A 60,380-nucleotide genomic window follows, 5' to 3' on the forward strand; every position below is an offset into this window, starting at 1 on the left:
CTTGTCCCCTGAGAACAAAATGAAAATGGGTAGATGCTCAGATGAAAATGCTCATGGAATGAATTCATTCATCTCATGGGAACTGGGCCATATGTGCACCAAACCCTGTCTTAGAAGCTGGGAAACAGTGATTTACAAGACAGACCTGGGCCTTGCTCTCCAAGAACTCCCGGCCAACAGGACGGGCACTGATCGGACCTCAGTGTGTAGTTAGTTATAAATGGTTATAACATCTGGGAAGGAAAGAAACAAGGTGCTGGGGGAAGGGATCATGGGAAAACCTGGTTTAGATTGCTGGGTCAAGTCTAACGCCTCTGTGGAAGTGACATTTAAACTGAGCATTAGACACAACACACAGATTCTAACTGTGCACACACATCCTTCCTGAAACTCACTGAGGCCACACAGGCATAGATTATGTAGGGCACAGATGCACCCACTCCACTCCCCTGTGCCTCAGTGACCCTCTAGAAAACTCCTCTGATGGCAAATGCGGTCCTCTTGGCTGGGGCCCTGATGTCTGGGCTCTGACAGAGATGCACAGAGCGTGCCAAGGCTGTGCTGAGTGGGAGGGTGAGTCCGGGGGCTTCACTGAGGAGGTGATATGGAGAATGGTGGACAAGGTCCAGAGGGATAGGGGAGGCAGAGGGCTTTCCAGTTGGAGGCACACACTGTGCACTGGCATGGAGGTGTGAGTGGTTTTGGACATCACTGGGCTGGCAGGTGTGTGCATGGTGAGATGAGGCTTGACATCACTGGGAAGGACCACAAGGTTCAGATTTATTTCAAGTGCACCACATAGCCCAGAAGGGTTTTGAGGAGGGACTTGATGGGATGTAAGCCGGGTGCTAAGTCAGGGATCTCAGAGTCTGGTGCGGAGGACGGACTGGAGGAGGATGGGGAGACTCCGGAGGGAGGGGCCTTCTGCCCTGGCCATCCACTCTGGGAACCTTGGACAAGGCCTGGCCAGGGAGGTGACACAGAATGCCTTCCCCTTGCTCCAGCCCCATCTGTTGGCCAACTGGGCAGAGCTGAACAAGCTACAACTTGCTCCCATGTGGGAATTTGCTGAGGGGGTGGAGGTCAAGGTTTGCAGTCCCCCTTCGTGACCTTCAACACTGATGTTTTCTGAGGCTTCCTGAGGCCAGAACTGAGCTGGGTACCAGGGTACCTGGATGAGCCAGATCCTTCCGTATCCCAGAGGAGTCCCCAGTTTGGGGAGGTCGACCCTGAAAAAACCTTGTCAGGAAATCCAAGGGTTTGTTGAAAGTGTCCAGAGCTTATTCTTAGAGAATGAATAGGGCAGAAGACCCCGTGTGTTGTATGGGGAAGTGGTGAGGATGGAACCTGGTTTTTGACGGTGAGATTAATTTTCATCTGCCTCAGTGAGAAAGCCTGTCATTCCCCCATCACACTTAGAACATCTTCTTTAGTCTGGAAGCCCTGTATGAACTGGTACCCACCTGCCTGTTCAACTTCTACTCCTTTCCTCCTGCCTCCAGAAGCTCAGTACTGGCCTTCTTGCTGTTCCTCAAACACATCAACCTTGTTCCTGCCTCAGGGCCTTTGCACCTGCTGTTACTTTTGTCAGGAAAGCTCTTACCCTCAACACTTCATTTGGGCTCTACTCAAAACCTACCTCCCCCAACAGGCCTTTCCTGACCTCTCAGTCTAAAGTAACATCTTGTAATCTACCCCTGCACTTGCTTTATTTTCCTTCTTAGCTCTTAAGTACATATTCTTGTCTATTGTATCTCTTCCTCCACTAGAAGGTCAACACTGTGAGGGCAGGGACTTTGTCTTGTTCATGACTGTATCCCCAGTGCCTGGAACAGTGCTCAGCACACAGTAATTGCTAAGTGGATGTTTGTCAGATGAACAGGAACCAGGTTCTTTGTCATGCTAGTTGCCCAGTATAATGGTGGAGCTGAATGTCAGTGGCGCTGAACATGGGTGGAGGAGCTCACCTTCTGAGGGAGGAGGGCTGCACCTACCAGTGCTGTAGGGACCGTTGGCAATTTAGGCCACCTCCGGCCTGAGCCATGAAGCAGGTGGACTCCAAACCCATCATTCTGGGCCTGTACACTCCACTGCATCTTCCTGAGAATATTCCCCTCACCCCAGCCAGCTCATCCTTGCCTCTCAGCATCACGTCTGCTTACCCCTCACACTGCTGCCCTTCCCCCACCCCCTGACCCGGACACCCCCCGCCACCCGCCACCAGGAAAGGCAGACCCCAGACTGTGGGGTTGCACACATTCTGCTTTGAGCCCCAGCCACGGCCGTGGGCAAATCACATCACTCTTTTTAAACCTCAACTTTCCTCGTCGGCGAAATAAGGTTTTTGTGGGGATCAAGAGTGATCTGGTGTGTGATGATGATACTAATAATAGCTGCTATTTATTGAGTACCTGCCAGGTGTTAGGCATTGTGCTAGGCGCTTTGAACATTTTTTTTTTCATTGAAAAAAAAAGGAGGAAAAAACTCAGGCATGGCATGCCCCCAGAGCGCCAGACCTGGTCCGTGGTGCTGTGAACCACAAAGTGGACACGGTCTGTCCACACAGAGCCTGCTGTACTCCAGCGTGCGCTTGCACACACACTCCTGAAGTAGCACACTGGGCAGGTGGTGGGGGCTTGTGCTCCTGCTCAGCCCCCTTCCGTAGAGCCCCAAGGGATAGTCTGGAGGCCACTGAGGCAAGCAACTCTTACAGAGGGGAGAGCAGCACCAGCCATCCCTAATTCCCCTTTACTAACCCAGTGGAAACTTCCATTGTTCAAATCTGGGTTGTGGGGCCTGGCACAGGGTCTGACCTAGAACTGCCCTTAGAAAACGCTTGTTGAATGAATGAATGAACAAAGGAACATATTTAGCCAGGTGTCTTCATTGTATTTGTTCACCCCAAGACACGTACTAGGACACACCTTCTCCCTGCACTTCTAATACATTCCCTCCCGCATCCTTCACATCCTACTCCCAAACATCATTTGTGGCTGATAATCCTAATGTCATTTCCACCACTCACTTGCCCCTTTCTGTGTCAGGCCCTCTCCTCAGTTGGTCATAAGCATGGTCTTGTTGACTGCTCACACCAGCACTGTGAGGCAGGTATTATTATTATCCCCATTTTATGTTTGAGCAAAATGAGGCTCAGAGAGGTGAAGTGACTTACCCAGGGTCACACAGCTTTTTGGTGATACAGCTTCTGGCCTGCATGCACACTTGATCTGGCAGCTTTTCTCCTCCCCACGACCCAGGAGCCAGCTTTGGTCCTAGCTCTGTTACAACTAGCTGTGTGATGTTGGGAAAATTCTTTCCCTCCCTCTGGACCTCAACTTCCCCTTTTGCTGTTTCTCCTGCCTGTAAGCCCTCATCCAGTTTCCTGAAGAGGAGAGAGGGCACAAAATTCAACTTGGTCCTACCCTGCCCTCACTAATAGAGGAGAAACCAGAGGAGCAAACCTTTCTCCACTCAGCAGATTTCAGATTCATTCACGTTCCTGGAGGCACTGGGCTCTGCTGGGCTTTGACACAGAGGGAAAATAAGACAAGCCTGGCTGGGACAGAAAGACCACTCATTGTGTGTCTTCCGAGCACCCAGCCACAATCCTGCCCATGCAGGATTTATCAGCCCCACTTTTTCAATTACAAACAAATATTGTCATGTGATACAGGTTCATTGTAGAAAAAGTAGAAAATGCAACTATTCAAAGATACTGGAAAAAACCCACCATAATAATCTAGTTAAATGAAAAAAGAAATTAACTTCTTGATGCCTATCCTTCTAGATAGCTTTTTTCCAAACAGGAGTATGCCTACAAGTTTACCCAAAGAACATATTAAAATTCAGATACTGGGGCCAAACTCAGAATTCTGACTTCTGCTCTATTCTTTTTTATAGTAAAAAAAAAATGTGTGTATTTATTTCATAAAAATGGAATCACAAGGTACATACCAGTTTATAACCTGCCTTTTTTTCCTTCCTAACAATGGATTATGAAAATCGCTTCCTTGTCAATGAATTTATTTCAGACATATTTTCAATGACTCCACAGCCCTCCTTTATGTGCCTGCTGTATCATCATTTATTGTACCAGCCCCTAGTCATAGGACCTCTAGATTGTTTCCTGGTGGTCCCTATTATAATTACCCCCAGTTTCTAGATAAGGCCATTGAGGCTCAGAGGAAGAGTCCCTCACATGTGTGAAAAGTTAAAGCACGATCCAAGGGGACCTAGGGGTGGCTTAGGTGCCAGTGACGGTTCCCAACCTCACTCAGGATGGGGCTGAGGGGCTCTGAGTGGAGAGACAGGCTTGGGTAGAAGTCTTCAGACAGAAGGCACGTGACCTCCCAGAAGGAAGGCAGTGTGTGGAGGGGGATGCTTGAGGAGGAGACCGCCCTCTTCCAGGCCCCCAGACCCAGGCACCCTGCAGGCCTAAGCACTGCCCACTGGGCTCCCCCCAGCCCTCTAGCTTCCTCCCTCCCTAAGCCCACTCGCCGCCTCCTCCACCCTTGCCAGCTTATCAATAGGTTAAGTGGTCAGGTCAGCGATATTGACCATTTGATTAGGACCTTGTCAGATCAATCCCTGGCTCATCTCACGGGCCTCCTCCACTGCCCGCACCCCCGCCCTGTTCTGCGCCAGGGAGCAGGTGGCTGTGGAAACCTTCACTCTCCTCATGCAGCACCCCAGAACCCTGAGCCCTTTGGCAAGTTCAGAGCAGGTGAGAGCCAGCCTCGGCCTCACCATCTCCTGTCCTAGTTCTGCCAGGTCAGGAGCTTAGAGTGTCATCCTGTCTCCAGTTTTCCTGCCTTGCTTGCCATGCCTCCTGCCTCCCTGCCCCGTGTGGGCCCTCCTGGTCCTCCGTCTAGGCTCTGGGTTCCTGCACCCCATCTTTGTACCCACTCTCTTGCTTGCAGTCACTGGATCTTGTTTGCTCTGTGTCCTGTTCCCCTCAGAGTCCAGTCAGACTGAACTGCCCTCTCTTGGCTGTATGACCTTGGGTAAGTGATTTCACCTCTCTGAGCCTCCATTTCCTCATCTGCCGTGGGAATGATACTTACCAAATGGTTGTGAGGAGTCTTCGAGATCACAGCCGCAGAGAAACTAACCACGCCTGGCGCATAGCTAGACCTCAGGAAACTCCGCTGCTCTTACTAAGGGCTACTCTGCTCAACTTATCCGAGCTGATGTGTTTGTGGGGGCCAGTTTCTCTGTCTGTCTGTTTCTCAGTGAAAGTGCGTGTGGGAGCCTATGTGTGGGGCCGATGGGCACTGTCATCCTCAGCCTGTCCCAAGCTCCAGCTCAGGGCTGTACTGGGCAGTGCTCGAGACCCCTAAAGGAGCCAGGCCCCAGTCTATCCTCCAGGAGCCCGCAAATCTGGCAAGCAAGTAGCAGACTGACTCCAGGACACAGCGAACCATTACATTGGCTTCCAGGAGTCTGAGGACCAAAAGCTGAGCTTCCTTTCCTTCTCCAGTGAATGTTGGCATCTTCCTCTTCTCTGTGGCACAGCTACAAGGAACATAGACTTTGGAGTCAGAGAAATCAGGGTTCAAGTCCTGCCTCCTCCACTTCCTGCGCCAGGTCACTATGGGTCACCTGCTTCCCCCTCTGTTCCTCAGAGTCTCCATCTGTGAAATGGGGAGAAGTCATCTTTAAATGGCTCCTACTGCTATCTTCCAGTCTCAAGGCCCTGCTGGGAATACGGCTCCCAGCTCCCACAGGGCGGTCTCTCCCATGGGGAGATGTTATCTACTTGGGAAAGGGGTCTGTCCAAGGGCATATGGAGGTGCAGGGCCCTAGGAGATGGCATGAGGTGGAGAATTGGAGGCAGATGGGCCTGGGGTGGTCCTGCCCATGGGCATCGTAGCTGAGGGAGGCAGAGGGCAGAGACAAGTAGGGGGCCGCTGCTGGAGGGAAGCCCCAAGGAGAGGCGCTACCTCCAGGGAAGACCTCAGCCCGAAGGCGCTATCTGGTTCCGGGGCCCTGAGAGGCCTGGGGATTCCCCCGCCCGCCCTGCCATCACTTACACCAATATTGACGGTTAATGCCGTGTCGCCACCGTGTTCAACACTCAGCGCGGCTAATTGTTTTGACTGGGAATCGGCAAGGCGATTAAACGCCATCGATTTTGCCCTGCGCGCTGCATCGATTTTTAAATTTCCTATTGATCCTGGCCCTAAATCTCCTTAACCAAGACCTCACCGTGGAGATGACAGCCGCTGATTAGCTCCGGGGGCAGGGGGGTTGAGGGGAGTTCCTGAGGGGGAAGAAACCCCAGCTCCTCCCTCCCCCCCAGGGACCAGGGGTTCTGGTCCCCTCCACCCCTGAAAATGGAGGCCCAGGTCGAGAGGGGGGAAGTGGGAGGAGTTGGGCGAACCCCTTGTTCCTTTTACTCCCCTTTTTTTCTTTCCCATTTGGGTTTCTCTCTGGGCTCTCTACCTGTGGCTCCCTCTATTCCTCATCTGTGTCCATCTGTCTCCCCATCCATTTTCTCTGTCTGTCTGTCTGTCTATTCTTGCTCTCCCTGCTGTCTCAGTCCATCTTTTTCTGTTCCTCTTCTTCCCTCCTGAACTCCAGTCCTGTCTCTACCAATTCTTTGTGTCCTTGGCTGGTCCTGGGCCTCAGTTTCCCCATCTGTGCTGCCAGATTTGCCATGAGATAGGAAGGTAGCCTGCCAAACGTCAAGATCCATGGCCCTGCCTGTCCCACTAAAGCCTTCTCTCTGGAGAATGCACCCACAGGGACACACAGATGTCAGACAGATGTGGCCTTCCTGGCTTTGTCACCCCACCTACAGGGCTCTCCCTCTCTGACCCACAGCTTCCGGTGTTGCTCACTGTCCATTCATCAGGACCTGCCTGGTGGGAAGGTCTCCCTGAAATCCTGTCTCCTTTGGGAAGTCTCTCCCTATCCTAAAGTCCCTACCCCTTCTCTGAGTGCTCATGACAAGCAGGGGCAAGGGTGGTCTTTGTGCAGTTTCAAGCAGCTTTTCCAAGAAGACTACATTCCCAGAAGACAGGGAATCAGGTTTCAATAGGAGACATGCAAGTCTGAGCTCTCTAACTGGCTCCACCCCTCACTGAGTTGTACAGGATTCTAGGGAAGTCAGTCTCCTCATAACCTCGTCTCCTGCATCTGTAAAGTGGGGATGACACTCTGCCTTACTTCAGGGCTGTGGAGAGGCTCAGCAAACACTCTTTGGAGAGGGTCTCCCCATTTCCTGTCTACCTCTCTGTCCTCCCCATCTTCTACAAAGCACGCAGTAGGACCTTTCTAAAGAGAAACTGCATCGTCTCCCTCCCTCCAGCTGCTTGGACCAGGCTCTGCCAGGTGCAGCCCTGCTATCTTTGTATACTCATCTTTTCCATTTCTCTCACTGAACCCTGGGCAGCCAAAGGCCTGACATTCTCTTGCATCCCACCCGGTGCTCCATCTGACCAAAGTTGCTTTGTCTGCCAGGCTTGGCTTAGGGATCACATCCTCCCTAGTTCTTTCCTGACCTCCCCTGGGAGTCCCACTGCACCCTCTGCTTACCCCAGCATGTGGGCATTAGCTCTTTATTCGGTCACCCCAGCTTGCCTTCGCAGGGCAGAGGCCTTGCCTAATCCATCTCTGCACCTCCCACACTTGGTCAAGAGCCCAGCCCAGACAAGCCTCAGTATTTGCTGATTAACCAAATGAGTAAATGAATAAACAAATATACAAGTCAGAAACATTGTTATGACTTTTATTTTCATCTCCCCAAGGCACACAGGCACCTAATAATGAATAATTCTTCCACATCTTTCTCATTTGACCCTCCTAGCAGTCCTTGGAGATGTATAGTTTGTTAATTAATTAATTCCTCCATCCACTCATCCATCCATCCATCCACTCAGTCATCCATCATGTACTTATTGAGCACCCTGCATTTGCCAGGCCATCTGCCAAAGGCTAAAGATGTAAGACACAGCCCCTAGCCTTTAATGAGCTTCCAGTCTGATGGGAAAAACAGATGTTCAACAAGGGCAAGCATCAGTATACCCACTCATGAGATGGGAACACTGAGGCTTAGAGCCGGTAAATGAAGGCAACCAGTGTCTGGCAGGACCTGAGTCCACATTCACCAACTTGTGACTCCTGATGGTGTGACAGGAGCAGAGTCCCTTTGTTCCAGGAGTGCCTCATCCTGCATGAGGTAGAGATGCTTCACGGGTTCCCCAGGATGCTGACTCTGTTCTCCTCTCTCTCCAGGTTCTCTGCTGGACCGGGTTGGTGGCCTGAATGTATTAGCTTTGCTGCTTCTGCCCAAGAGGTAAGGGCCACGGCCCCCAAAGCTTTGCTTATTGCTGTGCTCTGGGCCCTGCTTCCTCTTGGAAGTCCCCGCTTCCTATCCTGGTCCCTGGCCCCACCCCAGGGGTGCTGCCCTGCCTCATTCTGCCTCTGTCCTCCCAGAGGTTAGTCTGACTGATTTGTGTTTTCATCCTCCGTGTGTCCAGCAGCTGTCTGGCCAAATGGATTCTGGTTGTTGGTGACTGTGCGATTTCTGCTGTTGAGTGTTGGGGCTCAGTAGGAGAGAGAGATGGGGGTAACTTGATGGCTCAGATCACAGCTGAGGGTCAGGCATACCTGTGTCTGAATCTCTTTTCTGTCCCTTCCTAACTGCCGGTGACTTGGGACAATCAGAGCTCTATTTCCTTGTCTACATAAGGGAATAATAACAGAATCCACCTTAAGTGCTTTCCTGAGGATGGAAGCCTAGTGGGGCCTTTTGGATTCTAGCTCTGGAGCTGGACAGCACTGGCTCTGCTGGTGCCAGCTGTGTGATCCTCAGTTTCCCCATCTGTCAAAGGAAGGTAATAACAGCATCCCCAACAGGATGTGAGGGTGAAAGAAGTTACTCTTCAGAAGCAGGGAGCCTCAGGAAGCAGGAACTCGAAATACAGCTGGAAGCTCTCCTGAGCAAGTGAGGATTTGTAAGGCCCCCTCCTTGGAATTCACTGAGACTCCTGGACGGAAGCAGGAGTTCTCTGGTGCTCAGCTCTGCAGGAAGCAGAGGCTCTGGGCGTTTGCTCTGGAGTTTGCTCCACTCAACTTGGTGACGCCCAGGCAGTGAGCATCTGAGGAGGGGTAGGGACAGGGCCTCTGGGGACCCCCACTTCTGGTGCTGCCACCTGTATTCCAACCAGAGCAGCTTAACCCACAGGCCTCAGGACCTTAGGGGGGCCTCTGGTTGCTCTGGTAGACTTGTTGCTATGGGGGCCACAGCCTTACTTTAAGAAGCAGATGAAAACTGTAGCTTAGGGTTTGCAATCTGATGTGGTAAGGAAGGTGGTAGACTGGAAAAGTCATTGGTGGTGGGGAAGCTGCTTTTCAGCGCAACTGACTGTCCCCTGGCAGAGATGCCCCCCCACCCCCAGCCAGCTTTTCTGATTCCTCAGGAGAAGCCAGAAGTCCTGAATTTTATGTGAACTTTCCCAATTTTTAAATGTTGGCAACAAACGCAAGATTTCAAAAATCCCCTTGTGGTCCCAACCACATGTTTCAGGCAACCTTTGGCCCATAGATTTCTAGTTTTACAACATTTAGTATAGACTTTCTCCCAGGAAAGTGCATCCCTATGTCTACCTAATTGTGCTCCAACCTCAGGGCTCTTCACAGGCCCCCTATAGTTCATCCGTGGACCCTGTTCTAGCCGGTAAGAAACACAGGAGTCTGAACTACAAGATGTGTGCTTTCTCCAGGGAACCAGAAGTACAGCTTTCCCAGGAACCCTCTTGTCCTCTGATGTTCTTGACGTTGAAAAGAAGGTCAGGGAGCTTCCAGTCTGCAGAATTTATTTGGGGGCAAGAGGCTGGCTTTGAGGAATGCCTGAAAGTTGGGCTCAAGTTACAGAGGCATTTAAAAGGAATTACGTGTCAGAGTTGGTGGAGGTTACAATCAGGTCTGTGATTTGAGCTCTTTGTGTTCAAATAGATGTTTGTTAAGTATCCAAGGTTTCATGGACATATTGGACAGATTTAGTAACATATGCGAGAACTCTTATATCCTCATGAGGAAACTGCTATATATTAAGGACCACCTCTATGCCAGGGATTGTCCTGGGCACTCATTGCAACTCTGTGAACTGGATGTGAGTCACCTGTTATGAGAAAAGGAAATTGAGACACAGACAAGGGAGGCAACTGACCTAAGGTTACCTAAAGTTTCCATGGTAGTCTTAAGTAGTAGAGTCAGAATTTTGGACTCAAGTCTGTCTGAACTTCAAGCTCTCATTCTTCCATTTCGCCAAAACCCACCCTAGGTTTGATATCTCCTCAGGGTGGCCAGTCTTTGTGCTTTGGTAGTGAATTTGACTTGTGGAGTTTGTAGGGGAGGGAAACATCTGAAGTCCTATTTGGAGCCACTTCTGATAAATTTAGCAATGATAATATTGACAATGGATAATACTGGAGCTACTTGTTGGTGTTTTGATAAACAGTTATACACTAGAGATGTTTTGTTGATGGAATCTGTAAGCTAAACTGGCCTTGAAGGCTGTTGCCAAAATGTCTGAGTGGTTCGAGAAAAGTTCAACCTCCCAGGGAGACCTGTTTGGAGGAGGCCACACCCTTTTAGATGTATAATTTTGTCACAAAACAATTATGACAAACGTAGCCATTGCCCCCATTCCCCACCATCTTTCCTTTATAGCCACACCTGGAAGGTGAGTGATTCTCCAACCGTGTCCAGAGGACTCCTCATGCCTGGGTGTCAGCTGGGGCTCAGAGCCCAGGGTGAGCAAGACGTCCCCCCACCCCAGCTCTGCAGGTGCCAGGTCAGCCTCATGGCATCCCCTCCTTCACTCCCTCTGGCCCCTCCTCTGGCTTTCCTTCCACCAGGGCCTTCTCTCCATTCTTGGTTGGGATCACCCTTCCCAGTCGCTCTCAGATCTCCATCTAGGGCTCCTTGATCCCCCTGGGCTGAGCTGGCCCCCCCCACCCCATTCTCCCTTTTTGCACATTGTCACTGTATCTGATCATACATTCTTCGTGCAGTGTTTCCCTGCCGTAAGCTTCATGGCCAGGGGTAGGGGGAGATTTTTCTATTTGTCCAGCATGTCTACACATATTTCCTGGCACAGGGTAAATGCTCAGCTAAATATTTGTTGAATGAATAAATAAGTGAGCGCATAGACACATAAACCCACATCCATCCATTTATTCTTTCAGCCACCGTTTCCTGGGTTCTTGTGCCATGATCTGGTGATGCAGAGGGGAGGCAGAGGGGAGGCAGCCCCATGTGGCCTCTGAGGGCCCCCCAGGCTGGTGAAGAGACAGGCCCAAACACTACTTACCTGAACCCATGGATCAGGGTGGTGCTGGCTTGAGAGATAGGGATGAGATCCACCCACCTGGGGGCTCTCAGGGAGTCTTTAGGAGGAGGAGGTGGGAAGGGGTCTCCTGAGGGTTAGAAGACAAGGAGGAAGTTACAGCTCAGGTGGGGAGTCACTCCTGTGGGACTGTGGATGCTGGCCTGGCCTGAGTCCCCATGGACAGCCACTGTCCACTGGGCATCTGAGGCCCTCCCAGTGCTGGGCAGGAGCAGGGCTGTGTCCCCACCTTGTCTCCCTCCCTTCCACAAAAAGACACAGTGGCCTTTGGTGTGGACCAGGCTCTGGGGTCACAGAACTGACTCTGGTACAAGTGCCAGGGCTTGCCTAGGGTGCCCGCACACCCCAAGGGGGTCTGGAAGGCCTCGGAAGCAGGAGCTTAGCTGTAGGTGAAAGGCTTCCATTGCTGAGTCTGGTGAGGTGACCTGGAAAGAACCCAGGGTTGCATAAGGAGAAAGAGAGATGTTGAGCTGCAAGGTGGGCACATCCTCTTGCTGAGAGTGCTGATGTGGCTCTGGGATGCTCCAAGATCGGAAATGCAGGCCTGCATGGCAGCGCAGGTGTTCTGCAGACAAGAGTCAAGAAGCCAGTAGGTGGGGCCAGGGATTTGTTCTGATCACCCAGACCTAGTTAGTCACCCTTCTGATTGCGCCTGGGGTGGGGGCTTTGGCTCCAGGAATCAGGTGTGTGCTGTTACAAATGTGGCTTGGGAGTGGGGTGGGCCAGGCTGGAGCTTCAGTGTGGGGGTGGCTCCTTGGCTGCTGTGGTTGGGCGGGCCCCTAGCATGGTCCACAGGGCATGGCTATATGAGGCTGAGGGCTGTGCTGTGCTGCCGCAGGCAGGTTGGCCAGGCCACAGGCAATGGCGCTTCTCACTGGGTGTGGAGTTCAGATGCCAAGGGCTGTTTGTTATTGTAGGGTGCTGGGAAGTGTCAAGAGATCCCTTGCCTGCCTTTGCTATCCCTGAGTGGGTGGAGACAGCTGTTACCCATCCAGGACTGAGAGTGTCTGTCAGCCACAGGGTGGGGAGTTACAGACGTGGAGGAGGTGAAGTGGGGCACATCTCTTAGCAGCTTCAGGGACCAATGGGTCCCTGGTATCCCTGACAGTCCCAGAGCAAATGAAGGCCCTAGTGCCCACCATCGCAGCAAGTGTGGAGCCCCAAGGGCCAAGGGCAAGTACTTGGCTCTGATTCCAAACGGTGGGCACTGCTGAGGGCTGGAGACAGCGGGCAGGCCACGGAGTCTGACCCGAGATGTTTAGCAATAAGCGTCCCCACCCCCACCCCGCCATTGTCCAGCTCACATTGCCCTGCCAGTCTCTGCAGATCTCTGGTTTCCTTCCTCTCCTCTTCCTCACCCTGGGGCTCCACTTCTATCGTCCTCTTCTTTCTTCCTTTTTGTGGTCTTCATCCATGTCTGGCCTCTCCATTCCACCCTGGTTGCCGCCTTTTCCTCCAAGCCTGGATCTGTTTCCAGTCTTGCGTGCAGGGTGTGTATGGTCCATGTCTAGCTCTCTGTCTCTAGAGAGAGCCATAGGGAGATGTGGACCTGCTGGTGGTGGGGAGAGGGGGACAAGGAAGAGAGAAGGAAAAAAGGCACTTGAAGGAAAAGCAAGAAAGGAGGTGCCCCCTTCTCCAACTGCAGGACAGCTTCTGAGGCCCCTGCACAGCCATCTGCCTACCTCCTCTCAGGGTGCGTGTGGACAGGAGGGCCAGAGGAGTCATCTGAGAGAGGAGGGTCCAGGAATATGTCAGAGAGAAGTAGAGTGGGAGAGAAAGACTCGGGGAGACTGAGAGAGCACCCCACGACAGAGAAATGCCTGGAGAGAAAGAGCAACAGAGAAAGGCAGGTAAAGAGCAACGGAGGTAGCAAAAAAGTCAGCTGGGAAAGCAGAGTCAGAGACTCAGAGACAGAAAGAAGCAGAGTGTGTGACTGTGCTGCTGAGGCCTCCAGGCTTGGGGGGAGGGGGAAACAAGAAAGATGGGGCTGAGGGCCTCGGAAGGTGGGCAGGGCTGGGAAGCCGGAAGGACACGCCTCATGCCTGCTGTCTGGGGGCCCCACCCCTTAACCAGCCTGGTATGCCCTGACAGGTGTAAGGAACTTGGCCAAGGCCCCTAGTGTGTGTGTCCCCTGTGTGTGGGGGAGAGGGTGACCGGGAGTGGATGGAAGGGATGTTCTGCTCCCACCTGCCCTGTGATCGGGACAGAGCCCAGTCTGCTCTGTCTCCTTCCTGCTGCCGCCTCTGATCCTCCCTGTCCATCCATCCTGTCCCCTCCGTGCCTCGGCTCACAGGGGCTCAGAGGGCCATGGGGAGGACTTGGGTACCTCCCCCCCCCGACTTCTGGCCTGGGAGAGAGGGAAAGCCATATGTGTGCGTGTGTGTGCGTATGCGTGTGCGTGTGTGTGTGTATGTGTGTGTGAGAGAGAGAGGACACCCTGGACTTGGTCTCCCTTCAGCCCCGCTTTAGCTTTGCTGTCTGTGTCTCCTGCAGTATTAACTTCCCTCCACCTCTAGCTGCATGTCTCTCCGTCTCTCCGAGTCCCTCTCACCAGCCATCTCTTACTTTCCCAGTCTCCTCTGCCTGTTCCTCTCTGTCTTTTATCTCTCTGTCTCTCAACCTCATCTCCTTCTTTCACTGCCTTTCTGTTCCTCTGAGTATCGTTCCCATTCTCTCTCTGTGTCTGTCTGTCTGTCTCTCTCCCAGCTCTCCCTGTCTCTGGCCCTGGTCTCTCTTTATCTGCGCCTTTTCCGCGGCTCCATCCCTGGGTTTTTGGCTCTGTTGTGTTCTAGCTTTCTCTGTTTCTTGCTCTCTATCTCTTTCTGTCTCTCCGGTCACTGTTTCCGTGTCTCTCCATCTGGTCCTCCCATTTGCCCTTCCTCTGCTCTTTTTCTCTGCCTTTGCCTCCTGCATCTCTGTCTGTGTCTCTCCTGGTCTCTTTCATCTTCTGTCTCTCCCCATCTGTCTCTCACATTCTCTGTGGGTCTCTTGTCCCTTGTCTCTGCGGGTCTCTAGCTGTCCATCCCTGCCTCTGTGTGTGTCTCTCACTCCCCCTCCCTTCCCCCCTTTTTTTCTGTTTCTAACACCCACACTCACATCCTACCTCAGGAGTAATTGCTTTTGTCTGGGTTGGACTGGACTTGTGGTGGGGGGAGGGTGGGGGGAGCGGGTGGTGCTGGGGGGGTTGGGAGGGACGGAGGTCGCTTGGTGGAGTTGAGGTGGCTTCTGCCAGAGTAGGGAGTGCTGAGAAGCAGAGGTCTGGCTGCCCAAGGAGGGTGGAGGAGGGGGCCCTGGGCCCATCCTGGCAGGGGTCTGGGGCCTCTGGCAGGGAAGGGAAGAAGGCAGACAGGCCCTCACATTAGGATTTGGAGACTCTGTAGTGATAAAATGGGCTAGGCAGCATCGCAGTGGCAGTCTCTGCCTTGAACCCTCCCCCATTCAGAGACAATTCCCTCAAACACCATTGTATGCACCCAGTCACCATGACACACATGGGGACACACCCAGAGCCTCCAACCCACTTGTGGAAATACACCCGGCCATCGCACACAGGGACACTAGGCGTCACGTAGACACACAGAAAGCACACGAGATCTCTGACACGAAAAGAAAGAGCCTCCAGTACATGCAGAGACAAACACACCTACAGCCACCCACTGACACAGGCACAGAATCCACACATGGACACATGGGGACTTGCACCATGGTCCCCAGATACTCACAGAAACGTCCATGCTCAGCATGCTCGGCTGGGGGCTCGCACACAGGTGCCAACACACACAGATTACCTGGAACACAGGAACACGCAGCAGCCACGTTACCTGGGCACTAGGGGTCACTGAGATGCCCCCAGGAACACACCCACACTTCCTCGAGGGATAGGCAGATCTGCATATACACATTTAGACATTTAAGGACACCTGGGGGAGGGGGGGACACTCATGAAAGTACACACACGCAGAGCCACCGAGTCCCCTAGGACACACCCACAGACTCGTGGTCACACAGAGGTGACTCAGTAGCTGAGACACACAGGGACACACAGCCCCCGTGTCCCACAGCAGAGCTTAAGGACTCAGAGACTCATGGCCACCCAGGCACACCAGGGACATGCACATTCCCTTGTATATATGACAACTCGGACACCACAACCCTCCCCTGGAATCCCCTGTCTGAAGCCTCGCACCCTCCCACACCCGGCCCCCCACACACGTGCAGGCCCTGCCCTGGGGCAAAGACAGGGTGGAGCTGCCCACAGAGACTGAGGGAGGGGGCAGCCAGGGCTCTGTGTATGGGCAACAGACTGCCTGGGGGTTGTCCCTCTGTTCTGGGCATGCACTCACCCTAGCTCATTCCAGCACCCCCCAGGCCTTCCCCCACCCCGTGAATTCAAGACAATGTCTCCCCAGCCCACCAGGTACCCCCTACCCATCTCTCAGAGGCCCATCCTTCTCGTACCTTCAGAGGGCCTCATATCCCTGAGCTGCTCCCAACTGAGGGGGTGCCTGCTTTCTCCCAGGAGGTCTGTCCCTCAATTTATCCCAGCCCCCTTACCTGCCAGCGTGACCCCCGTCCCCATCTGCTTCCCTGCCCACTCTCATACTCACCCCCTCTCCTGGCTGTCCAAGCTCTCAGCCTCCCTAAGCTCTCCCACTGTAGCGGGGGTGGTGGTGGGGGGCCCTGGCCCCTCAGAGGCGTGGGTAAGGGGTACATGGGGGTGGGGACCTGGGTGCGGCTCTGGGAAAGGGAAGCAAGGCAAGCGGGGAGAGAGAGAGAGGCAGAGGCAGGCAGGCAGCCAGCCGGCTTTATATCCCTGCCGTATTGATCTACCATGTCACAGACCCGGTCGATAGCCAGCCGAGAAAGAGAGGGAGAGAAGGGAGGGGAGGTTTGGGGGAGGGCAGTGGGACCCCTATAGTCCTCGGCCCATCTGGGGCCTCCTTGGAAGGCTGTGGGGGCATGTTCCAGCCAGTCCACCCCCCTCCCCCCCAAAAGAGGCCCGTTGTATCCTCCCCCTCATCCTCTTGGCTGCGGCCCTCTCCCTGAGAGCCGCCTTGGTAGAATTTAAACACAGAAGATCTGCCCATTTCTTTTCGTCTCTGGTGGCTCTTCATCTCTCTCGTAGGCATGGGGAGTCTGGGTTTGAGGGTGGTGGGCTCACAGCTGTTCACTGCCTCAGCTCCCCTCTGCCCTTGTGGGCTGGGCAGGTGGGAGGCCCAGAGACTGTTGGGCTGGGCTGGGGACGGACAGGAGTGCAAATCTTCCTTCTTTGCTGTGTGACCTTGGGCAAGCCAGAGAACCTCTCTGAATGCTCTCTTCCCCAGCCATAGCTAGCCAGGCATTCAGGAGGGCTCTATCCATGTTGGTTTCCTGCCCTTTTGACGTTCTACCTCGAAGTTGCACCAGGCCACTGCTAGAGACAGACCACGTTTAGAATTTCTTTTTCCTGGTCCCCCTACCCCAGTGGTCTGAGAGAGGAGAAAACAGCCTATCCCTCTCCTCAGCCTCCTCTTCACTCTGCAAAGAACATTCTACCACCTGCCCCTCCACCGCAGGCTTTCCTGACCTGGGCAGGAAGGGAGGGTTGTCTCCTTAGGTAGCAAGGGGAGAAGAGAGAGAGGCCCAGACAGTGCTGAGAAGTCTGGGGCTCTGCCTGCATCCTGGATCCCAGCCCTGCCTCTGTCTCCTTTCTGGGCCTCAGTTTCCCCATTACCCCCAAGCTCCAACCCTGCCCAAGCCCCAAGGTTCTGTATGGCTCTGGGATCCACAGGGATTGATGCAGATGGGAGGCAGAGCCATCCAGAGGGTGAGACCAAGGCCAGAGGGGTGTCTGCTGCCCCTCCCTCAGCCAGGACTGCCTGGGTCCCAGGTGCGTCCCCCCAGCCTCCAACTCCCCCGGGCTCCAGTTCTTTGTCTGTCCAGATCCTCCTCCCCTCCCAGCCCAGCCTCCAAGATAGAGGTTGAGGAATCACCTTAGCCTTGACCCGAGGGGGAGGGCAGAGGAGGGGCAGGCAGGCCCCACCCCCACCTCCTGCCCATGGCCATCCCCACAACCTCTCTCCTCCCTGCTTCCCTGAGTATCAGGCTGCCCCCCCACCATTGGGCCGCTGCTCCCTTTGTTAGGAGGGGGGAGGGGAAAGAGCTGAGCTGAGGGGACTTGGCCTGACCCCCGACCTCTCCCCTTCCCTCCTCCCATCTGAGTCCCCAGGGGCTCAGAGCCCCCTTGACGGACAGTTCTGACCATCAGCCAAATGGCTCTGGGAGTGAGCAGGGGGCCAGGTAGGGGGGAGGGGAGGAAGGCCTGGCCAGGGCCCTGAGCCCACCAGAGGTGGGGGTTGTTTCATGGGTGGGGGAAGGCCCTTAGGATGAGCAGGAGGGGAAGATAGGCACCCCTATCCGGCGGGTAGCCTGATTTGACTGGGGGATGTGGAAGCAAAGTGGGGTTCAGCTCAGAGCCAGGAGCTTTGGACGCCCTATGGGTAGGGGCCCAGCCTGGGCAGACACCCCCACCCCGCCCCCACCCGGCCTGCGGCATTGGGAGTGCAGCGGGTTTTAAAAAAAAATTAAAAGAAAAAAAAATAACAGGAGCAGGAGAAGCTGGGGGAAAAATATATATAAGAAAAAATATAATAAGAACTAAGCGGTGGCTGCAGGAGAGAGAAAGGGCAGGAGGCGGGGAGGGGGGCGCAGGGGGGAGGGAGGCTCGGGCCCTGGTCGCTGCAGAGGCCCGGCCGCCGGCCTCTGCGCTGAGCCCTCCGCGTCCCCCCTGCCGGCCCCCTCCAGCCCCGATCGATCCAGTTTCTTGGCAATAAAGCATTTTTATTGTCAGCTGCCCTGAATGCCAAATGTGAGCCTGGTCCTGCTCCCCCTCAACCTGCTTCCTCACCACCCCTCCCCCAGCCCTCCTCCACCCCCCTCTCCGCCACCCCCACCACAGAATCAGCATCGTCCATCACCAAGACCCTCCTCCTCTTCCTCCTGGTCCATGTCAGCCACAGTCCCGTACATCCTCAATAATCCACCAAGCCCCCTCCCCAGCTAGACCACTTGGCACCCCTCCCTAATCCCAGACCTGCAGGGGAGCAGAAAGGTGGGCTCTAGATGAGTGGTATGGGGGGACAGGGATGGACAGGAGGGAGTCCAGGTGGGCAGGCAGGGAGATGATGGACACAGGTTGAGGGAGGTATGGGCAGAAGTCAGGGGAGCAGAAGCTACCTAACTGACAGCCAGCAGGGGACAAGAACAGGTGGGGGAAGGCAGGCCTGGCCCCTCTGTCCCCCGCCCCGGCACCCCACCAGTTGTAGTCCTCAGGGTCTGCCTCTACCCCTTCCATACTGAACTTGGACCCCTGTCTCAGGGAGGCAACTGGGGGCAGGGGAAAGAGACAGGCTAGTATTGGATACCCCTTCTACATACCCACCTCAGCCCCTTTAGGTCTGGGGACAACACCCCACGTCCCACAGGACCACTGCTGAGGGCCAGAGCAGAGGGTGCTGGGGAAGCAATTTACAAAAGGCCTTGGTGTCCCCCACCCCGCTCAGTCTTCCTCTCTCTTTCTGGTCTCTCTTTTTCTCTTTGTCTCTCTTTTTTGCTTCTCCCTCCTCTGCCACCGTCTCTGTCTCTCCTGTGCATTTTTCTGTCTGTCTCTCCCTGTGTGACTCTCCTTTCTTGCTACCTCTCCCTCCAGGTATTTAAGGATCTCCACATCCTTCTTTTCTACTTGCACAGTCCAGTTATTCTACCCCTGCATCCCTCTTTCTCTGTCCAGCTCCATGCTTTTCCTCTGACCTTTCCTGCCCTGCCTGTCCCCTACATCCTTCTCTCATTTCAGTCTCTCTTGCTTTACCCCAAATCCTGCAGCTGGGAAAATAAACAGAGGCCCAGGTCCTAGGAGCAACAGCAGAAGACATAGAGGACAGGTCTCTTCTCTTTTTCTCTTGGGGCCCACCAATGTCTGGAGGAGGGAGGTCACGCCTATACCTTCAGAGATGGAGCTGGAGAACTGGGGCTGGGTCCTGTCTGTCTGCCATAGATGTGCTGTGTGGCTGTCCTCCAGTCACTTGCCTGCTCTGAACCTCAGTTTGCCCCTGAAAAATGCACTGCTCTGATGGCATTATGGCCCCTCCTGTGGAAAACCTGAAGGCCCAGAGTTCTCTGTGGAGGGGATCCTTTTGCTGGGGAGCATGGTCCCCCCTCCACCCAGGTGCTCCTATGATGACATCTCAAGGCTGCAGACCTGCCCTCTCCCCTTCTCCTGGCTGCTGGGGAAGGTGAAGCCAGAGAGAGCCTAGGATGCAAGCTTTTCCCTCTCTGTCTGGACAGAAGGGTGACCCACCAGGGTAGTGCTTTAGGAATCAGTGCAGGGCATGGATTCAAAACCCCAGGGCCCACTTCTGCTGTCAGATCTGGAGGGCAGGAACTACTTCACTTGTCCCCAGATCAGGGGACATGGATGGGGTTCAGGAGATACGCGTGGAGTGAAGGAAGATGTGAGGAAGAACCTGTGCAGTGTACAGACCAGAGGGGAGAGAGAGAGATGGCTGGAGATGGGGCAGAGCTGGGGGAGGAGGGTGGGTGGGGGTGGGGGTGGGAGGAGCAGAGGGATTCAGACATCTCTGGGTTGAATCCCTCGGAAGGTTGGGGGCATTGGGGAGGAGAAGGATTCTGGGATGACCCCAGGTTTCCTTGCCAAGTCACCACCCTTCACCAAAGACTCAGTGACCTGCTCTTTAACACATCCCTGCATTTGGGCAGCACTCACATTTCCCACCTTGGGCTTCGCCTCACAGCGACCCCGTTTGCCAAGGGGAGGAAGGAACTCTGTGTTCCATCCCCCTGGCACGTGGGAAGAAGCGGTTCGATTTAAAAGGTGATGTATATACGCATGTACCTACTCACATGTCATGTGCTCACTTGTGCCAAGACAGTTCTTACTTTTCACTGTAATGTCTATTTTGATATTATCTTCAGATAATAGTTTTCCGTTTACAAAAGGGCCTTGGCCCTGGTTGGAGTCGAGGTGAGCAGGTGATGGAGGTGTATGAGATTCTGGCCAAGGCTTAGGAAATCTGGAAGAGGGTGAGGGGTGTTGGGGGTGGAGGGTGAAAGGAGGCAGGAGTTAGGAGTTTCCTACTTACCACCTTGACAGCCAGGTGCAGTCCTGGGAGTTCCTTACCATTTGGTGACAGATGCCCCTCCTTTGAAAGGCCTCTCATCATCTCACAAACCTGCCCCAAGCCTTTGCTCACTCCCTCATGTGGAAGAGTAACAGTCTAACAGCCCATCATGCTTGCTATTTACCCTTGGGGCTCTTGCTGAATCCCCAGACCAACCTAGGTGGTAGGCACAATCACTGTTCCCACTTTACAGATGGGGACACTGAGGCTCAGGGAGGGACATGGCTTGCCCTAGGTCACTAGCCAGTGAGTGGCAGAGCCAAGACTGCCATTCAGGCCGTCTTCATTGGTCCAACCTACAAATGCTTGTCAAGAGCCTGATACTAGGGGTCAAGTTTTGTTGGAGGTATGTAGGAAACGTGACTGCCTTGGTGTGAGGGGTTCAAATCCTTGCTCTGCCACCAACTTGCTGTGATACTCTGGGCAGGTGATTTCTCCTCTCTGAGCCTCAATTTCCTCCTATGGGTCATAGCTTCCATCTCATAGGAGTCAGTGAACAAGGAAATGTAGAATGTCTGGCAGATCAGGTTACTTGACAAACGACCATGCCCTCCCTTCTTGTTCTTCTCTGATTCTTGTCCGTCCTCTACATTCCAGCTCTTTCAAGCTTTTCCACTTGAAGAGCATTTTTTCCCCCAAACCATCAACATTCATTGTGTCTTTGGATCCTCACCACTACCCTCTAAAGGAGGAGTTATTATCTTGATTTTACAGAAGTGGAAACTGAGGCTTAGAAGACTTAAGTCCTCTGCCTTGGGTGCTTGTCCCCATAAACGAGCCATTTAACTCATGCATCCCACATGTCTGCTGAGCACTTGCTATGTGCTGGGCCCTGTTTGGGGCACTGGAGATAAACCGGTGAACAAAACTGGCTCAGCCGATTTCCTCAGAGTCGACAAACTAGAGGGAATGAAGATCCTTAAGTGTAAATATCAATTAAATGCAAAATCAGAAATTGTGATAAATTCCCTCAAAGGAGAGACAAGAATAGGGAGCCAACAGAGAGACTGAAAGACATTTAAGCTGAACCTTGAAAGATGAGTGGATTTAATCAGGGAAAGAGAATTTGAAGAAGTGGGACCTGCAAGTGCAAAGGGCCTGGGGTTGGAAAGAGCTTGATTTGAGGAACAGAGAGGAGGTAGTGAGGTTTAGGGCAGAGAATGGTGGGGGGAAGAGAGGAGAGCTGTCAGCAGGGGCCATATCACACAGGACCCTGTAGGCTGGATTGAGGGGTTTGGGTTCTATTCTCAAATGCAGGGAAGCCCCTGAAGAGTCTGAAGCAAGGGAATGACACAGCCTGATTAAGGTTCAGAAAGACCCTCTCTGGGTGCCAGGGGCAGATGAGACATCAGGGTCAGGCATGGAGACATCATGGTCAGGCAAGGGACTTGCAGGGAGAAGGGCACTGAAGTCATCAGGGCCAAATATGGTGGGAGTAGAGGAATAGGAGGGAACCTTTGGAATTCTGCCAATAACAAGGCTCGGAGAAGTGGAGTTGCCAAGCCAAGGTTACACAGCTGGCCAGGCAGAGTGAGGGTCTGGCCCTGCACAGACCCAAGCTTTCCCTCTCACCAGACAGATGCTGCTTTTTCTCTGGGGAAGCCTCTGGGAGTCAGAGACCTAGGTTGTATCTATTTGGTGTTCTCCACACAAACCTCACAAGGGCCTGGTGTTTTTGGCACTGAGAAATCCATTGTCAGGATTTATGAAAACAAAATTCAGAGCATCCTACAGGTGGTGTGGTCTGGCAGTGGTACCCAACTGAAAAGTCACAAATGCACATCTCGTTTAATGAGGCCCTTCATGAATGTAGTAATACCTGGGCCAAGAGACACCCCTACACTGCACCCCCTGCCTGCCCATGCCTCACTGAGCTCAGCAGCCAGGATCTAACCACCTGCTATGTGACTTCAAAGTTGACACCTCTCCCACCATCGTCAGTTGCTTTTGCAGAGATGCAGGCCTAGGACCTCTGGGACTTTCGAGAGGAGAAGCACGCATACGGTCAGTGTGACAAAGGCAGCATGCATGGGGGTAAGGAGAGTTGGGCTCTGGAATTGACCTGCCTGCTCTGAGCCACCTCAGGATGCTCCTCTGAAAAGTGGGGGATAATAACAGCATCTGAATTATTGGATCGCTGGGAAGATGCCAAGAGATGATGCATGGAGCACACGCCTGCACAGAGCAGACGGCAGGTAGCTGATCTTATTACTTATGATAATCATGGGACTGTCAACGAGCCAGAGGGGAGGGGCATAGAAGACTCAAGGGCATGGCCAAGGCTGATTTGCCCTGCGCCCCCGGCTTGTGGCACAAGGTCTGGCACAGGGGGCCCTCTGTGAAGGTGTAGGACTGAATCATATTGAAGAGGCTTTGGCTGGGGGTGGGAGCATTGGGGAGGACAGGGGAGCTTAGCAGAGGGCCTGGCCTTTAATTTATTCTTCACCCCATTGACCTCCTCGTGAGGCCAGGCGGGCACTCCCATGAGCTCCCTTTTGCGTGGTGGGAGGCCACTGTTCCTTACTTCTCCTTTAGCAAACAGATCCTCCTAGGTGGCAGGCACTAGGAATGCAGCAGTACACACGTCAGACATGAATCAGTGTGGCTACTGTCACCATTCTAATCTGAGTGTTGAGTGGTGGCTTCACATGGACACATTATTAAATATAAATAAAATGAATAAGCAAATAAATAATGGAAGAAGGCTCTGCCCAGCCCAGTGATAGGAGTATGCCGTGAACCAGAGATTGTGATTAATGCAATTTTGTGCACCTGAGGCCCTTTTAAAAAAGAGGCTAAAACCAAAAAGGACAGACATATTCCCTGTCCCCCGAGCATGAACATGCAAGTAAAGGCAGAGATGATAAACAAGCACATTAACACATGGAAACTCGAATGTTAGTGGCAAGTGCTGGAGGAAAATGCTACATGGTAAAAAATGGAGAGTGATGAGGAGAGGAAAGGCTATGTGAAGTGGGATGGTCAGAAAGACTTCTCTGTGGAGAGGACATGTCAGTAGACTCCTGGAATACATGAAAGAATGCACTGCAGGAATATCTCGGGAAAGAGCTCCAGGACAGCAGGAAGAGCAAGAGCAAAGGTCCTGAGGCACATCAGAGCTTGAGTTTGGGTTGCAGGAAAAGAAAGCCAGCCTGGAAGAAGTGAGCAAGTGGTGGGGAGTGATGGAAAGTGACATATTAGAGGCAGACAGGAGCCAGGTCACAAGGCGGGGTCGAGGGGTGGCCAGTTAGGATAAGGAGTCTTGAAGATCTCTTACTTGGCCAGCCTCCCTAAGGCTTCCTGGGCTTGGGCCATTAGTACCCTGGACAGCGGCCTTGGCCTCTCGGAGCACTTGCAGCCATGGGGCGCACCCTACCGAACCAGGACTTTTATTGAGATCTGCTTCTGGGCAGTGAATTGGGGGTGGAGAGCAGGTGATACTGCAACGCGTATGAATTGACCCCTGCCTGCAGGAAGCACAGTCATGTGAATGAGTCATCAATGTACAGTTTAATCAACCTTCATCAAGTGAACATCTGTGTGATCACCCCCGAGGTCTGTATAAAGGAGGCAGCCAGAGCCCAGGAGTCCCCATCCCTGTGTGTCCCTTTTCAAACCTTCCCCATCCCTCCCTCCCTGCTGTAGGTAATCATTGTCCTTATTTTGAGGGAGAATCATTTCCTTGATTTTCTTTATAGTTAGCTACCTGTGTCTAATTTAATTCAAAAATGAATACAATCTCATTATAAAAACCAAAACCATAATGGAAAAGATTAAAATCCCATTTGAGTCCCTTCTGCTTTCTCAGTTCTGGTCCCTTCACCAAAGGTAGCTGTCATTAGTTAATTAGTTACCCTCCAGACCTTTTTCTCTGTATTTGTCAATACCGGCACACCCAGAGAAAATATATAGTGTTTTTGGATATATCTTTTACATAAATGATATTAAGTTATATAAATCATTGTGCAACTTGCCTTTTTATTCAGCAGTCTCTTTGAGAACTTCCCATGTCCATATCTGTAGGTCTGTTCCATTATCTTTCATGATCACATACAATTCTTAAGTGTGAATGTTACAATTTATTTAGGCACTGTTTTGGTGGCATCTGGTCCTGATTTTCTCTATTTCAAACCTTGATGTGATAAACACTTTGTGAACTTTTTGAAATCCCTGTGCATGGTGGCCGGTATTATATTTAAGATTTATGAAGTTCCCGTCAGCCCATGTTACTGCCCCCATTTCACAGATGGGGAGCCTGAGGCTCAGAGAGGTGAAGTCACTTGCCCAGGGTCACACAGCAAATGAATGGAGGAACCAGTTTCCAAACTCTCCAGTGTCTGACTCCCAAACCAACTCTTATATGCACCTGTACCACCTGTACAGATAATCACAGCCTATGGGGCAGTGTCCTCATTCATCTGGGCCTATATGCAGACCAGTTCTGGGCTCCACTCTCCAGGAATGAACCAACCCTGCTTTCCCTCAAGCCCTGCCCTGTGGGGGCAGTCTCACTGCAAAGTAATTTCAGCGCAGTTCAGTTAGTGCTAAGCCCAGGATGCTGCTTGGGTGGGCTGTGGGAAGACTGAGGCCATTACTATTAACTGGGCCACCAGTGGAGTCAGAGAAGGCTTCTAGAGAGGGGAGATTTGAGCAGAGGCTGTAAAGGCAGGTAGAATTTCACGGCAGATGCAGGAAACACAGAGGATGGGTATGCAGGGGAACCCAAATTGTTGAACTGAGGAAGAAGGTGAGCTCTGAGGGCAATACTGGCAGAAGCCCATATCCACTTGAGCTTGGAAAGCCAGCCTTGGACTTCATTCTGTGGACCATGGAGAGCCTGGAATACATTTAATAAATAAGATTCAAGCATCTACTAAGTGCCAGGCACCATTTTAGGAGTGAATACCACAGCAAACAAGATAAAAAAGGACGCCTACTTTCAGAGAGCTTACATTTCAGAGAGGGAAACAGATAGAAAAACAAGTCCACAGTAACTGAGTTCTGGAGAGTTCTACGAAGGAAATAACACTGGCTAATGAAGTAGAGAGGGGCTAAAGGAGGGCTTCTTGGAGGAGGCGGCCTTTGAACTGAGTCTTGAATGGTAAGAGGAAAGGGAAGAGATGGGAAACAGCACTCTAAGGGAGGGATCAGCAAGGTCAAAGGCCCCAAGGTGGGGACAGACTTGACTTTCTCCAATGTGGCTGGCTTGTGGTACTCTCATGGGGAGAGATGAGGTCCTGCAGGGACCTGGAGGCCATGGTGAGGGGACTGGGTTTTCCTGGAGGCAGCAGGGTGCTAATGGAGGGCTTCTAGACCAAGGACGAGGGCCCTGTGTTTCAGCCTTTGGACAGCTCCTTGCACTGGGAGGATAGAAGTGGCTATAAGTCTGCAGAGTCAGTGCTGGGTGAGTGGGAGGTCTGTGCTGGAGTAGACTGTGCAGCAGAGGGGTGGGTAGATGGTCCTGGGCCAAGACAGAGCCTCGTTAGAAGAAGGTCCAGGGCTAGGCACCTGCTTCTGTGGCTTCTTCAGATGCCCTGGTGGGTATGGGGTGATGAGGCCAAGGACTCTGTTCTCAGGTTACCTACAGTATGAGACATGCACAAGCCAAGATGAGGAGCAGCAAGCCCAGCACAGCAGCTGAGGCAGAGGTGTTGGGGTCAGAAAGGCTCTGGGTCCGCCTTCTTCTAGTTTTGTGACTGTGGCCTCTAGTGTATTCATCAGTCAGTCCATCTTGCCTGTTCTTGTTTCTTTCAAGCCACAGAATGTTAGAGCTGGAAGAAGTCTTAGGGTGCTCCTCTAGCCCACACTTCCCACTTTTAAATGGGGAAACTGAGGCCCAGAGAGTGCAGGGGGCTGACCCTAGGTCACCAAGTGGCCAGCTTCAGAATGGAGACCTGGTTGGTCTTTCAACCATTATCTTCTTTCATGGTGCATCTTGATTTCTTCTTGCTTGAGGTGAATTCCAGGGATTTCTGGTGGGTCTGGCAAACTGTGGGGTGTGGGGGAAGAATGCGAGGAGTTTTTGTGTCAATGTGAATTTATTAAGCATCTGCTGGCTTCCTGGTCCATAGACTTGGCTGCTTCCAAGATGCCTCTTGCTGATCTTCCCCCGTCACTGACCTGAGCATCTTCCCTCAGTCTGCTCCTCTTCCCACTGTTCATCAGTGGTGGCCTCAGCTTCCACTCAGCCACCCCACCCAGCTGCTCACTTGCAAGCCCACTCAAGTCCTGTAGACTCTCACTTAACTTTGTACCCTCATCTGCAACTTCATGGCCTCATTATCTGTTGTCTGGACCACTGTCCCAGCCTCCCATCTGGTCATCCTGCCTCCAGCTTCTATCCACCAGCCTGTCCTCACACCAGTCCCCAGTGGATCTCCCTTACACAGACTCTTCCTGCTCAAAAGACTTCCACCTACAACGTCAGATCCAACCTCAATTTGGATATATGGCACCCTGTCTGGACCTTTCTCATCCTGGCTTGAACCCTCCCAACCTTTCTATGGCAGGAAATGCCCTTCTATGTCTGGGCCTCATCCTTGACTAGCGTTTACTGAGTCAGTGAAGGAGTATCAGGGTATTTTCACCAACTCATCTTCCTCTCAGCTTGTGAGCCCCTTGAGGGCAGGTTTCAGATCCAGCTGGCCCTAAGTCCTCAGCTCCCAGCCCATGGCTTGGCACTAAGGGACACATAGGAAATGTTTGAATTGAAGGAAATGGGGAAGGGTTGGCTCACCTTCAGCCAGGAACTGATGGGTCAAGAGTCTAACACATTACTGAGTATAAAGAACAAGCTCTAAGGACCATGGGAGTCAGGCTGTGGGCTGTGAGGAGATTCCAGTGTTCCTGAGTGAGCAGGGAGTGGTTGCCTGCTGTCCACTGGAGGATGGGGAGCAGTCAAAGCTCTAAGGAGGCCTATAGCAGAGTAGAGAAAGAGAAAGCTGTGGGGAGGAGAAGTCTGAGTTTGAATCATGACTCCACAACTCACATGCTGTGTGATGTGGGGCAAGTGACTTCACCTCTCTGAGCTCCAAATCATCAGTAAAATGAGGATGATAACATACGTTACCTCCTCAGATTGTCATGAAGATTAGATATAATGTACTGGCTCAACTAGCACAGAATAGACAGTGATGCTGCTGCTATTCATGATGATGGTGATGATGGAGAAGAAATATTTTAAGTCCCTGGATGCTGGCTGCTCCTAAGCAGAACATGGGGTGGTTACAGCTTCGTCTAGACTTAGGGCCACTGGAGAAGCAGTTCTGAGGATGAAGCAAGTATGTAAACAGGAAATGAAGGCTCAAGCCCCTAAGTCAGGCAGTGCTGGGGTAGGCCAGGCCAGGTTTGATTCCAAGAGTATCAGAGGCCTAATGGAGAATTGCATGGACCTGCAGCAGGACCAGCCAGACATCCCTTTGTCTGTGTATCTGTCTGCCACCCTTCATCCTGCTTTCCTACGTGTTGGGGTCCCTAAGCCAGCTTTTTCTGAACTCCCACCCCTACCTACCAGAGGCTGCTCTGGCCTAGGCTCTGCGAAGGCCAAAGTGATGAGATGCAGAGGGAAGTTGGTGTCAATGAATCTTAGGCCCAAGGTCACCTCCTGGCCCAACCATCGACCCACAGTGTGGCCTGCGGCCCAGTCTCCCTATCTGTTGCCAAGCTGGGGGTCTGAGGGGCCTCTCCAAACCTCCACATGCTACAGCCCTACAGATGAGGCACTGCTTTGGGGAAACACTGCTTGGGTTCCCACACAGAGCGGAGACACCACTGGAGGCTGAGTGGAGAGTGCCAGACACAGCGGGATGCAGAAAGAGGCTGGGGAACCAAGCCACAGAGAGGGTCCCCAGGGGCGGCCGAGAGAAAGAGGGCATGGCTGGGGGCCCTGAGGGGTGAAGAATCCTGCTCTGCTGTCCCCGGTGGGCTGGCTGCTCTCCCCCCTACTCCCCGCCGGGCCCCCAGGGGACCTCGCTCTAATAATGTATTTGATCGACTTGCCGGCCGCGTACAAGCGATTATTGTCTTGTCGGGAGTCAAACGTATCGATCCGGTGAGAAATATGAGCGGAGCAATGGGGCCCGCGTGTCAGTTACCAGCCCCGCTGGCCCTGGGGAGCCCCCTACGTCTCCTTTAATTACCGCTCAGCCCTGAGCCCAGCCTGGCCTCCCCTGTGCTGGCTCCCTCCCAGGCTCCCTGCACCTCCAGTAGCCCCCTCTGCTCCCCAGCTCTCAGGCCTTACCTGCCTTGCTCAACATGGCTTGAAGCCTCTTCTCCAGCTGAGAGGCCACCATCTATCTTGCCTGGGCCTCCCTGTTCCCAGCTGCCAGGCCCTACCCACCCAGTGTGTCCCAAACTCTGCTCCTCTGTCCTCTCAGGCCCATTCTTCTTTAAGATGCCCTGATTCTAGCTTAGGGACTCAGTGGAGCCAGCATGGGAGGCAAGAGGGGTGGCGTGACTTCATCCCACGGCGGGGTGGGGTGGGGAGCGTGTAAGGCTTTCTCCAGCTCCCCGACTCAGCTGTAGACCTGGGAGGGCAGCACCAGAATTGGGTGGTGCTTTGCTCCTTGCTTTGGGTTACATCCAAAAGCTCGGTCCTGACACGGATGATGTTGACTGTGTCCAGGGTGGAGCATGGAGGTGTTTTGGTAGGGTTTTGCCCACACCCCCAATGTCCTTATGACCCTCATTTGCAAGTCTCCCAAAACATAAATCCTAAGTAGAAACAGAGCTCACTGGGCAAATGCAGCTTCAAGATAAGGCTTGAGAACCCCTGCCACCAGACTGCTGTTTGGGAGACCCTCATGTATAAAAATCCTGCATCTGAGGGAGAGACAGGGAAAGAGGTGGGCCAGGAGGCAGGAAATCTGGGTTGCAGCCCAGTTAATGCTGTGTGGTCTCTGGATCTCCTCAGTGAAATGGCCTTTACAGTATGGAAATTTGTGGAGTGTTCATAGCTGGGAACTGTGCCCTCTGTGTGCAGAAGGACCATTGGTCATTTCCTTGGAGTGGGCCTGCCTGCCTGGGTGGTCTGGGTGCACAGGGCCAATGTACAGAAAGAAAGGTACCCATGAAGGTCTGCTTGTGTGTTATACTCTATGTGAGTGTGCGTGCGTGTGAATGTGGGCACGCATAGTGAGGAGGTATGCCTGGGCACACTTGTGTGGGTGTGCCCTTGTGCCGGTGTGTCACTTAAGGGAGCAGAGCAGGGCTCTGTACATGGGAGTGTTGATAGGGAGGGTTGGTGTTAGGGCCTGTGCACCTAGAGGAGTGTTCCCGTGTGTCTGCATGTGCACACGTGTGTGAAGTGCTGGGGTCCATGGGTATAAATACTTGAGTGTGCCTATGTGAGTGAATCCAGGCGTCCCTGTGCACGCGATTGGTTTGGGGGGTCCCCCGGCGTGGGGCGCAGCGAGTCCTGCAGGGCTGGGAGCGGGCAGGTCGGCTGTTCGGAGGCTCCAGGCGGCCCGGCAGCCTCGGACCGGGCACCGGGAGGAGGAAAAGGGCAGCGGGCTCGACCGCGCCTTTGTCTGCGCCGCCGTGCGCCGGGAGTCCTGCGCCTTTGTGTGACCCTCGCAGGTGTGCGCGCGGGGGCGGGAGTTCGGGGGGAGACGGGGACCGGGAGGGAGCGGAGGGAGGGGCTCCCTCCTCCGCAGCCGGCCCCGCCTTCTGGCCCATTGGCTGGGTGCTGCCGCCCTCTGGCGGGCACGGAGGAAAGCGCTGGGCTGGGAGCGCCGCAGCGCGAACGGCCAGCCAGCAGCCAGGGCACCAGGTGCTTGCCTCCACCAGCGCTCCTCGGGCGCCCGCATTTGCCCCCTGGAAGACCTGGACCTGCTGCCGGCCCTCCCACTGCCCACGGGCACCACTTCCTCTCATTGGTGGCCCTGAACGCCTCACCTGCGAACAGGTTCGAGGCTGGGTTCCCCATTCCACACAGCGGTGCGGAAACCTATCGCGAACGCCTCCTCCTGCCCTGCTTCTTGGTTTCGATGTTTCTTGGCTCTGGGCCCTTAGGGAGGCCACCTCACTTCTCTGGTCCTCAGTCTATTTGTCTGTACAATGAAGCAAACAGTGAGCACCTCAAGAGATGATGCCTGTCTAGTGTGAGGTGCAGGGCCTGGCATTGGGAAAGGCCCTGCAAACTGCTAGCCGGTGTTTTAATGTTGTTGTTACGGTCCCATTTTTCTTCCCAGACCCACACGCCATCTTCCAGATGTGAAGGCAGCAGAAGGGCTAGGGGCGTCTCTTGGGGACACAGCTGTAGGAGTCAGCTCTTCCAGCGGGCTTGCTCTCCACCCCACTGACCCCACTTCCCCAATACACACAGAAGATTTGGGGTCCGCTGCCTGCTGGGGTGGGCCTTCAGGTCAGGGTATTTTCCCTTCCGAAGGGGGCGGGCCCTGTGGTTTCCTCCCTGGGTGACTTCCGGAGGAGAGGGCTTTGCCCCCAGAGAGGGCGGGGAAATGACACAGTTGTTCCCCCAGCCCTGCGGGGCGGGCAGCATGGTTCACTCCAGCATGGGGGCTCCAGGTAAGGGGCTGGGCCCGCACTACGGGCCCGGAGCACAGGCAGCACCTTGGGATTTGTCCCGCTGGGCCGGTCGTTGGTTCGCTCTGCCCTTCCTCTTTAGCTGTCTCCTCTACCCTTTCACTCTGTACCTCAGCAGCTCCCCTTCTTCCCATCTGGGGTCCCCACCCCTCAGCTCCTCTTTCCTCTCCCCTTTCACATCAGCACCTGGGGGCTTCCACAGACGGACCTGCTTCTCCCCTTCTCTGTTGCTAGCAGGCGTTGGTAGAAAGTGTTGGTAGCAGGCTCTTGTCTGGAGGACCAGCAGGTGGGAGAGTTGCGTGATCCTCGGGAGGGGACTGCACAGGGTGCACAGGGGCTGGAAGGCTGAGCTACCGGACCTTTGAGTGAGTGGGTGCATCTGTGTATGCACAAGTGAGCGGTAGTTCTGAGTCTTCTGTGTGTGACTGTCAGGTGTCCCGTGTGTGAGGGGCTGTTGTGTGTGGCATTGTAGGGGTAGCCTTGGCGCTGCTCTCTTGGTTCACTTCCTCCCTTCATTCGTCTCAGATGTCCCCCTCCTCGGGAGGGCCTTTCCTGACCTCCCCATCTAAACTGCCAACCAATCCCGCCATTCTCCAGCCCCTCACCCTGCTCTATCTTTTCTTCATGGCACTTAATGCCTGCATGAAAATTTATTATATGTTTGTGCGCTTATGAATTGCCTCCCCCACTGAATGTCATTTGACTGAATGAACATCGTACGCCGAGTACCGTACAAAGAGATTTGTATTTGTTGGCTCATTTGGCATAATGTGTCCATCTGTGCATAATGATAGTTATCTCCCGGTGGTGCTGATGGGAGAGTTAAATGAGGTAATATGCTTAAAAGCTTAGCATGGGGGCCTGGAATGTGGCGAGCTTCCATACTTCATGGTTGTTTTGTTTGTAGCTCTATAGGTGTGACTACGGGTGTGTGTCCTATTCGTGGGTGTCTGTGGGGATGTCTTGGTTTGGCATGTGTCATTCTATGTGCATCAGTGTATGCTGGCATCCCTGTGATCTGTCATCAACATATATTTATTTGAGCAGTTCTATGCTGGATGTTGGAAATACAGATGAAAAAGGCAGCTTCAGATCTTTTCTCTTGGAGCCCCCAGTCCAATGTTGGGAGATAGATCTATCACCAGACAGGGGAGGAGGTCCAGGCAGATGGGTCAGGACTGGGGTATGTGGGAGGCACAGGGGGCTGGGGGAGCCCAGAAGACTTGCCCAGTTCAGCATGGTCAAGTCAGGGAGGGCTTCCTGGAGGAGGGCATGTCTGGGCTGAGATGTGAAGAATGAGTGGGTATGAGCAGGGAAAGGAAGATGAAGAGGGGCTTGAGATGGAAGGAAGACCACTTGCAGGATGATAAGTGATTATTTACTGAGGTGACCGTATGTGCAACTGTGGATGTGTGTGTGCACACATACAATGTAGACATGGGGAGCCAGGGTGCCTGCACACACATGCCATTAGCTCCACCACTAACTCATCCCTCTCTGGGGTTGAATGGGGGCTTTGTATGTGCTGGACACTGGGTTAGGCCCTTTACTTGGGATTTCTCACAGAATTGCCCTGCCTTCGAGGCCTGCCCTAGGCTCCCCTACCTGGACATGAATTAATACATGTGTGGCCTTGGGTAGATCACTCATCCTGCCTGATCCTGGGCTCCATATCTGTGGACTGGGTTCAGGGATCCACCCTGACCATCTCCCAGGAGAGGTGACTCTGGGTGTGTGAGTATGTGCACATCTGTGTGTGTATCTATCTGAGTGACCTTGGTATCTGTGTGTGTGCTCATCTGTGTCTATCTGTATGTCTGAGTGATTCTGGGTGAATAAGTGTGTACCTGTGTGTGTGTGTGTCTGAGTGGCCTGGGTGTGTGTGTATGTACATCTATAACTATATCTATCAATATTTCTGTGAGTGACTGGGGTTTGTGCATGAGTACGTGTCTGGGGGTGACTTGGGGGTGTGTGTGTGCGCACGCAGGTGTATCCACACATGTCTGGGTGTGTTTTGCATATCTGCCAGTGTCACTGTGTTTAGACATGTGTCTTCATCTGCAGACATTCCTGTCTGGGATCTGTGCACACCTGCCCTGTGTGTTTGCATGGTCTTCGTCCATGTCTGGGGCTGTGGTGTGTGTACCGTGTGGCAGCTCTTGTCAGCACAGCTGTGGGGCCGCCTCTCTTGTTGTGTCTGCTGCCCGTATCTCCATCCCTCCTCCTGACACTCAGAAGTGTTCACTCCCTGGAGGCCACCCCGGGACAGCTGTGGGGTGTGGGGGTGTGAAATGCTACTCCCGGGGAAGCCAGACTGGGCCAGTGGGTGAGCAGAGGTTCCCGGCAGTGCCGACCCTGCCCACAGGAGCTCCTAGGCCACAGCCTTGATTGAAGCAGGCTTTGGAGGCAGGGGACCCAAGGGACAGGCCAAGTGGGGCCAGGAGGGGTGAGGGGCAGCCCTTGGGCCCTCTATATTTAGCCCCATTTTCGGTAAGCGCTAACGAGAAGCTGGCCCAAGTCTGCTAAAACCGGCTGGGGGAAATGCAGAGGAGAAGTGAAAGTCCGTAGAGGGAGGGGCGAGGGAGGGCGGAGGGGACCCAGAGTCCCAGGCCTGGGGCAGTGGGGCAAGCGAGTGTGAGCCCAGGGGCGTGGCAGCCCTGGGTGGGTCTGACTCTAGGATGGTGGGATTCGAGAGGCCCAGTAGCCTCAGCATTGCTTTTCCCTGCATGTTCCTCTAAAAAGTTGCACACTGCCTGCGTTGGGAGAAGGCAGGGGTGACCCTAAGCAACCAGTCAACATTTCTGTGCAAATAAACTGAGGCTTTGAGGGGGGCTTCTGGAGGTGCCAGGGGGCTGGAACACATTAGAATCACCTGGAGGGAGGCTTTAAAAAATTCAGATGCCTAGGTCTCACCCTGTCCCAATGAAATCAGAGTGTTGGGGGTGGGATTAGGCATCAATATTTCTCTAGAGGAGGAGTGGAGTGGGGGAGGAGAGAGAGACAGAGGCCTGCCTGTGTGGAGGCTGAGACAGCCTACAGGATAGGCAGGCTCAGCAGACCCCTTGCCAGGGTCCCCATTAAGTATCACGTGACTTTCATCCGTGGTGGAAATGGAGTCCCCTGTTCATCCTTGGTGGGGATGATTTGATGAGACCCTTTTTCTCCATTGGGCCCTGATGGAGGAGGAGAACAAGAGAGACCTGGGCAAAGTGCAGCTCTGGCCATTTTGCTGTGGGCCAGCTGAGTACTACCGGGGTGTGCAGGCTCTGTGGGAGCTGGGGTGGGATTAGAAAGAATAAGGAAAACAGAGTGGTGGAAATTTCCCCTCATACCACTTTTGCCTCTCCAGACACCATTTCTGCCGAGGAGAAGTTACCTTAAAAGTTTAGGTTGGAGCTGCTTGGGGAGAGGGCTGAGGGTCAAAGTGTCAGGTGACAGCAGGGAGAGGGGACTCTTTCATGCACTCATTCATTCCAAAGACACAGTCCTAGACTGGGTGGCAGTGATTCCAGCCTGGGCCCTAAGGAGCCCACAGTCTGGGGCATAGGGTGGGGGTCACTGCCCAGGTGGTCAGGGTACTTTAGGGGGCAGGGGCGGGGTGGGGGTTCCCAGATAAGAGAGACACTGACTGACTGGGTAGTCAGGGAAGACCTCCCAGAGGAGGTGATGTGAAGCTTAGGCCTTAAAGACGAGCAAGAGTTTGCTAGTGGAGAAGGAAGAGGTCGCCCCAGGTGGGAGAAGAGCAGAGGCAAAGACCTGGAGGAGGGAGAGCAGGGCCTCGGGGCCACTCTTGTTCATTCAACCCACACATCCCAGTAGGGACCCTGAGATGAGTCAGACCTGCCCTTAAGGGGTTCTTAGCCTGATGGGGAAGACATTCTGGGGCCCAGATGGCTACAGCCTTTAGGACAGTGATAGGTAGATGGATCCAGAGTAAAGGGAACAGAGGAGAGACCTCTGAGGACATCAGGGGTGACTTCATGGAGGACAGAGCCTGTGCTGGGTCCTGAAGGATGACTAGGAGGTCACCAGGCAGAATGCGGAAGAGCATTCCAGGCAGAGGGACTAGCCCATGCCAAGGCTTTTTATTAAATGTTGGAAAGACAGCAGGACAGAGGCAGGAATAAATAAGAGACAGAAAGAGCTGCAGGGAGGGATGTTCCTCTCTCTCTCTCTAGTCTTCTGAGCTGGGTGATGCCAGGGACTCAGGGGTGAGTCAGACCAGGCCTGCCCCCTGGTCTGGTGGGAAAGGACCGGGACACAGGTGACCACAGCCCTGTGGGCTCAGGGCTAGGACAGCAAGATGGCACTTCTGTGGGAGACTGTATTAGTTTGCTAGGGCTTCCATAACAAAGTACCACAGACTGGATGGCTTAAACAAGAGAAATTAATTTTCTTGAAATTCTAGAAACTAGAAGTCCAAGGTCAAGGTGTCGGCAAGGTTGGTTTCTTCTGAGGCCAGTCCTCCTTGGCTTGGGATGACTGTCTGCTCCCTGTATCTTCGCACGGTCTTCCCTTTGTGCATTTGTGCATGTCTGTGTCCCAATCTCTTTGTATAAGGACACCAGCTGTATTGAATCAGGGCCCACACTAAGGGTCTCATTTTAACTTAATTACTTCTTTAAAGATCCTATCTCCAAAGAAAATCACATTCTGAGGTAATAGGGGGTTAGGGCTTCAACATATGAACACTGAAGGACACAACTCAACCCCTAACAGAGGCCAAGAATGAGCATGGACTCTGGGGCGGAGGTGAGGCTTCTCTGGTCTGTGGGAGGTGCATTCGCTAGCTAGGCGGGGAGTGAAGAACCTGTAAGGTCTGGACTCCGTGGTCATAGAGCAGGCTGCACAAGTGGCAAGAGACGGGCAGCAGAGGGTGACAGGGGCCATACCCTGGAGGTCAGGATGAGGAGCCTGGGCTTTTCTTGGGGAGATGGGGAGCCGTGGAAGGTTTCAGGGCCAGGGAAGGATCTCCCTGTGACATTGTCGTCACTAGCTGGAAGGAGGGGCTGGGGAGGGGGCTGGGGCAGGGCTTTCCAGGATGTTAAGAAGGGTGGGATTTAGGGCTGCATCGGGGTTAGTGGTTGCCTGGAGCAGGGCCAAGGTCTGGGTGATTTAGAGGATCAAGCAGGACTCCTGCTTCTGATACCCCAAAGTCAGGAGGAGGGGCCTCATCCCCTGGCTCCCTTTGTGTCCTCCTGTATCTCTCAGCATCCTTAGCCACTCAGTGCCTGGAAACAGGGCCTGAGCTCTGGCAGCATCTGGTCACCTGCTCCCCACCCCACCCTCATAAGCTTATGCCTTAATAGGACTATATGCTGGCTTATTATTTAATTTTTTTAGCTTAAAATTTTTTCCTTTTTTATGAAAACATAATGTATATATAGCAAAGTGCTCAAATTTTAAATGTACAGCTTGATGAATTTTTATGTATGTATAGACCCATGTAACCACCAAGCAGATCAGGATAAAAAACATTTCCAACCCCCTGTAGGCTTCCTCACACCCCTTCCCAGTCAACACTCAACCAAAAGTGCCCACTAATCTGACCTTGATCTAATATCATCTTGCCTGTTTCTGAGTTACACATAAAAATTGGAGTCCTAATGTCTGACCACTTTTGTGTCTGACATCTTTCCCTCAGCATCATGTCTCTGAGATCCAGTGTGTGTGATGCAGGATTTGGTTCTTTTCCTTGCTGTGGAGTATTTTATTGTCTGGATGTACCAATGTTGTTGACCTGTTAACAGGCCCTTGAGCTATTTCCAGTTGGGGGAGCACATTATAAAAGGGCCTCAGGGAACATGTGTGCCCGTGGGCGCTGGTGGGCAGGACGCTCCTTTCTCTTGGGTGGACACCCGGGGGTGGATGTGCTGGGTCACAGGGAAGGGGTATCTCTCCAGCTTTCCTGAATTATTGCTTGTATCGATTTACACCCCCACCAGCAGTGTGTGACCTGGCTTTTTAATCAGAAATTTAAAATCCTAATGGCGTTTTGTGTTGAGTAATCCTCAATGGTAAAATTCCTGGACTTTTTTTTTTTCCAATTGCTGAGGTTATCCCAGCTCCCTCTTTAGCTGGCCTTGTGTAAATATCTTGGATGCAGAGCACACTAGAGTTGGACAGCTCCTTTGATAGGGTGGGGTCGTGGTCTTGGCGGGGATTTGGAATGAGTTGTGGGGGAGACTTTAGGGTCAGAGTCAGGGTCAGGAGTAAGGTCTAGGGCCAAGTTGGGAGTCGAGATCAGATGAAGGACTCAGGCCATCTGGATGGGAGTTAAGAATCAGGGTGGGTAAGGGGATTGAGAGTGGGTCAGGCAGAAGCCCGGTTTTGTGTGGGGGTCTACGACCAGGAAGGGTTGGGTTTGAATCAGTGTCAGGGTGAGCTTGGGTTGGAGTGACTGTGGGAAATGAGGTGCTGGAGGTCACGACGGGTCCATCAGATGGCAGCAGTGCTGGAGTCACAAAGACCCGGGTCCAATCAAGTCACCTCTGCTGTCTCACTGTGCTCTTGGGGAAGTGAGATCCCCCTTGGAGCCTCAGTTTCCTCCTCTGTAAAATGGGGGTAATATTAGCACCAACTGCTAATGTGAGCCCTGAATCATGTTTCTCACTGTGCTCAGCACTGGTAACACTCACCTTTCCATGATCAGCATCAGAATACTGTGAGGACAGGGGTTTGTCTCCATTTCTTTGTGTCCCCTGGTGCCAGCTTGCTGCTTGTCACCTCCCCTCAGCCACCTCCTTTCATTTCCTGGGCCTGCGGAACTGTAGGATAGGGTTGTATTTGTAGGGGCAGGATCTCTAGGTTGGATCTGGGTGTGCAGTTAGGATTCAAGGCTGAAATCCCAAGTGAGGTCTAGGATTAGGTCTGAGGACAGGGTTGGGGCAGAGCTGATGGAGTTGGAATTGGAGTCACAGAGATCAGAGTGGGGCCACCTGTGCGCTGAGTACCCGAAGGGAGGCCAGTGGGAGTGGGGTGTGGACGGGAAAGTGGTGGGCCGTGGAGAGGGCCAGAGGGCGGCTGAATCAGAGCCGGAGATCTGAGGACTCACTCCTTTGGGGATGCTGTAGTCCTCTCACGCCTCCCAGGCCCCACTCAGAGTGGAAAACATGCCTCACCCGAAACCTGGTGAGGCTGGTGAGGCAGGACGGGGGCCTGGGCGGCAACCTGAGAGGAGGCCCGAGGCTGACTCGCTCCTTTAGAACATCACCAACCTCCCCCTGGGCAGCCAAAGACTCCTCAGGACCAACAACCAAAGTCTACCTCCCACCCTGCCCCAGGGTCTCATGGGGGCGGGGGTGACCCTCTCCGTGCCACCTTCTGGAGGGGTGAAGAGGATCCCCAAGGCCTGAAAGCCCCTCTTCTGTCCCACTGGAGGTGGGCAGAGGCCCAGAGCAGAGGGCATGTCTCCTGGAAAGTGACACTTGCAAGGTGGCAGGGGGTGCGGGGGTATTTGGGGAGAGGCTGGGGTGGTGCTGGAGGAGGGGCCCCAGAGCCCTCCTGGCTTCTGCAACCTCACCCCACTTGCATCCCTCCTCTGTCCCTAGAAATAAGAATGTCTAAGCCCCTGGAGGCCGAGAAGCAAGGTCTGGACTCCCCGTCAGAGCACACAGGTGAGTGGGGAAGGGAGCAGGGAGGGCAAAGGGTCACCATGGTCTGGGGCAGGTGTGCGGGCAGAGTTTGGGGTGTGGCTGGTGCCAACTCACCCTTTCCCTCTCTTTTCAGACACTGAAAGAAATGGACCAGACACTAACCATCAGGTCAGGAGGGAGTGGATGAGCAGGAGGGTTGGGGAGGCGGAGGGGAGAAGGAAGCCAAGGGGAGCTCTGGGGGGAGGGGCAGGGTGTCAGAAGCTGCTCCATCTCATTGTTCCCATCCCCCAACCCAACTTACTCTTCACAGAACCCCCAGAATAAGACCTCCCCTTTCTCCGTGTCCCCGACTGGCCCCAGCACCAAGGTAAGCACCTGTCAGCTCAGCCAGGGCAGGGGGAGGGGTGTCCTGTTGTGGGTGGTGTTTGGCGTTTGGGAGAGGGTCCCGGATGCCTGGTATCTCGGTGACAGGACTCCACCGCCCCTTCTCACCCTCGGGTTCCCGCCCCAGGCTTGTGACTCACCCAGGCTCCTTCCCCTTCCCTGGGGGGTGGGGGTGGCCAGGGAAATCCCCCCCAGAGCCCCAGGGCGATGAACAACAGGAAGCTGAGGGCCCCGCCCCCATCCCAACCTCCCTGACCGAACAGGGGCCTGCACCACCCCCACCCCCCCAACGCACACACTCAGGGCCAGCCAACCAGTGGGGAGGGGGTGGGGGAGGCAGACCCAGTGAGGATGGCTGTGAGGATGCTGTCAGAGAGAATGATGGGGAGGCCGGAAGTGGCAAGATACAGCAAATCCCAAATCCAGTTGGGGCCCTGCTGCTGGGCACTCTGGGCTTCCTAGGGTGCCCGGGGCCCAGGTCTCCACCCTCCAGCCTGGTGGGGCCAGCTGACAGGGCGCAGAGGGCAGGGGCAGAGGGCCATGGGCAGGACTCCTGACCTTGACCAAAGGGCAGAGGGATGGGGGTGGAAGGCTGGGAACTGCTCTGTGACCATGAGAAAATCACTTCCCCACTCTGGGCTTCTCAGTTTCCTCTTCTCTAATATGAGGGTAGAGGCAGTCAGACTGGACAGTCTCTGAGGTCCCTTCCATGGCTGGTGTGCTTTGATGCTGCTTGAGGGGCAGGTGTCTTGTCCTGAGCATGTTGGACAGGGCCCAGGGGAGAAGGATTCAGGCTCTGACCATCTTCCCTCTGATCTCAGGCTGGGCTCTGGCCTTAGCCCTTGGAACTGAGAGTGTCCATCACCCCCACCGACCGACCTGCACCCCTCCTCCCGCCCTGGCCTGCCTATCCTCAGCTGAATCTTGTAGCCTCTCCTTGCCCCACAGCAGCCTTGTTTCTGCACTGGGAGACCAGGGGTCCCAAGGAAGAAAGTGTTCTCACTCCCCTTCCCGGGCCTGGACCTGGTCCCTGGGGAAAGCTGGAGGCAGAGAGGGCAGCAGCATCCACACCGTGTCCTATTCTCTGCTCCCGGCCTTTGCTTCTCCATCTCACCACCTCTCTTCTGTGTCAGTCTTTCCCTAACTGCAGTGATTCATGTGCTCCCATCACAATTTCAGACAAACGCACACACTACCACGTACAATTATTTACATCATAATTTTGTTAATTGCCTCAATTTTTAAAAACATTTTATTATGGAAAATGTGAAGCAGATAGAAAAGTAGAAAGAAGACCATAGCAAAAAACACCCCCTCCCCCACCAGCCCGGGTACCTGTCAATCAGCTTCAACAATTATCAACTCACAAACTGGCTCAGTTTTTCACCAGTTGAAATAAAACGCTTTTTAAATGGAAATTTCATGAATGGAAAACCAGAATCACTTGCCATGGAAATAAATGCAATGATTGTTAGCATGTACTCAGAGACTCTTGCCTGCTGCAGAGTCTAAGTCTGAGGCCGGTTCTCCATTTGTTAAAAGGAGGAGATTAGCCAGTGTTGGGAGATGTTAACGGAGACTTTCTTAAAAGACCCAGAGAGAAAGAAAGAGCCTTGAGAGGAATAGTGTTTTCACAATGGCACGCAGTGTTGGTTTTTCCTAAAACTTTTAATTAATATATGACACAACCATATAGATCCTCAGTGTACAGCTCTGTGGATTTTCACAAACTGAACAACTGTGTTGCCAGATCAAGAAGCAGAACACGACCAGACTTACAGGAGGCCCTGAATTCCCCACCAGGGGGCTTCCAGGACCCACTGTCATCTCACACTGCATCCCTGTATCCCTTAGACTTTCTGACACTGGTATCCCATCTTTGGGGCGTGCCACCAACTCTCTGTCGTTGTCCTTTCCCAGGCCTCTGTCTGTCTCTTGGTCTCAATCTGTATTGCAAATGCCACGCTCACTCCTACCAAGTCACTGTGTCGCCTTGCACAAGTCGCTTTCCCTCTCTGGACCTCCTCTTGCAAAAATGGAGCTGGGACATCGGGCTGAAGGATGATCTCTAATGTCCCCTCTGGGCCTGAGAGTGTGTGACTTGTCAAGTCACACCTCCTCCCACCCCACGTGTCTTTTCCCAACAGATCTCTCCAGCAAGCCCACTGTCATCTGGCTTCTTATGTAAGAGAGGAAGGAGGCCAGGAGCGCTCTAAGCTGGTCTGTCCTATGTGTTTGATGCAAGATGCATCTGCATCCTACACAGAGAGATGAGGAGGTGCTCAGTGGACTCTGGGGTGGAGGCTGAAAGCTGGTAGCACCCGGGCTGCATCTGGCCTGCAGATACCATTTGCTGGTCCTGCAGCCTTTTTGCTTTAGATTTTGAAATGAGTGGCCAGCAGGGGCAGAGTAGGGCCTGGGTAGGCCTCCCCTCCAGGCAGGCGGGCACGCTCTCTCCAGCCACCCTGCCCACACCTGCCCACACCTGCCTGCAACCCCCATTTGTGCTATTTCCATACACTTTTGAATTCACGACCTGTGTTATAAGGTGGTGATTTTTATGTATCACCCTAAGATCCTTTCTTCCAATAAAATCTTGTTCCATTGGACAGATAAGAGATGCCCCTCTGGCTAAAGCAGATGAGAGGTCTGGGACCCACAACCCCCTTATTTGACATCTCAGGGCCCCCACTGGCCTCATTTCTCGTTTTACAGATGGAACTGACTCCCAAAAGGGGAAAGGTACTCTCTGAAGGTGCCCTCTTCTGTCGGGAGTTCAGGTGCAGGGGGTGTGTTAGCCTTTGCTGATTGATGTGGAAACTGAGGCCAGAGGAATGGCCTGAGGCCCCCACCGGTCACCACAGTTCTCACCTCCACACCCCAGTCTGCTCCTTCTGTGCTGGTGCGGAGCTGCCATGGCCACACACATGCCCTTTCTTTGGTTCACAGGTGGGCATTCTCTCTGGCCTCCACTTAACATTCTGGGGTCCCGGACCCTGCCTCTCTCCTCCCCAGATCAAGGCTGAAGACCCCACTGGTGACTCAGCCCCAGCAGCACCCCCGCCCCCCCAGCCAGCTCAACCACATCTGCCCCAGGCCCAACTCATGTTGACGGGCAGCCAGCTAGCCGGGGTAAGTACTCGGGGTGCACAGGGCAGGGGGCACAGGCCAGCCACCTCAAATCTGTTACAGGACTGATGGCCCAGTGTGTCCTACCCAGGCCAAGGCCACTCTGTCAATGCCTGCCTCTTGCCCTTCCCGCTAACCTGCTTGGCTCAGGCACTAACTCCTGTCTGCTTTCTCTGCTTCCCCCTACTCCCACGCCCCTCCTCTGGTCCTGCTGCCCCCGACCGGCCCACAGCTCACGGCACTGATGCCAGCTCAGCAGCAGCTCCTCCTGCAGCAAGCGCAGGCCCAGCTCCTGGCCGCCGCCGTGCAGCAGTCCAGTGCCGCCGCCGCCGCCGCTGCCGCCTCCTCCACCTCCTCCTCCTCCTCTTCCTCCTCCTCCTCTGCCTCCTCCTCGACCTCACAGCCCCCAGCCTCCTCGGGGGGAGGCGACCTGCCACCACCACAGCCTGCCAGCCAACCCCCCGGGACCCCACAGCTCACCCTGTCCCAGCCCATCCAGCTCACAGCACAGGTAAGGGCAGCCCCAGGGAGCACGCTCCCTCCAGCCCAGGACCTAGGGAAGTCGGGAGGTGCAGGGGCCCGGCTGGTCCACATGGACCACGCTGAGCACCAGCCACGTGCCAGGCAGTTCCCCGCCACCCCAGGAAGGCTTGGGAGATGCTGCCACTTACCTCTCAGAGGGGTAAAGCGAGGCTCACAGGGAGGACACCCTCCTCTTGATGGGAGTGCCTGGCTACCCGGTTTCTGTTTTCTAAGGTTGGCACGTTATCCTCAGTTCACCGCTGAGGAAACCAGGGCCCACCCCCATGAACAGTACCTGTGTGGGTGCAAAACGAAAGGAAGCACCAGAATCAGTGCCCCCATATCATGTCCCCTGGCTCATCCAGTGAGACACTATCAGAAAGGGGCCTGTGATCTACGAGTGAGAAAATGCTACATTCTTTTTCCCCATTCTGGAGACTCCTGGAATCATTAGTGGCTGTGTTAGTTTCTAGGGCTGCCATAACAAAGTATCACAAACGGGGTGGCTTGAAACAATAGAAATTCATCATCATCTCAGACCAGAAATCCAAAATCAACGTGTCAGTAGAGCTGGGCTCACTCTGAAGGCTCTAGGGAAGAATCCCTCTTTGCCTCTCCTAACTTGTGGTGTGGCTGGAAATCTTGGGGATGGATCACTCCATCTCTGCCTCTGTCGTCTCATGGCCCTCTTCTCTCTGTGCATGTTTGTCTCTGTGTCCAAATTTCCCCTTCTTAGAAGGACACCAGTCATTGGATTAGGGTCCACTCTAATGACCTCATTTTAACTTGATTACATCCGCAAAGACCCATTTCCAAATAAGGTCATATTTAGAGACACCAGGGGTGAGAACTCCCACCGTAATTTTTTGGAGGACACAATTTAACCCGTGATCGGCTAACAGACTTCCCATAAGGATAGTTGGTCGGAGCAGGGTAGAAGCTGGGCGGGCCTCCTCTTCTGACAGGCTGCTCTCTCCAGCCCTCCCCTTCTACACCTGCCCATGTCACCCTTTTGCGCTGTTAACTTGGTTTCCATAAACATTTGAGTCTGCAGCCCGTGTTCCAGGGAAATGAAGGTCCTGAGAAGTCCTACAGCAAGGAACCCTGTTTAACATCCCCCAGCCCTGCGTCTCCCATGATTCCCCCGTGGATCCTTTCCCCTCTCTTTCCACCCTGTTCCATGGAACCCCTGGCGCCGATGCTGTGATGCTGTCTACACCAGGGAGCTGTCCAGCGCCCGGCAGGCTGTTTCCTTGACAGCCTTCAGCCTCAGAAGGGCCGTTCCACTACTGAGCAGCACTCCCTTAACACTGAAGGGTCTCTGCCTCCTTTGAGCTTCCTGCTGCTGGGCCTGGCTCTGCAGAAACACACAGAGCAATCTGGCCTCCCTGCTCTGTAGGGACTCTTCCGAATGTAGCCTCCCAATGCCTGGCTCGCTACTGTTGCTGTATCTAGTCTGTCGGGCACTGCGTTTGTACCAGGCACTGTGCTAACGTGACCTCCTTGGACCCACAAATTCTCACCATAGCCGAGGCTCCCAGGGCAAGGGGGTGAAATGACTTGCCTGCCCCAGGTCACACAACTTGAGCTCAAGAGGCAGAGCCAACTTGGGAGCCAGACCTAGGAGTCCAGGGCTCTAACTACATAATCTGGGGCTGCTGCCTCTAGCTGGCACCTCTCCCACTCCAGCCACCAGAGACCCCAGCAGCAGGTGTTCTCTTTGCCTCTTTGCCTCACTGATCAGTGCCAAGACTGGGAGGGCTTCACTAGGCCTCGACTTTCCGTGCCCCTGCTCCTGTTCTTTCTACCCAGAAGTCAGCCCCCTCCCTTTACCGGACAGTTCCTTTTCATCCTTTAAGCCCCAGCTTGAGTCCACACCTTCAGGATGTCTTCAATGACTTCCCTCCCTCCAGTTGGTTTCATTTCCTGCCTCCTATTGCCCGTAGGAGCCCCCAGCTCCTGCCCCACTTCTGCCACAGTCCTGATACCCAGAGCTGTGTCCAAATGTGCCCTCAGAAATGTCTGTTAAAGGAACAAAGACTATAGGAAGGGAGGAGGGACGGGGCAGCCTGGTGCAGACCCAGCCAGGCCATCATCCCCTGTGAGCAGCAGACACTCCTTCTGTTCATACACCTTGAGAACCACCTCCTCCAGGCTCCCCTTGCACCTCAGCAGCAGAAGGCAGACCCTCTGCCAACTGCTGTCCCACCCAGGCCCTGACTCTCAAGGTCTCCTCAAACCCCTCCTGCCCAGCCCCTTTTTCTCCTCCCACCCCAGCTTCTCTCAGCTCTGATCTTTTCCATCTGTCCTCTGCAAGTTCAAAGCTGGATCAAGGTTGTTTCCTGGGAGTTCTGTCACGCCATAATCTCATTTCCCCAACTGACAAATGTTTATCCCATGCAGCCCATGAGCTGGGCATCACACTGCACCCAGGCTGCAGTGAGGACCATGTTCCTCCTGCCCTCGCTGTCCGCTGCTGCCCGGCTCTGAGCTTGACCCTCTCCCCAGCCTGTGTCTCATGCCTGCTGATGCCACTTCCTGTGCCTGTTCAGCTCTGTCCTGCCCTCATTTCGCAGACATTTCCCACCTCCTGTGTCAGGAGAGACTCAGACCCAGCCTTGCCCCCAAGGAGCTCCCAGTCTTGTAGGGAAACAGACACACCATGGAGTCACTAAGAAATGTTTTACTTAAAAAGTCCTAAGAAAGTCAAAAGTGCCCATAGCCCTATCACTTTAAAATTACATAAAGTACGAAGGGAAAGTCCCCCTTCTGTCCCTATAATGCCAGCTTCCAAAGTAATATCGGTTAAACGGTTTGGCAGGAACCTTCCCTGCATCTCCTTAGCTCGTACAGATGAAGGGACGGTTATAATAGAGTTTTACAATTTGTGTGTCCCATGCTCGATAGGATGCTTTCCACCAAGGGTGCCACACGGATATTTACTGAATCTATGAAGGATGTTTCGCTGCAGCTTTTCAGTGAAGGGTAGGGAAGACATCTCTCCAGAGGAGTGATTCAGAATGTCTGGGGTAGGGTAGGCATTGGTTGAAAATTTACATTAACTGTTAAAACATCATTTTGTATTGGGAGAGTGGAAGGGAAGGGAATCCCTATTTTTGTAATATGACCACACAAATGAAGCTTGACAAGATCTTTAAGGCAGATAGGACCTAGTGAAGAAAGGTTTACCAGAGAAACCTGCTGGATGTGGTGGGAGTGTGGGAAAAGAAAGGCAGTCCGTGTCTGAGGGAGTCAGGGAAGGCTTCGGGGAGAAGGCAGTATCTGAATGAGGTGGGACAAGTAGGAGTTTACCAAGTGGATGAGCTGGGAGAAGGGTCCAGGCATGAGAATGGGGAATGCAAAGTGAGACAGCAGGGTAGGCTCGGGGAGTTGGGGGGTGGGAGCCAGCAAAGGATGAGCTGGAAGGGGGTGCCAGCTGGGCCACAACCCCACTCCAGGCAACTAAAGAAGAAAAGGGAATATTTGGCTCAGATGATTGAAAAGGCTCAGTCTGGAATATCAGGCCTGGCCCCAGGAATCTGTCTCCCTTTTCTTTCTGGGGCAGGCGTGATGGGTACCAGCACTGCTAGACTTGCAGCCTGCCTGCCTGAGGAGATAAAACACCCATGGTCCAGGTTTGAGTTGGTGCCCCCGATCCCTGAGAGGGCGGGGTCAGCCCCACCTGGACTATATCACCTGAAAGTGGAGGGCAAGTCCCTGAGAGGAGGAGGTGGGTCCTACTGCTTGAGAAGGGGTGGTGAGTGCTAGGTCAGCCCAGCCACCCACCTGGAGGTGTGTCATCAGTGCACCCACAGGCCCCGGAGTCCAGGAGCTGTGCTGACAGGCGGGCCAGTCACTTCAGGACTCCTGGGTTGGGATCTGCTCTTGCTCAGCTATCCTGGGATTTTAGCATGAGGTAGCATGGGATGTAACACGCAATCCACGTGTAGGTGTTACTTTCTCCTGTTGAATGGTTCTCTGTTCCATGGTGTTCTGCCCCACGCTCCAGGACTTTCTGGGCTCCATATGACAGGGCCAGCCTCTGGGGGACTGGGATATATAGAAGATTCTATGCTAGAGACAGGCTAAGTCTGTCTGCCACACCTCCCCACCCCCAACCTTTAGAGCTTCCCCGAGTGGAGGGACTGGAGCAATCATAGTCACTTATTCATTCAACAAACATGTTGAGCACTGGTGTATATACCAGGTGCCCATTCGTGGCCCTGAGGGGACAGCTGTGAACAAGACACAAGTGGCTGCCCTTGAGGATTTTATATTCTAGTGGAGAGACAGACGGTACACAGGTAAACAAACCAGCAAAACAAGACAGTTTTAGTGTAAGTGTAATGAAGAAGATGAAACAAGGTGCTATCATAGAGGGAGGAAGCCACTCTTAATGGGGTGGTGAGGAAGAGTCTCACTGAGAAGGTGGCCTTGGGGAACCAAGGCCTGAGTGAGTCAGGCATGAAGAAGCCAGGGGGAGAGCTTAATTAGGTAAGGCAACAACAAGTGCAAAGGTTCTGAGGTGGAAACCAGCTTGGCTTGTTCAGGGCACTGAGGAAGGTGGTATGACTGAAGCAGAGACAGTGAACAGGAGACAAGTAAGAGGTGAGGCAGGAAGGCAGGCAGGGGCTCACGGGTTAGGTCAAGGAGTTTGGAATGTGTGCTGGGTATGATGGGGGGTTGTTGAGGGGCTTTAAGCAAGTGAGGGGCCTGCCAACTGACTGTCTACAAAGCTTCCTCAGCTCTGCAGGGAAAACAGACTGTGGGGGATGGAGGAGAAGCGAGGAGCCAAGTGAGAAGTCCTTGCAGGCATCCAGGTGGAAGAAGAGGGTGGAGGTGGGGTCCAGGATGCTATTTCCTATGGTCCGATAGGTCAAGGGTGACTCCGGGATTTGGGCTTCAGCGATTGGGTGGTGGTGAGGTGGTTTCCTGAGTTGGGGAAGACAGGGGAGGAACTGGGTGTTTGGAGGGTGGGGCTGGGGAACCAGGAGTTTCACTTTGGACATAGTCGGGTTCTAAGAGCCTATTCATCACCCAAGTGGAGACATCAAATAGGCAGATAGATATTTGAGGCTGAAGCTCTGTGGGGATTCTGGGCAGGAGCTGGAAGTTGTCAGTTGTCAGACTGTCACATGGACTAGTGGGGCTCCCTGCCTCGAGAGCTCATGGTTGAGCATGGTGACATGGGGGGGGTGACATGAGGGCCCAGTGGTAGCAAGTGCCTGTGTTGGAGGAGTCTGTTGTGATTTCCAAAATGCTTTGAGAATGATAACATTACTCAGGCCTCAAAACAACCCAGTGAAGAGTCAGACATTATTACCCCCATTTTGTTGATGAGAAAACTGAGGCCCTGAGAGAAATGACTCAGTAAAGATGACTACCATTTATGGAGGACCACTGAAGTGAACCAGTGATCAAGCTAAACGTTCTGTATGTGTTGTCTTATTTATTATTTAACAGCCCCATGAGGTAAGAATTATTGAGGTGTCACCTGAGGAAATTGAGGCTTACAGAGGGTAAGGAACTGCCCATGGTCTCACGGTGTGTGAAGGACAGAGTCAAGTTTCTGGCTGTCTCCAGAGCCAGGGTCGTTCCAGGACACTGAGCATCGCCACCCTATACAGTCAAGGCCCAGAAGAGAAAGCTGGCTTCCCTCAAGTCACACAGCAAGAAGCAAACCCCCAAGGTTCTCAGTTGGAAAGGACCCTTGCACCACCCTAGTCTGCCCTCCCACCCAGTGTGGGAGCTTTCTCTGCACCATTCTGGGCAGGTGGGAGGGCAACTGCACCCAGGTGGCCCCCAGGACAGATACTCACTGCCTCCCCAGGCAGTAGATAACCAGCCAGGGTCAGGAAGCTGTCCTCATTTTGCAAAAAGTCGATTGAAGTGTAATTTACATGGTCCCCCAGACCCCATCCCTTCCTGTCCTCCCTACTCTAGACTTAACTATAGGCTGCCCACATCTTGGCAGAACGGGGTGTCCAGAACTGGTCATAATTTGCCATATCAGGGATGGCTAGTGAGTGTCAACGTTCGTGTCGGCATGGTCCTGTTGTGGTGGCTGCCACAGCATACCAGGGAATGGAGAGTCGGCCCTGTGCGCTGGAGTGAGGCACTGCGCCTGGGCAGCTCTGAGGTGCCAGCCTCCTCTAGTTCCTTCTCAAGGCGGCCTCCTCCCCACCAGGTGGAACCAAGCCCAGATAGGAAAGTGGGCAATTACACTGCAGTTCTGCCGTGTGTCATATAAACCATGTGTCTCCGTCTTTCTGCCCCCAGTCTGTGGCCTAGATCCCACCTGTGGCAAAGCACAGACAGTCTGCACCGATACACCACCAGTCCTAAGTTTCCCCTTACTCATTCACTGAAAATTCATGGATCGCCTGTTAGGCAACTGCACTGGGGTAAGGCAGGGATCAGAACACAGCTATGAGCAAGAATTTTTCTCCTCCCTTTGGCCTTAATGGGCTGTGCTAGCCCTCTGTGCTTGTTTTTCTCACAGGTTAGCAGATGACCCACTAAATATCCTGGCCAGAGTCCCTGCCCGGTGCTTGCGCTGGTATACCTCCCATTACGCTAACTTCTCTACCAGCTGACATGGTCCTGACGCGCCCCCTAGTGGCTTCAGATGGCACTGATTCAGAGGGCTCTAGATGTGGAGAAATGGGGCCTCCTACGGCTAACCCCAAGTCTTGAGCCAGCTCATTGTTCACCCGGAATCATCTCTCTCATTCTTTTATTCCTTTAGTCAGCCAGCATTTGGTGACCAGCCACCATGCCCAGTCAGCCTTCTGCGTATGGGATACAGTGAGGAATAAGGCAGACAATCTGTCCTCATAGAGCTGGCACCAGCCTTTGTTGAGGAGACAGACTAGAAGCTGATAACTGCTATGAAGGAAGGAAGAGTATAATGTAAGATGGTGACTGAGGAAAGGAAGATTCCTTGTCAGGGCGAATGGTCAGGAGAAGCCTCTCTGAGCAAGGGTGGAGGGTGAGGGGCATTTGATAGAGACTTGAATGATGAGACTTGATCCAGTCATGTGCAGATCAAGAAGAGGGGGAGAACAGCATGTGCAAAGGCCCTGAGGTGGGGACTTCTCTTTGGCCTCAGTGACAAGAAGGAGGCCAGTGTGGCTGGATGACAGTTAGGCAGTGAGAGATTCATGGGAGGTGAGGAAGGCCAGATCATGCAGGGCCATGCAAGGAGCTGGATTATATTCCAAATTTGATGAAAACCAGTGGAGGGTTTATGGTTCAATTAATAGTTTAGAACAAGAGCCAAGTGGATACCCACTGTTTTGCCTCTTGAGCTCTCTACTCAACAGGACATCCTAGAGATTGTTCCATATCAGGATAAAGAGGGTCCTTGATCTTTTTGATGACTGCATAGTATTCCACCCAATTCATTCACCCATTCCTCTCTGTTGCACAGTCAGCTTGTTTCCATTCTTTTGAGAGGTCATTTTGCACAAGTGCAAGTATATCCCTAACATAAATTCCTCAGAGTGGAATGGCTAAGTCAAAGGTTATGTGTATTGGTAATTTTGGTAGACATTGCCAGATTACTCTCTCACCAGCCATGTGCAAGAGTACTTGTTTCCCCACATGCCCCCAACATAGTGTGTCATGCACTGTTGTTATCTTTGCCCATCTGATAGGTAAAAATAGTATCTCAGTGCAGTTGTAGCTGTGTTTACCTTATTGTGAGTTAATCTGAACTTTTTTCCTTGAGAGCTGTTTGTATTTGTTTTGCTGGGCAGTCACCAGATCTGTCTGTTGACCAGACTACTATTGGGTAATTTTTTTTCTTGTTGATTTATAATTGCTCTTTATATATTATAGAAATGAGCCCTTTGTGTCAAGTTGCTTATATTTTCCCAGTTTTTTCACTTCCTGGAACATTAAATTGGTCTTTGGAATAATAATAGCATTGGTAGCAATTGATCAGCCCCCCACCCCATTTCCCAGAAGGAAAAATATTGTGTCTGTAAGTACAATACTACATATAAAAGTGGTTAAGTAAATTATGAAGTATGAATCTTAGTTTACTCAACAAATATATATGGAGCACCTACTGGGTGCCAGATGCTGTTCTAGGTGATGAGATTACAGCGGTGATGAAAACCATCAAGATCACGCTCTCATGGAACTGATATACCAGTGAGGGAGACACCATAAAAAGAGTAAACAGAAAGAGAGAGACATTAAGATAGTGATAAGTCTTATGAAGGAGGTGAAATGGAGGTGACAGAGGGAGGTATGGCAGTGGGCTGGTTTAGATCATATGGTCAAGGAGGGCATCTCTGAAGAGGTAACTCTGTGTTAGGACCTGAGTGACAAGACAGACTTAAATAGGAGTAAAAGAACTAGAACTGCCTGGTAGAGGGAATAGCATGTGTAAAGGCCCTGAGGTAGGAGTTGAGGTCAGGAAGACTAGCACAGGCCTCAGTGTAAAGGGCTTTAGCAGGCAGGTGAGGAATTTTGATTGTATTGTTGTGGGCTACAAGAAGCCAGTGTGTGTGTGTGTGTGTGTGTGTGTTTAAGGGGGTTTTGTTTTTTCTTTTGGAAATGTTCAAGCCTAAAAGTAGAGAGAATAATATATCTTTTTCACCCAGCCCAACAGATATCAACATTTTGCCAATTCTGTTTTATCTACACTCCTTACTTTTCTGGTGGAGAGGCTGGATTTTTTTCCTTCCCATTCTCTGCTTCATTCCCCTTAAATTTTTTTTCTTTGAAGTATAACAAATATTGGAAAATACACAAATTTTAAGTATTCAGCTCAGTGAGACTCACAAACTGAGCAGATGCATATAACAGGTTCCCAAACTGAGAAACTGAATATGATACGGCCAGCTCTCCAGAAGACCCCTGGATACTGTCTGGTCTCTACCTCCCAAACTTCTAACATGCAAATGGAACATGAACATCAAGATGTAGGCAGGGTTAGTTTTTCCTGAGGGTCTGGAGGGAACGACCTGTTCAGGCCTCTTTCCTCAGCTTATGGATACCTGTCTTCTCCCTGCATCTCTTCACATGGTCTTCCTTCTCTGCATGTTTGTCTGTCTCCAGATTTCCCTGTGTTATATGGGCAATAGTCATACTGGATTAGGGTCCACCCTAAAGACTTCATTTTAATTTGATCCTCTCCAAAGACTGTATCTCCAAATAAGGTCACACTCTGGGGTTCTGGGAGGGTTAGGATTCCAACATACCTTTTTTTTGGGGGGGGGGTGACAATTCAACTCATAATAGTGCCAAAGAGTTTTCCAAAGTGATTTTACCAATTTACTCACCCACTATGGGCTGGAGTATTTTAAAGCTAATTCCAGACATGAAATCATTTGCCTTGGGAGTGTTTTAAAAGTTGGGAAGATTTGGTCTGATTTACATTTTTAAACGATCCTATTTGTTCTGGGGGAATATAAGACAAGGCAAATACTTCATCAAGAAAGAAAAGTAAATAAAGAGCCAGCCCTCCTGTAATGACCCATGTAGGATGCTCCAGCACCCCAGGGTTAGGAGAAGTCTCCTGGGTGCCCTTAGCTCAGGGATGCTGTCCAGAGACCCGTGTTCCATCCTTCAATGCCTGGTGCCAGCCCGTCCTGTGAAGCACCCCTTGGGGTTCAGGCGATGCAGAGGGAGGAGCCAGGCCAGGATTCAGGCTATCTTTCTGTCCACCCCACTCCGTGGCAGGACATACAGCAGCTCCTCCAGCTCCAGCAGCTGGTGCTTGTGCCGGGTCACCACCTTCAGCCACCTGCTCAGTTCCTGCTGCCACAGGCCCAGCAGAGTCAGCCAGGTAAGGCCCCCACCCTGGATGGCCTCCTCGACCCCTCTGCAGCATTCCCCCAGCCCCTCTCACCCTGTGCATTCTTTCCTGTCTCCCCAGGCCTGCTACCGACGCCAAATCTATTCCAGCTACCTCAGCAAACCCAGGGAGCTCTTCTGACCTCCCAGCCCCGGGCAGGGCTGCCCACACAGGTGAGAGAGCCCACTGAGTGTGTCAGGCTGGGCCAGCAGCAGGGCCTGCTGAAGGCAAGGGGGAATGGAGGTGGAGTAACGGGACAGTGAGGGTCCTCTCCATTTGGCCCATCCTACAGCCACAGGGACCAAGACAGGAGTCAACAGACCTGGGGCCCAGTGCTGCTCTGCCACTAATTTGCTGCGGGACCCTAGGCAAGCCATTCTCCCTGTCTGAGTTGGTTTCTTCCTCTACAGAACAGAGGAGATTTAGACAGACCAGTGGCTCTTAACCCTTTCAGGCATATAGACTCCTTTGAGAATCTGATGGAAGATTTGTATCTGGCCCCAAAACGTACATGTACACAAAATTTCAGAGGGTTCACAACAAGTCTTTAGGTCACAAATGTTTTGGGTCCCTTCCAGCACTCCAAATGGAGGGTTCCCTGACCAAAGTGTCTGCTGGGTACTAATTCAGTCCCCTGAATTAGGTATCAACAAAATTTCTAGAAAATGCCAGATTCCCAGCTTCTTTTGACAAACCAGAAGTTCTGGGAAAGCTGGATCTGCACCCACATGGTGTGGCAGCAGTGGGCAGCTGGTCACTGTCCAGATCTCAGGCCCCTTCCTGCAGGGGATGAGCGCTCCAGGCTGCCTTGGCATCCTTTTGCCTAGTCCCCTTTCTTTCAGTTTGCTGCCTGGGTTCTAAACTTTAATAATAATCTTTCATGATTACAGACTTCAAAGATCCCTCCTATCCATATTTTAAAAACAGCTCTTTCAAAAAATATAGGAACTATTTCAGAAAACCTGAAAAGTTTAGAGACTGATACAGGGCTTAGCTGCAATTCTGAAATCCAAGATGCTTGGAAAATCAGGTTGTTCTTGTAATGTGGGCACCAGAAGTCATTTGGCTGCAAAACCTGCCTTGACCTGATGTGAGGGAGTGTGTGACTTTTCTTTATCCTTCTTGTGTGGTATTTGTGCTTTGCTGACAGCTGTTGATATGTCCCAATTATGGGGTGATGCTTTGACCCTGATAGGGGGTTTCACATTATCTATGGTATATGCCCCATGTAGGCTTTCTAAAATCTGAAAAATGTCTGAATTCCAAAATGCATCTGGCTCCAGGGTTTTGGGTAATGGATCAAGGACTTATGCACCCAACATCCCTACACCTGCTGTTTAGATCTTTTATTTTTATGGAAATGAAGCATTCCATGAGAGAGCTATTGCTTTTTTGTAAATCTCCCCAATTGCCCTCCCTGTGTATTTTAAAATATACTTTTACTTTCCTTGCAGGCTACTCATTTTTAACCCTATTCTCTCAACAACCCCGTGGGGTAGGCAGAGTAGCCATAATTATGCCTCAGTAGCTCTGCAGAGGGGGATGCTGAGGCCCAGAGGGATAAAGAAACTTGCCTGAGTTAACCAGCAATCCAGTAGCAGAGCCAGTCCTTGATTCCCTGCCCCAGAGGAGGATAAAACCGCCACCCCCAGCTCCTGGAAAAGAGCCCCTGGGTGAAAGGAGCTGGCTGCTCCTCCTGGCAGTCTGCAGGCTGGGAGGGAATGTGCAAAGAGTTCCATGCAGTGAGAGGACCCTCGGAGGACAGCAGAGTGTCATCTTGATGGGGCTTGGCAATGAGTATGGAGGGGGTCTCCTGGGGGCAGGTGGAGGGGAGTCTGCAGGAAGAGGGTAGACGGCAGGGATGTGGCAGCTGCATGGGGGTGGGGGGTGGACTGCTCAGCCATTGCTGAGCCCTGTCCTGGTCCTTGGTCCTGCATCGCATCCACCTGCCCACCCCACCAGGCCGTGACCCGCCCCACGCTGCCCGACCCGCACCTCTCCCACCCGCAGCCCCCCAAATGCTTGGAGCCACCATCCCACCCCGAGGAGCCCAGTGACCTGGAGGAGCTGGAGCAGTTCGCCCGCACCTTCAAGCAACGCCGCATCAAGTTGGGCTTCACGCAGGTCTGGGACCACCCGGCAGGACGGGTGGTGGGCGTGGGGAGACAGGGAGGTGTGACCAGCTGATGGGCGGGGTGACCGGTCACACTCATCTAGTGGGCGGAGTGGAGAGCGTAGCTTTATGGTGGATGGGGTGAGGGGTGTGACCGGCTGGAGGGCAGGGGGAAGGAGCATAGCAGCCTACTGGGCAGGGTGAAGGGCGTGGCAATCTAGTGGGCGGGGCTGAGCCCATTGCTCGGCCCTGACCGCAGCCCCATCCCCGCCCCATTGGCCCAGGGTGACGTGGGCCTGGCCATGGGCAAGCTCTATGGCAATGACTTCAGCCAGACGACCATCTCTCGCTTCGAGGCCCTCAACCTGAGCTTCAAGAACATGTGCAAACTCAAGCCCCTCCTGGAGAAGTGGCTCAACGACGCAGGTGGGTCTTGGGCTGGAGCTTCCGGGCTGGCGGTGGGCGGCGGGCAGCAGGCGGAGGGAGGCGCCCTCTCATACCCTCGTCTCCTTTCGGACACAGAGACTATGTCTGTGGACTCAAGCCTGCCCAGTCCCAACCAGCTGAGCAGCCCCAGCCTGGGTTTCGACGGGCTCCCCGGCCGGAGACGCAAGAAGAGGACCAGCATTGAGACAAACGTCCGCTTCGCCTTAGAGAAGAGTTTTCTAGCGGTGAGGCCCCACCCTCCTGAGTGGCCCTGAGGGCTGGTGGGAGGATGGGCCCAGGGCTAACAAGCCCTCTGCCCGCAGAACCAGAAGCCTACCTCAGAGGAGATCCTGCTGATCGCAGAGCAGCTGCACATGGAGAAGGAAGTGATCCGCGTCTGGTTCTGCAACCGGCGCCAAAAGGAGAAACGTATCAACCCCTGCAGCGCAGCCCCCATGCTGCCCAGCCCGGGCAAGCCGGCCAGCTACAGCCCCCATCTGGTACTGAGAGCCCCTGTGAGAGAAGGGGGTACAGAGCTCTGGCACATCTTTGCCCCTTGGCAGGCACCTTGCATGAAGCACAACTACCTGTTTGTCCACAGTGCCTAGAATGGAGGCAGGGACAGTCACTTGGGGGTTGTCACATGGGAGGGGCACAGTCACACTGGGACACAAAGTTCCCAGGGCTCTGTGGTCTTATATGGGGATACAAGCTCCTACAGACCCACACTGACATAGCTCAATATAGAGTTATCACAAGATGTAGCCACACGGGGATGGATCCCAGGTAGGGGATACAGGCATCCCCCCTTACACACACGTTCACAACCACACAGACACCGGCAGGGACATTATTACACCCCTGGGTGTGCACTCGGGTCCACAGCCACACACAGGCCTGTTCAGGATCAGACCCACTGGGACTTTCCTTTATTCTGTGTAGTTGTGGAAAGGGCTATGACTCTACAGAGAGGAGCAAAAGTGGCCCAGAGGAGCCTTGAGCCTATGATGTGAAGGAAGGAGGGGCCATCTGAGCTGAGTCATAAAGGACAAGAGAGAGTTAGCCAGCCATGTGAAGAACAGGCAAAGGGATCGATGTGCACAAAAGCCTGGAAGCCAGAGTGTACTGAGCCCAGTTTGAGGAACTCCAGTGTGATTTAGTGTGGTTGGAGCCAGAAAGTTTATGAATGAGTGTGGGGGATGGGTGGGGGACGGGAAGGGGCCAGACACTAAGTCATATGCTGAGGGACTTAAACTGGAACCACAGGCATTGAGGAGCCCAGGATGAGTTTTGAACAGGGAGGGACTGGGTCACATTTAGAGTGAGGCCTCTGGGGTTGATGGCAGGATGAGACTGGAGGCAGGGAGGCCAAGGAGGAGACTGGTGGATGGTCCCAGAAAATCAAGCAATATGACAGTCCCACACTGTGATATAGAGACACGCCTTATCCTCATAGCAACCCCTCACCCATCCCCAGAACACACAGACACACACACATCATACCTGCAACTGGATTGTGTCAGAAGAGAGGTGGGGGAACACTCAGTTGGGAATGACTTCCTCCTGTTTGTGGCTCAACTAGGGCAAATGTGAGGAAAGCTGATGGAAAGCACCTGGCATGATACAAACATAGCATTGCCCCCAAATCCCTCTCTTACCCATCCCAGAGGTAGAGGCATAGGGCTTGTACCCACTGGGAGCACCATGGGGGCTGCTGGAAGATTGTGGCCTAACTATACCTTCTTTCCTCTCTCCCCAGGTCACACCCCAGGGGGGCGCCGGGACCCTGCCATTGTCCCAAGGTTCCAGCAGTCTGAGCACAACAGGTCAGAGAGGGCAGAGGACGGGGGTGGGGGTGGGTGCTGGGTGAACACACTGCAGACCTGAGCCTGAGGTTCTCAAGTGGCTCAGGGCATCTGTGGGCCTCAAGGCTGAGCCTGGGGGAGATGGGAGCGGGATGGGGGTGGAAAGGGGAGAGGGCAGCCTCACCCCTCCCCGCCAGAGCAGCTCAGGCTTCTTTTGCTCCATAATTTCATATGAGAAAAGCATAGGGTTGGTAAAAGGGGATGAACTTGAGTTCTTTTTCTGGCAATTATAAACTGTGTGAACTCTGTAAGTGACCTTACTTCTTTGAACCTCAGTTTTCATAAAATTATTGTGAATATATAATACATACAGAAGCTATATCCCTGAATATATGCATTCAAGGATGTGTGTGTGTGTGTGTGTGTGTGTGTGTACATACACACACACTTTCGTACCCAGAGGCCTCCTTTCCCCCTTCTTGGGGTACGGCATGTTTAACACTATATATAAGAATAAAAAAAAACAAACGCCATATTGTCCCTTCGCAGGTTAAGAAATAATAAGTGGAAGTTTATGGAGTAGTAAGGGTGTGCCTGGCATTGTTCTAAACTCTTTATAAAGAATAGTGACTCATTTAATCCTCACACCTTTTTATGAGATAGGTTCTGTTATCCTCCCCACTTCCCAGATGATGAAACTGAAGGCCAGAGAGGTGAAGGTACTTGCCCAAGGGCACAGCTGGGATGTGACAGAGCCAGGAAATGTGGTTGTGTGTCTGGCCTGAATCTGGGCTGGGAGCTGTCTCAGCCTCAGCGTGCACAGCTGCACTTCCCTGTCTGGCCCCTAGAGAGAGCCACAGGGCTCTGTCTTCTGGGCACCCCTGGTTCTTTGTATAAAGGGGCCTGAGGTGAGGTTCAGGGCTGGATAAGCAGTGTGTGAGTACACACCGGGCACAAGGCATAGGCTCAGTGTGTGGCAGCTGCTCTTACTGTGATGACTGTGGTTGCTGTCACCGTGGCAGAGGCACAAGGAAATGGCTGTGGGAAGAAAGGGCAGGAGGGCTGAACGTGTTCTGACAGAGATCAGTGGGACTGGGCAGGGAAGGCAGGCAGGAGCCGACCTTGGTGGAGGATGAGTGGAAGCTGAAGTCTCCATCTCTCTGTCTCTCTTTGGCAGTTACTACCTTATCCTCTGCTGTGGGGACACTCCACCCAAGCCGGACAGCTGGAGGGGGTGGGGCCGGGGGCGGGGCTGCGCCCCCCCTCAATTCCATCCCCTCTGTCACTCCCCCACCCCCGGCCACCACCAACAGCACAAATCCCAGCCCTCAAGGCAGCCACTCGGCTATCGGCTTGTCGGGCCTGACCCCCAGCACGGGGTAAGTGGGAAGCTGCAGGTGGGAGGCTGTGGGAGAAGCAGGGTTGCTGCTGCTTCCAGGGTGGGGAGCTGCTCCCCCAGTTCTGCCAGAGGGTCCCTGCCCCTGCTAATGCCTCTGCTTTGCCTCCTGCAGAAGCACAATGGTGGGGTTGAGCTCCGGGCTGAGTCCAGCCCTCATGAGCAACAACCCTTTGGCCACTATCCAAGGTGCGTGCTGCCTCATGTCACTCCCATCGTCACCAGCCTTGTCCCCTGGGGCCTCGAGCCCTCCCCATTGCAGCTCCAGCCATGCCATCCTGCCCCTGCTCACTGCATCGCTCGCCTCTTCAAAACCATCTCACCTTTGGGGAAGGTGTGAGGGGTGCTGATGGGGGTCAGTGGGGCAGATGGGAAGACGGGGCACTGTGGATGGGATGCTGGAAGGCACCCCCAGCTCCGCCTCTCTCTTCCTCCACCAGCCCTGGCCTCTGGTGGAACCCTGCCCCTTACCAGCCTTGACAGCAGTGGGAACCTGGTGCTGGGGGCGGCCGGCGCGGCCCCAGGGAGCCCGGGCCTGGTGACCTCACCACTCTTCTTGAACCATGCCGGGCTGCCCCTGCTCAGTGCTCCGCCAGGTGTGGGCCTGGTCTCTGCAGCCGCTGCAGCCGTGGCAGCCTCCATCTCCAGCAAGTCTCCTGGCCTCTCCTCCTCCTCGTCCTCGTCCTCGTCCTCCTCCTCCACTTGCAGTGAGGTGGCAGCACAGACCCCTGGAGGCCCAGGGGGGCCCGAGGCAGGGTCCAAGCCTGAGTGAGGGCCCGCCATGCCTCCCCTCCTACTCCTCTGACCCCTGCCTCCGTCCCCCACCTGGGAAGAGGGCAAGGAGACCAATGGTGGGGGCGCAGAGGGTCCTCGGAGCAGGAGTGACAAGGGAGGAAAGACCAAAAAAACAAACAAAACAACAACAAAAACCAACCAACCAAAAAAAGAAAGAAAGAAAGGAAACCAACCAACAGAAAAGAAAATCAAAAATAATCACAAAGAAACCAGCTGCCCCAAAGGAACCAGAGGTGAAAAACAAACATTAAAAAAAAAACAAACCAAAAACAAACAAAAAATCCCTCACAAAACCAAACAAACCAAAAACCAGTCTCGAGCCAGACCTCGGTGTGCTCACCCTCACTGCTACGACACCAAATAAGAACCCCAGCCAGGGGCAGAGAAGCCTTGGCAGGGTGGACCTCACGGAGCCCCTGGCTGTGGGGCCAAGCCTCCCCTATCGGGGGCAGAGAAGGAAAAAGAGAATGTGCCAGCCTCCCAGCCCCAGCCCCCAGCCCTGGGCCAGCGAAGACAGGGCACAGCCTGGGGCCGATGGGGTAGGCTCAGAACCACCCACCAAATATTCTTTTCCAGAAGGTGAAAGAGAAAGGGCCTGAACAACCTTACACCAAATATTCAGTAGCTTCATCCAAAGGATGTACAGAATTTTTAGCGTTTCGCTCAACAGAATGTGTCCCTATCATGTGTCCCCCCTCTCCCTGGCCCCCAGCTCTCCCTACCTGGGCAGGAGGCCTTGCTTTAACCTCCTCCTTCCCCCAGCCAGGGGAGAGTTCAGGGGAAGGCCTGGGATGACTTTTCACCCCTTGTACCTAACCCTTTTCCCTCTGGAGGGTGAGCTAGGCTGTTTTGCCAAGTTCTAGCTCCCACACGTCCCCCCTTAACCCTGTCACCCTCCTCTGCTCTGGAATCTCCCCCCATCCCTAGCTCATGGGAAGGTGGAAATTTCAGGCAAGAGGGGATGAGGTGAGGGCATTCAAGTTGTCTTTTTTTCCCATCCTTGTCTGTCAGTTTCCCTGAAAAAAAAAAAAAATTCATATTCCAGTGCCTATCCGTGGGATCCTTCACGTTCTTTGACATTGACCAGAAACCAAAAAGAGAACTCACCTCGCTCTTCCCACCCTGTGCCCCTCCGATACTGGCAGATGCCTGTTCCTCTCCCCCAACACACATGCACACACGCACGCACCCCAGTGGTGGGGTTCCTCGAGATGGCGTCCCCATCAGGGTCCTTGTGGCGGGGACAGTGCCATGACCTGTGGTCCCCACCCGAGAGGGCGCTGTGGTGGCCACCACTCCCACAAGACCTCCCTTGAGTCTTGGC

The 60,380-nt window shown here is 53.4% G+C and overlaps 1 protein-coding gene across 22 annotated transcripts; it reads left to right on the forward strand.

Annotated features, from left to right (window-relative positions):
- The first annotated feature begins 8,238 nt into the window (after positions 1-8,238).
- On the forward strand, positions 8,239-60,131 carry POU2F2 (POU class 2 homeobox 2). Of its 22 annotated transcripts, none has more exons than XM_064489379.1 (16): positions 8,239-8,299; positions 38,631-38,696; positions 38,809-38,843; positions 38,986-39,042; positions 42,009-42,191; positions 42,421-42,699; positions 52,407-52,512; positions 52,603-52,694; positions 54,484-54,645; positions 54,919-55,060; positions 55,157-55,305; positions 55,384-55,560; positions 56,820-56,886; positions 58,043-58,244; positions 58,377-58,450; positions 58,702-60,131. In XM_064489379.1, exons 2-16 carry the CDS (start codon positions 38,639-38,641, stop codon positions 59,031-59,033), a joined length of 2,115 nt encoding a protein of 704 aa, XP_064345449.1. In that variant the 5' UTR covers positions 8,239-8,299; positions 38,631-38,638; the 3' UTR covers positions 59,034-60,131. The 22 variants fall into 22 exon arrangements, 21 of the variants coding, with proteins under 21 accessions (XP_064345449.1, XP_031312862.1, XP_031312859.1 ...); XM_031457002.2 differs by lacking the exon at positions 8,239-8,299 and adding an exon at positions 30,964-31,059 and having other exon boundaries at positions 58,377-58,595; positions 58,702-58,889; XR_004138551.2 differs by lacking the exon at positions 8,239-8,299 and adding an exon at positions 30,965-31,059 and having other exon boundaries at positions 58,179-58,244; positions 58,702-58,766.
- Positions 60,132-60,380: the final 249 nt, after the last annotated feature.

This window comes from Camelus dromedarius, chromosome 9 (assembly GCF_036321535.1).
Source record: "Camelus dromedarius isolate mCamDro1 chromosome 9, mCamDro1.pat, whole genome shotgun sequence".
NCBI lineage: Eukaryota > Metazoa > Chordata > Mammalia > Artiodactyla > Camelidae > Camelus > Camelus dromedarius.

Excerpts from the sequence above, each read along its gene's own strand:
- POU2F2 (XM_031456999.2), top strand. The coding sequence starts at position 30,993 with ATGACACAGTTGTTCCCCCAGCCCTGCGGGGCGGGCAGCATGGTTCAC. Across the intron at positions 39,043-42,008 it reads CGACTGGCCCCAGCACCAAG|GTGGGCATTCTCTCTGGCCT; the intron begins GTAAGCACCTGT and ends TTTGGTTCACAG. Across the intron at positions 55,306-55,383 it reads TAGAGAAGAGTTTTCTAGCG|AACCAGAAGCCTACCTCAGA; the intron begins GTGAGGCCCCAC and ends CTCTGCCCGCAG.